Source organism: Podarcis erhardii (assembly GCF_964252035.2).
Source record: "Podarcis erhardii genome assembly, chromosome: 4".
Classification (NCBI taxonomy): domain Eukaryota; kingdom Metazoa; phylum Chordata; class Lepidosauria; order Squamata; family Lacertidae; genus Podarcis; species Podarcis erhardii.
In genome coordinates this window covers 93,631,306-93,703,394 of record NC_138508.1, presented here as the reverse complement: position 1 = coordinate 93,703,394, position 72,089 = coordinate 93,631,306, and the positions used below count along the sequence as shown (strand labels likewise).

The following is a 72,089-nucleotide window of genomic DNA, read 5'->3' as shown; positions in this document are numbered from 1 at the left end:
GCTTCAGATTTTAATTTTTTAATTTCTGCATGTCGGGTTGTTGGGAAAGGCAGGATTCTTCTCTGTGAAAATATGAGATATTGGTCCCCATTTTAAGTACTAGCCCTTTTCAGGTGTTCACTGAAGATAGTGGAAGCTTCTAGGACATAACAGATTACTTGTATCTTAAAGTTTTAAGTGCCTATACACTTATCACATTTATAAATTTTAAATTTACTGTTGTACATTGTTTCAAATGTTTGTTTTCCTTCTGGGATTGTACCCCCTAGTGTGTTTTATAAGCTGGTCTCCAACCGTAATAAATTATCTATCTATCTAGATGACTTGTAGCCTTTTTATCCTCATATAACTGTATTTAAATTTGACAATCCCCCCCCCAAAAAAAAATTTAACTTCCCAGAGAGAAATCTTGAGGATGTTTGTTCAGCTGTAAATAACATTGAATTCAATACAACTTACATGCAGGCAAGTATACATGAAATCGCAGCTTCAGTCTTCCATTGGTCCTGCACTTGAGACGGATCTTGTGATCCCATTGAAGTCAGAGTAGATAAAGAAATGATTCAAGTAAATGGGATACAAGTTATACAGATTCCAGCTGAGTGGCTCCCTGCAAGGATTAATGAGAAGTTTTTAAAAAGTACTTTATAGTATACCATCAAAAAGCTAGGAATTGTGGAGGAAAAATTGGGTAGGAAAAAAATGTATAAATTCCAGGTGGTATTCAACATACTCATCGGCATGATTTCTGTTTGTACCATGGAATTTTCCCCTCTCCTCCCCATGTGCACCCCTTAAATCAGTTCTGGGGGTTCCCCCCAACCATACAGAACAGATCTGAGGAGAGTGCAAGGTAACTGTAGTTTGTTAAAGGTCCTGAGAGTTATTGGAAAACCAGACCCTCCAAGTGCCCCTATTTTCCAGGGACAGTCCTGGATTTACAGAAACCATCCCAGTTTCTGATTTGATCCCGGAATGTCCCATGTTTTCTTAGTCCCTATTTTCATTGGAGAAATGTTGGTGGGTATAGGAGACCCTACTGTATTCCCCTCACAGAGCTTCAGTTCTCAGAGTGTTTTAACAGTCAATCTCCTCTTCCCAGTTCCCTGGATTCTTCGGAGGAAGCCAAGACTGTTTAAAGTACTATGATTCGGCTTTAAATGTATAGTACAGGCGAGAGCAAAAATGCACAGATAACATGTTTTATTATTAGCACCAGGAGATATTCTGCTTTCAGTCTTCAACCATAGGGCAATGTGCAGCGCTGTCACTTCTGTATGGCTACAGCGGCAAAGTCCCTGGCGCCCTGATGAAAGCTAATGAAAATTTCAAGCTACAAAGCTCTTCTTTAGGCCTTGTGGAAAGTGATGGGCCTGTCAGAAACAGGATCATAAACAGGTGTAGCTAAGTACACCCAGAGAGGAGAAATGAAAGATGCTCCCTCCGCAGCTGAAATAAACTAGCTTAAAAGCCAAGCTTTAGAAAATAAAAAAAAACCTCTGTTTATTTAAAATGAAGCCATCTTCTCCCGCACTCAGAACGTGTCTTCCCTGTGAAAGAAACGGCGAACGGCAGCAAAGTGAAAAACTTTCTGAAGGTCGGAAGGAAAGCCTTTCACATTAAACATTTAAAAGTCTGTCAGGCTTGAAGAGAAAACATACAAATATAGATGGCATTCTGTGTCATGCAGCATAAATGCCTCCAAACTGGAGACATTTAGTTATACCAATTGGACTCAAAAAGAAAGGGAAAAAGAAACCAGAGGAATAAGGAAGGAGAAGGGTTTAATTTTCATTCTGCTGATATGAAAGGGTTTAAATCTGAAATCCACATTAACAAGAAGAGTTAGGAATTTGAATTCCTAAGGCAGTGCTTTGAAATACTATCACACACACAAAATGTCAGGGACTCCGGTAGCTCCAGTAATTGATTTCAACTATTGGGGCTCATGTCTTTAATATATCACACTCAAAGGCCTAGCCTTGGTTTTGCTTGAGAAAAAGAAAAACAATCACTGTGTTATATAGTACAGGACAGTTGCAGTTTTCAGCAGGGAATAGCTCACAGAAGTTATACATCCTCATATTTTTAGAACTGTTACTTATGTGTCCATCAGAGAGGGAGCAACGAGTCATGCCCAGAGCAAGGAAGGTTTATCACTGCACAAATTAAATCATGGATTATTGCACTACAAAACATTAATCTGCATACTCTAGATGTACAATAAAGATATAACAGTAGTGATAATGCCAGCCAAAGGAAGCGAAGGTGTTTGTTTCTCTTGTCTCCTTAAGAGATTAAAACAGAGGGTAAGTTGTTTCCCAACTTCATGTGGCATCATATGCAATAGGTAGGTGACATTTATATATAAATGTTTATTTAAAATTGGAAATGTTCATTGAAGAAGAAAAAAATTACACAATTTAAAAGGGTCTTCCAAAATATATCTAGAATGTCCACTCAGTATCATACTTCAAATTACTTCTCACTGAAACAAAGGAATAATAAACTTGAAAAATATGTATCTATGGGTTTGATATACCATTTGCAATATGAATCAGCTCCCAACATCTTCAAATTCTAGTATCTTTACAAATATACAAGAAATTTGGAGAGCAAACAGACACATGAAGAATGTATGCTTTTGCAACGAAAGAAACAACACACCCCAGTCCCTCCTAAAGCCAAATTTCTTGCTAGCCAGCTGCAAAAATACAGTGGTACCTCGGGTTACAGATGCTTCAGGTTACAGACTCCGCTAACCCAGAAATAGTGCTTCAGGTTAATAAACTTTGCTTCAGGATGAGAACAGAAATTGTGCTCCGGCGGTGCAGCAGCAGCAGGAGGAGGAGGCCCCATTAGCTAAAGTGGTGCTTCAGGTTAAGAACAGTTTCAGGTTAAGTACGGATCTCCGGAACGAATTAAGTACTTAACACTGTAAAATGGTTTATGTTGTTGTGCAGAACAGTCACCTCCACCCTTCATTCGGATCAAGTCCAAAGCTCTTTCGGCTTCTTCCCTTCCATCCAGGCAGGCAGGTGGGTATGCCATCCCCAACAAGCCTTGATTGTAATTGATTATTGACTGTTTGTGAACATATGCAATTCAAGTGCTTCATCACTTAAATGCTGGTGCTTTCCATAAATAAGAGCCGTGTGTCACAAAATATGGATTAGCATAGCCACGCCAAATTAAGGAGAGAGGCTAAACGACAGAAATCTGGGATTAGGTGAAACTAGAAACACTGTTGTCTTTGACTGTGATTTTAAGTAAATGTTGCCCTTTGGTCATTCATCAAAGATGATTAACTTCAGAGTCACTGGCCCATGAAAATACAGGCAATTTAATAGTTTAAATTGATAGTTTAAGAACAAGATTTTTCCCCCTTCCAACCTTCTTTGTTGTTTGCTCATCAGTGGCAATCACTGGTTCCATGGTGGAAAGGGATGCTAATCTTTTCTCTATTCTGCACAGCCTTCAACAACAACAACAACAATTTATTATTTATACCCCACCTATCTGGCTGGGTTTCCCCAGTCACTCTGGGCGGCTCCCAACAGAATATTAAAAACATGATAAAACATCAAACATTTAAAACATCCCTAAACAGGGTTGCCTTCAGGTGTCTTCTAAAAGTCAGATAGTTGTTTATTTCCTTGACATTTGATGGGAGGGCATTTCACAGGGCGGGTACCACTACCGAGAAGGCCCTCTACCTGGTTAAATAAATCAGATCCCTTGTAACCAGAATGTTCTAATATACATTTTGTATCAGTCTTCATGACCTGGTAATCATTCCTAATTCTCTTTTATTGAATTCTTAATATGTACAGCCCTTCCAAAGAGCTCGATACACCATACAGATTCCCTCCACATATCGTTTTATCTTACAATGAACCCTGTGAGGTAGGTTGGGTTGACAGATGATGGTGGTCAAATCATCTTCATAAGTGTGTATGGATATTAACCTAGCCAGGCTAAAGATCATTCATGCCATGTCCTGAGAAGACTCTTAACTTGAAAATTTAAAAGGGTAAACACAAGATAGTTTAAACGTAATGCAGATATAGATAGTCCACTTTGCAGAATAGATAGATAGATAGTCCATCTATGGCTATAGATAGTCCACTTTGCAGAAATAACGCTCAAAAACCAGCTGAAAGATTGCTGAGAATGTGTGTCTCATTTAGCAACAGCCCCACTGTGTGGCTTATGTGAGGAAATGCTTCAGAAAATATAATAAATAAGGTATGATCCAACAGCCTGTAATGTTTTCAGACCCAGCTTTTAGCCTCAACCCCAATCTAAGGCCCATTTTCACTATTTTACTCTGTAAATTTTTCACTATTTCATTTTCACTATTTCACTTTCTCCAGCGCTGTCTAGAATGATCAGATGCAAAGACAAATAAGCCTCCTCCTGTATCTTTAGCAGTTGAGTGAAAAAAGGGATTTTGGCAGCTCCTTATACCTGAAATTTCTATTGAAAGTAACAGAACTTTGTCTATTGAAAGTAACAGAACTCTGTATATCATTTGCATCTATTTACCATTTCTATTTGTCTCTCTCTTTCTAAAAAGTATCTTTTGGCAGGGGCAGTTCTCCAGCATATCTATGTGTACTAAAATATATGTGCAAGGTAGAGTGTGCATTAAAATGCATATTTTTGAGAAAACAAGATACAGAATTGTATTACATTAAGGAAAATATACCGTATTTTTCACCCCATAGGACGCACTTTTTCCCCTCCAAAAATGAAGGGGAAATGTGTGTGCGTCCTATGGGGCGAATGCAGGCTTTCGCTGAAGCCTGGAGAGCGAGAGGCATCGGTGCGCACCGACCCCTCTCGCTCTCCAGGCTTCAGGAAGCTATCCACAAGCCTTGCAAGTGCGGCAGAAGGTCCCGCCAGGCGCGCGAGACTTGGGGTGGCAACCTGCAGCCCGAAGCACGCGGAGCCCTCCGGAGGGCACCCCGTGCTTCGGGCGAGTGTCTGCAAGCCTTGCGGAGGTCCCGCCGGGCATGCGAGGCTTGGGGCGGCAACCTGCAGCCCGAAGCACGCGGAGCCCTCCGGAGGGCACCCCGTGCTTCGGGCGAGTGTCTGCAAGCCTTGCGGAGGTCCCGCCGGGCATGCGAGGCTTGGGGCGGCAACCTGCAGCCCGAAGCATGCGGAGCCCTCCGGAGGGCACCCCGTGCTTCGGGAGAGTGTCTGCAAGCCTTGCGGAGGTCCCGCCGGGCATGCGAGGCTTGGGGCGGCAACCTGCAGCCCGAAGCACGCGGAGCCCTCTGGAGGGCTCCCCGTGCTTCGGGCGAGTGTCCGCAAGCCTCACTCGCCCGGCGGGAGGTCCCGCCGGGCACGCGAGACTTGGGGTGGCAACCTGCAGCCCGAAGCACGCGGAGCCCTCCGGAGGGCACCCCGTGCTTCGGGCGAGTGTCTGCAAGCCTTGCGGAGGTCCCGCCGGGCATGCGAGGCTTGGGGCGGCAGCCTGCAGCCCGAAGCACGCGGAGCCCTCCGGAGGGTGCCCCGTGCTTCGGGCAGGTGTGTGCAAGGCTTGGGGCAGCAGCTGTGGCTGGGGGGGGGGGAATAATTTTTTTTTATTCATTTCCCCCCCAAAAAACGAGGTGCGTCCTATGGGCCGGTGCGCCCTATAGGATGAAAAATACGGTAAATACTGAGGAAAATATGCTTTTAAAAATGTGTAAGGCAAAATTTCATCCACAGATACATGTCTCAGGAGAAATTCACACTAAAATTACTATGAATTTTCATGATGGTTCAGAAATGTGGAGAACAGAATTTAAGATTGGAAAACTGGGAAGCTGAAATTGACAGTCACCCATCTTCACGTCTTACACCATGTATTTTACACTGAGTTCCTGTTCTTTTCACACATCTGCAAACCTATTTATAAGCCTGTTGCTTCAAGGGAAGCAGTAGTGTTATTAGCATTAGTTTATTCATTAACATGGAGGCAGACATGTTTTTATTTGCACATCTCTCTGAAAGCAGCAGTACATCATGTCCATTTGCTCTCAGTGAACATTGCTGTGTTGTTTTTCAACATGCACCACTAGCCAGCCACTCACCTATGGTGGCTGTAATTACTTGGGGGGGGGGGCAGCCTTAGCACCACCTCGTAAATAGTTAATTAATAATAATCCATTCCACCCCATTTGTTCCTGTGTGGATTTTTCAACGACGACAAAAATCCACACAGAAAATGGAAGAGAGTAAGCTTTACTTCAGTCCCATCCAAAACAGGGAGAGAACAGATTATTATGTGCTCATCCCTAGCTGAGGGTAAGAGAAAATACTGTAGTCTGCATGTGGCCACCTAGTGAACTGATGGGGACATTAAATGAGCTCTCATTACATATGTAATGTGTAGCACAAGTGACCTCTAGCAACCTGTAGAGTTGAGAATGCAATGAACATATGAAGCAATAGTTTAAATCCAGGACAGGGAAAAAAAGGTGCCCAGGGCACATAACCCTTGAATATGTGCAAATATAATTCACCTGCTAGCATGACAATATTGGACCTAGAAGGTCAATAATAATACTTTGTGTTTTGGAATCTCACCAAGGAGCCTTTGATGCTGTTTGCTAAAAGTAACAACAAAACATAACACTAGCAATGGGGGGGGGAGGTGGCGTGCCAAGTTTAAATACAGAAATGTCCCAGCTTCAACTGTAGCAGGTCACAAAAATAAGTTGCGATGTTCCCCTGTGAAAAACAGCAGTGTCGGGAATCTAGACAGGAGCAAGCATATCAACAAGAGAGCTTGTTTCTCCTTCTCTCCTTTCTCAAGAAGCAGAAATCAACCAAGGGTTGAAACAACAAATAATCTGGAGCCACTTCACACTTATATTACAACTGACAGTGCAATTAAATCTGTGCAATTAACTGCACAATTGAAAAGCCAATTAAAGCTGATTTTCTTTATATAAAAAAAATCCAAACCACAAACATCCTGTTCTGTTAAGAGACAAATCACTTAAAATTCCTTTGTTAGTATCCTGCAAAAGAGGATCTCTTTTTACTATGCAATCAACTTGAGTGCCAGTCCAGAAATCAGAGCAATAAGGTGAAGGCTTTGTGATTTCAGCAATAGCATCCATTTCTCCACACAGTTCACTAAAATCATGTGTAGGCCCAGTATACCTGAAGGAGCATCTCCACCCCCATCACTGTACCCAGACACTGAGGTCCAGCGCCAAGGGCCTTCTGGTGGTTCCCTCACTGCGAGAACCCAAGTTACAGGGAACCAGGCACAGGGCCTTCTCAGTAGTGGCACCCACCCTGTGGGATGCTCTCCCACCAGATGTCAAAGAGAACAACAACTACCAGACTTTTAGAAGACATCTGAAGGCAGCCCTGTTTAGGGAAGCTTTTAATATTTCATGAATTAGTGTATTTTAATGTTTTGTTGGAAGCTGCCCAGAGTGGCTGGGGAAGCCCAGCCAGATGGGTGGGGTATAAATAAATTATTATTATTATTATTATTATTATTATTATTATTAGCAGCAGCAGTGGCGGCTGGTCCCCATTCTGACAGGTAGGGTAGGGGCAGGGAGTCCAAACAGTAGGTGGAATCAGGGGCAATGACAGGGAGAGCCAACTAATTCTACCCTCCTCCGTGATGAGCTCTACAAGGGCAACGCTGATACTAAAGAATAAACTGTCCCAGACTCTGCATTCATCATCTGAGATTCTTCTCCACATGCCACCTCCATGTGAGGTCTGGAGGGTGGCAACACGAGAATGTGCCTTTTCTGTAGTGGCTCCCTGTTTGTGGGATGCTCCCCCCAGGGAGGTTCACCAGGCACCTTCATTATATATTTTTAGTCGCCAGGCAAAAATGTTCCTCTTCAACCAGGCCTTGGGCTGATTAATATTCTACAGCCTTTAAATGTATCTGTGGGAAGGGGGTAATTATTGTTTCAGTGTAATTATTTGCTTGTGTTTTATCTTGTTTATTTTGTTCTGTGAAACACCCTGGGATCTCTTGATGAAGGGTGGTATATAAATTTAACAGATGAAGGAAGGAAGGAAGGAAGGAAGGAAGGAAGGAAGGAAGGAAGGAAGGAGGCAGGCAGGCAGGCAGGCAGGCAGGCAAGGTCTGTCTGAGGACCGACGGAGGCTAGGGCAACTGTGTCCCATTTCACTGAAGAACCATTCACCACTGGTAAATAACTTCCCATTGTAAACAGCGGGATTGTAGAATTGACACACTATGCATTCTGTCAAAGTGCATTCTTGAAATGTTTGTTAAGCAAGAGAGATCAAGTGTCACTACCCGCAATAATTGGATAGGATATCACTCAAGGCCTCAGGGAACTGTAGAGGGTCACCTCAACTGGAGCATCCATGGCGTAAGATAAATTCAAAAGATCCTGAACAGATTGAGTTAAAGCACTGGCGCATATCATTCAGGAAGAAGCCTTTTTATGCTGTGCTGTACACCAAAGTGTGTTGCCTAGGTTCTTTAACAACTGCCTATACCAAGTAATGAATTGTTTTGCTTTGTAGTTCCTTCCCAGGTGTTTTACAACGGGACATTTTCACAATGGTTTAGTCTAAACCAGGAATGGGGAACCTCAGGTTGGTGTGTGCGCAGGGCTGTCTTAAGAATATGCAGCGCCGGGGTGCAAAGATCTGCCCGACACCCCCCCCCCCGGTTGCCCAGTCCCAGGCGCACAGGAGGGCGGAGCCAGCCAGCTGCCTAACCTACTCACTGGTTCGGTTGTCCCTGAACTCGCGGTGCAGAGCCGCCCGCAGAAGAGCCCATTGCTGAGCTCCTACGGACAGACAGGCTCTTCCCTGGACCCAACACTTGGGCCCCGGATTCTCAGCCAAGCGCTCCTGAGAGCCCAGCGTTGGGGTGCCCCGCACCCCTAGTGCCTATGGGTAAGACGGCCGTGTGTGTGTGTGTGTGTGTGTGTGAATTTGGACCTCAAAACTCTCATGCCACACATCCTCCTGAGTCACACCCCTCACCACCAGCCCTGTTCGTCACCCTTTCTGAGGAGCTTTTGTCTGACTGGAATGTGAACTCTTTCCCTCAATGGAGGTAGAACAGGTACAAAAGTGCAAAGAAACCAGACTATTTATTGCTCTTCTCACTTTTGTCTCTAGCCTCGCCCCCACTAACCCATGGCCCTCAAAATGTTGTCCATAAAGGACTGTGACCACTGGACTGAAAACTTTTCCCCGCCCCTGGCCTAAACCTCTAATCAAGGCAGAACTAGTGGAAACTTTCCCAGAATGCCTCGCTCTGAGGAAGGACCCCCCCCCACCAATTTTAAACCAAGGAGGGCTGAGAGGATGAAGTGTGAGGACTGTGGTGGGACCTATGCAGTGTGCACTCTGGGGAGTTCTGCAGTAAGGTATGTAGATGAGTGACCAGTGAGTGCAATTGGCCCCAGGCCCTGCATTGCCATGCTAATCCCCTGCACACAGATATGCAACGTAAGTGCTCCAACTTAAATCTAAACCAATTCCTTCCACTCAAAATATATTGCATTTCACAAGATGACTGTGCTTTTCATTTTCAAGGGGCAGCATTGCAAAGCCAAAGAATTACAGTTAGCAGTGATCCTCTTTAAAACAAACCAACAAACCTATCTGGTTTCCCCACTATCACTAGCAAAAAAAAAAAAAAAAAAAAAAAAGCTTTGTTTTCAACGCACAAGTCAAAAGCACATGGGCGAGTCATTTGTGTGGGCTGGGTTCACACATTCCCCGTGTTTCAGGAACTAAACCTCTAAAGGAGAAATGCATCTTTGGGTCTTGAGCCAAGAGTCGTAAGGTCTCTGCATAAACAGCCAGACCTTGCTAGCATGGGGAATTAGCAGCAAGAGGAGGAGTAATCAAATAACTTGTTTGTGACAGAAATAGAAAAATCAATTGATTGCACAGAGTATACTCTGATTGGGCTGACAACAATTTGGTTGAATCTATAGAGGGGATCAGGACAGATAGGACAAGAAGGACTAGCATGCTGGTACTATAATGAGGATGGAGAGGTGGCGGCAGTGTTCAGAGTGAAGTGAATCACAGCAATGACAAGAAAGTGCCTACTAGGGGTGGTGAAGGTTGCAAGATCTGCTTTCCGTTCCTAACACTTAACAGACCATGCTAATTTAGTCATTAAAAATATACCTTATATATCCACATTTTATGGGGCTAAACCCAGGGCAGCTTCCAACAATTAACTCAGGGTAGACATTACCAATGCAGAACATGGTCTGCTATCTAGCCAAACCCAATAAATGCACACCTGGCTATGAGACATGACATTAACTCAGTATGTGTGAAACAAGACAAACTAATTCGAAACTAGTTTCAAAGTGTTGGTGCTGACCTTTAAAGCCCTAAACAGCCTTGGCTCAGTATACCTGAAGGAGTGTTTTCCACCCTCCATCATTCAGCCCAGACACGGAGGTCCTCCTCAGAGGGTCTTCTGCTGATTCCCTCACTGCGAGAAGCTAAGTTACAGGGCACCAGACAGAGAGCCTTCTCAGTAGTGGCCCCCTCCCTATGGATGGAACACCCTCCTTTCAGATGTCAATGATATAAAAACCTATACAACTTTTAGAAGACATCTGAAGGCAGACTGGTTTCAGGAAGTTTTTATCATTTTATGGTTTTATATACAGTCCGTATAGTAAAAGCTATGGTTTTCCCAGTAGTGATGTATGGAAGTGAAAGCTGGACCATAAAGAAGGCTGATTGCTTAAGAATTGATGCTTTTGAATTATGGTGCTGGAGGAGACTCTTGAGAGTCCCATGGACTGCAAGAAGATCAAACCTCTCCATTCTGAAGGAAATCAGCCCTGAGTGCTCACTGGAAGGACAGATCCTGAAGTTGAGGCTCCAATACTTTGGCCACCTCATGAGAAGAGAAGACTCCCTGGAAAAGACCCTGATGTTGGGAAAGATGGAGGGCACAAGGAGAAGGGGACAACAGAGGACGAGATGGTTGGATAGTGTTCGCGAAGCTACCAGCATGAGTTTGGCCAAACTGCGGGAGGCAGTGGAAGACAGAAGTGCTTGGCGTGCTCTGGTCCATGGGGTCACAAAGAGTCGGACACGACTAAACTACTAAAAAACAACAACAATACAGTATGCTGTAAGCTGCCCAGAGTAGCTGGGGAAACCCTGCCAGATGGGCAAGGTAAGGAGGAGGAGAAGGAGGAGAAGGAGAAGTCAGTCATGAGCTTGGCTTGGCAAAGTTGACAAACTGGACTGTAGAATGGATAAACATTTAAATTCCACTTAATAATCTGAAAGGATCTGAATAAACAAATGCCAATTTTGTCCATTAGGTGGCAGCCTAATTCCATTTTCAGGCACCTCTAAATCAGCCGGGTACAGTTTTAGGTTTGTTCCGATCTGCTTTTATAGCACCTGTTCCTTGGCAAATACTCAGCCGATGACGACCGCTCAGTCCAGTAAAAAAACATTGCATGAGCCTCCGGCCTTCAAGTGGTGCATCAAAGAATGAACTGTTTCAGGGGAACTGCATGTTTTCAGCTGCTTTGTTACATAAGGGAGTAATGCTTTGCTCTATCAATGGGTGGGCAGATACAAAGTAAAAAACAAAGCATAACAAAACAAAACAAAACAAAGCACCTTACAGGGCTCCTGCACATTTAACCGTTGTGTAAAAGGAGGGGACTTCAGCCTGCGTAGCCAAAATGCTGCTGCAATTTCATGGCTACATAATTATTCAAAATAATAATCATTTGTTCTATTCTTATTATTCTTGAGGCATTAATCACCATACAAGCCACAATCTCAAGGTGATTTATGAGAAAGCTGACTACAGGCAGGCTCAATTTGCTGGTCATCAGAGGTGAGTGAAAGCTTTGCAATTGGTTGATCATTCAGCAAACCAGATTTTCAACACCATCCTGGGACAGTGGCCACAGAGCTCTGGGACATCCTAAAGTGTACAGTGATACCTCTAGAAGCGAACGGGATCCGTTCCGGAGCCCCGTTTGCATCTAGAAGCAAACGTAACCCGTGTCCACGAGTCTGCACATGTGCAGGTCACATTTCAGCGCTTCTGCACATGCGCGTGATGTCATTTTGAGCATCTGCACATGCGCAAGCGGCGAAACCCGGAAGTAACGCACTCCATTACTTCCGGGCTGCCACGGAGTGCAACTCGAATGCACTCATCCCAAAGCACATTCAACCCGAGGTATGACTGTACATGAACTTGGACAAAGATACCAAAATGGGAACATGTGGCTACAGTGGACTCCAGTTTAAGCCGCAGCACTATCACTGAAAATTGGCTCTATTATACTATAATATTAAATATATACATTTTTTAAAAAACTACAGAAGACAACTGAAGGCAGTTCTGAATAGTGAAGTTTTTAATGTTTAGTGTTTTCTTATGTTTTTATGTATGCTGGAAGTTGCCCAGAGTTGCTGGTGCAACACAGTCAGCCAGGTGGGGTATTATTATTATTATATCAAATTTAATCTAATACAGTCTCCACAGTTTGTGAAATTGGTGGGAGAAATTTGCTACTTCACTTACGTAACAAAAGAACGGGACTGGATATCTCTCTTTATAACACCTTTCGATACCCTAAATAGAAGCCTTTTTCATAGAGGAAAGGGGGGGACTTTTGATATATTGGATGCAAGATTTTGGCACAGCCCTAACTACTAATTGCAACTACGGCTTGTGCTGGAACAAAGCTGTGTTAAACAGCATTACCTTGTTAGAGCATGGCTAGAACTAGAAAACTATTAGTTGTGTAATCATCTGATTACTTTGTCCAGATGAGCCTCTAATCATTGTCATAATGAGGTTTTCAGTATGCAAGTTTCTAATGGGCTGTGTGTCATATTTTATGACTCAAAGAAGGTGGAATTTGCATACCCCAAGCCAAGTTTGGAAAGAGAAAAAAGAAACTTGGAGGTAAGAGTGTTGCAGTGATTCCAATATGCCCAGCTAAGGAGAAATGTTAGTAACAACTCACATGAGATGGGCCGGTTACAACTTCTGAATTGACTGCATTTGAAAGTGTAGTTTATCTCAAGTCTAGCTATAATTGTTATCATTAGATATGAGAAAGTAAGCATTTTAAGTAGAGCTATGAAATTATACTTCCGTTCCTAACCGTGTCTAGCGAACAATTTGTATCAAAGATCCTGCATTCAATTGTGCATAATCAATATGCAATGTTTTATCGTCGAGGTTTTAACACTTCTATAACACTTTGTGAATTAAGTGTGCAATTCTAGAAAGGAAGGATCTGTCACTTCCAAACCCCTACCAGTGCAAAAGGTAAGATTGCCTCTCTCTCACACACACACACGCATACCCAACGGGGTGCCAACTTTAATAAAATATTGGCAGGCCCAAGTAAACCCCACTCTACATAATCAACCACACAATGTGTTGCACACACACCATTTCAGTGACAATGATAAGCAACTTGGGGGGGGCCTCAAATATTTTATTGGGGGAGCAAAGGGACCTAAGGAGCTGGCTCCTATGCACCCCATTTTGGTTATTTTTTGCAAAAAGGCCAAAAACCCTCAATTTGTTCCAATGGAAATTAGTTGTGCCAGCTCCAGACTGGTATGAATGACACCCCCGCCCCCCAATTCTTGGTCCACCAAGAACTGAATCTAGTGTGTATCTTTCACTTGTCATGCTGCACTACCAATTGACAGGGATAGCCTAGCTTCCATTGTTTATGCTCTGGTTGTTGGCATCAGTCCATCTGGAGAGACGATGGAGTGTGCCTCCAGGGGAGAAGTCAAACTGCGTAGTGACCTCCCCGAGACACAAGCCTGGGCAGTGTGTATGGAGGTCTGAAGCTCTCACAAAAACCAACAGGACAGGAATAGCTAGCATTTCTACCTTAGCAGTCCTGTTGCTTTTAGTATCTGTGTAGGAGATGGAAATTCACCAAGTGCAGATTGTCATGCCAGAGGTTCAGTGGTTTGAGAAACTGCACATACCAAAATTCTCACTGCTATACAATGTTAAAAGTTGAGTGCATGTTGGAAAGGTGTCAATTCTGCCAGAGAGAATACGTTTAAATCAAGACTTGCAATAGGAGAAAAATATATCAAAAGAAGCCAGCTGGCTGAAAAATGGCAGCAAAACAATGCATACATGTTTTATCTCTGCTAAAGTGACTCCAGTAATTTTCCAGTAATTCTTATTTTCATATATACAGTATCATAGCTATATAGATATGCACAGTATTCATTTTGTCCCTTATGTCATTTAGTCATTCTTTCCAACTTTATTCTGCGTAAATTCTTCAACCCAAGCACACCCAAATATAGGAAATTTTTTAAGTCCCATTAATCTCACTGGAAGGGATTTGAGTGCATGCTTGACACACCCACTAAAATCAATAGAACCCAAAAGTCCTTAACTTGGGTTGTCTCAAGGTAGCCAAAACAGTTTGCTTATATGTTCACCCTCAAGTCATCAACACTGATTAACTTCTTCAGGGCCCGAATGGCCAAGGAAAAGTGCAGGTGCCTGGAAGGTTTCTTTTAATCAAGCACAATTTGTAACAATCATCACAACTTCACAGAGCACATCTGTTAAAGCATCATCCTTCAGATTCCACTTTCCTGGGATTGAGACAGCCTCAACTTTGATCTTAAAATGACAGCATGAACTTGAAGTTTGGCCTGAAGCCTAATAATGTTCATATTAAACTATTAGCCATAGTGGCATCTCATTGCTGGCAGTAAAGAGAGAGAGGGAGAGACTTTAAATCCCATGCTTTGGTCAAGATCTGGGAGCCACCTCCAAAACCTAGGAGCTAGGACCAATAATTGACAAGAGGTATATTGCCCCCAATATAATCCATTCTCTCTCTCTGAATCGGTTAAAAAATCAAGATCTCATACCTCTATTTTACACAAACACACACCACTTTCTTTGGCACCATTACTATATTACACTTTTCACAACTTTCCCTTACCACCACCACCCCTTTTTTTTCCATCCACGCAAACAATACAGTATCAGAGAAAATGATAATCTGATCTCATCCACCATTTAAGATTGTCACCAATGTGCCCCCCACCATGGAGTTTCCTGAAGTCCTTAACAATCCCTGATGCCATCAGGACACTTACGCTCAGCAGGAGGTTCGCAGCATTGGGGGCCTCATTCAGAAGGCCCCAGAGCAGGCAGTGGAAATGTCCCTTCAGTTCATGTTAGTGACACCCATTTTAAAACCAGCATATCCACAGAGTGCAACCAAGGAAGAGATTTTGAGTCATAGGTAAAATTATTGGAAGTGTGTGAATAATAATAATAATAATAATTTATTATTTATACCCCGCCCATCTCGCTGGGTTTCCCCAGCCACTCTGGATGGCTTCCAACACAATATTAAAATGAAGTCATGCATCAAACATTAAAAGGTTACCTAAACAATAGAAGAATAAAGAAAGAGCCATGTAAAGAGAAGTGAAGGCTAACAACACATGTCCTTATCCTCATTTTCTTCCAGGACTGCCTGAAAAGTTGTATGGACGATCATGCCACAGAAGTCTGAGCCAAATTCTGGCTTAACGAAGCTGGAGAGGACAATGTTAAGACTCTGCCTCCTCTGAGTCTTCCTTGTCCCATTATCCTTCCTTGTCCCATTATCCCTCCTGCCTGCAACTCCCCACACTGAGCTTATCCCGGAGTTCTTCCCCCAACACCACAACCCCATCAGTTAAAAAGACACAATTCACCTCAACTGCAGAAGGGCTTCCAGGGCCAAGACAAGGATCATGGGGTACTCTCCAAATTGGCCCAGTTTCCCCAGGAGAATAGAGGAGAAATGTTCTCTAGGACAGAAAATTGGAATGCAGGCAGTGTGGAGAAACTGAGCTCTTCAGGAGTGAAATGACTTGCCAAGATGATTTCAAGGGAGCCAAGGCTGTGCAGGAGATCCTCACCCCAGGAGACAAAGAGAAGGGGAAGAAATCCTACTGACACTCTGAACATGCTGTCCAGAGAAGTCCCCCCTGATATCTATACTACCTAACTAGCTAAAATGCCCACCCAAGCCTAACTTCAACCCCAGCCCTAAGCCTACACCTAACCCTAACTATCCCTCTATATGTAAAATATATACAGAATGAATATATACAAAGTATATAAAATATGCACAATTATGCACAAAAATAAAAACGTAAAAATAAAAACATTAAAGAATAAAAAATTACAATATTAAAGAGCAACAGATATTAAAACAAAATAAATATTAAAAAATTAAAATTAAAAAAACAAATAAAAGTCAAAGTAATCAAAAAGCAAATAATAATCAAAAGCATCTCCTGAGCCTCCTTTCATGAACTCCAACCATCCCTCTGCTCACTAACCCACAATGGACCCCTGCACTTGGTAGCTTTTAAGAGAGAAGCAAGAGATGTCACAAAGGAGGGCAAATCATTCCTACCATGGCAACCCACCCAACTTGACCCTGGGCCTACCTTGCTCCTCCTTAGCTGTGATGGTTCTTCAGAACTTTGAGGCACCTTCTGTTCTATCTGCAGGTTTGCTGAATTTTCTCTTACCTCCATACCATGGCAACCCACCCAACTTGACCCTGGGCCTACCTTGCTCCTCCTTAGCTGTGATGGTTCTTCAGAACTTTGAGGCACCTTCTGTTCTATCTGCAGGTTTGCTGAATCTTCTCTTACCTCCATTCCCCAACTCTAACCACGCCTCTCTCCTCTGACCTCTCCCTACTAACCCACAATGGTCTCCTGCAGTTGGTGGCTTTTAAGGGGGAAGCAAAAGATGTCACAAAGGAGGGCAAATCTTTGCTACCATAGTAACCCACCCACTTTGACTTTAGGCCTACCTTGCCCCTCCTGAGCTGCGATGTTTCTTCAGAACTTGGGGGCACCTTCTGTTCCATCTGCAGGTTTGCTGAATCTTCTCAAACCTCCTTTCACCAACTCTAACCACTCCTCTCTCCTCTGACCTCTCCTCCCTAACCCACAGTGGACCCCTGCACTTGGTGGCTTTTAAGAGACAAGCAAGAGATGTCACAAGAAGGGCAAATCTTTGCTACTGTGGCAACCCACCCACTTTGACCCTGGGCCAACCTTGCCCCTCCTGAGTTGTGATGTTTCTTCAGAACTTGGAGGCACATTGCTGTTCCATCTTCAGGTTTGCTGAATCTTCTCTCTTGAGGTTCACATCTTCATTTCAGCTCATTCTTCATTTAGCCACTTTTCTAAAGGGAAACCATTCTCATGTCCTTTTAAATATAGTAGAAGACTCCCAGGTCTAGGGGTGTTCATAGCACAGGATTTGACAATCTGCTATGCATGCAGGTGTTCAACCTTGGGCAGCAACTCCAGGTGGCACTGGTGATGTCCACTCCCCCATCTGAAAATGCACAGGAAAACTGTTTATGTATGTGACTTCTTCAACGAGAGTATTATATGCCCCAATATGGTGTGAGGAGGCAGTACCCACGAAGGAGGAGTGGCAGTTGAAATTGATGGAACATGCAGAATTAGCAAGTTTAACTAGTAAAATCGGAGAATAAAATGAAACAGTTTTCAAGGAGGAATGGAAAATGTTTCTGGACTGTTTAAAAAATGATTGTAAATATGTAAGTACGCTCAGAGGTTTGGACTAAGTTCAGAAGTAAAAGTTATTGTGAGAATAAAATTGAGATAAGAAGGTATAGATTAGTTATAATATGCAGCAGTAAAAGATAATCATGAGAAAACCATGGAAGGGTGTCAAGGAAGTCAACTTTTTAAATGAATATGTACTGGGAAATGTTGGATCAATTGTATTTTATTTGTGAAAATTTATGAGTATTTTTTTTAAAAAAAGGAAAGAGAGCTACTGCCGGTCATTTTAGATAGTGCTGAGATAGATGGGTCAATGGTCTGACTCTGTCCAAGGCAGCTTCCTATGAATATTCCCATTAAGTAATTTAGCTGAAGACGAGGAAGTTAACCACAAGACTGACAGTTCCTTTTTTTAAGAGACAATATGAAAAAGTTTCTGTTCTATATACAACAATGCAAGTACAAAAATCCTGAATAGGAGGCGGCGGCAAAATTCCTACCTCTGTAATAAAGCCATATAGGCAAAGTGACCTGCCCCGATGGACTAGAGGACACTTGAGGTTCCTTCCAACTATACAGTTCTATGATGTCAACTGCAACAGATGCTCCAAAATTACAAAAGGGGAAATCTGAGCATCTGAATGCTGCTGCACCTTATTCCAAGTTCCTGCACAAGCCTCTGTAGCCCTATTCTGTTGTTACACAAACACAGCAAGGGGTATTCAGAGGTACACCCCCCACACCAAATATGGAAGCTCTCCATTTATTTTATTTTATTTATTTATTTATTTAAATTTATTTATTTATTACATGTATATATCACCTTTGTCTTTCAAAGATCTCAAGGTGGTTGACATAGTTCTCCTCCTCCCCATTTCATCATCGCAACAGCACTATGAAGGAGGTTAGGTTAAGAGATTGTGACTAGCCAGCAGCATAGCTAGGGAGGGGGGGAGGGGTGGGCCATTTCAGGTGGCACTTTTGTGTGTGTGGCATCACCTCCACAGCGGATTTGGAAGTAAGCAATTCAAAAGAAACGGGTGAGCCCTGAACATCACCACAGGAACATCACTCCGCCGCTTCCTCTTCCAACCCCCATTTCAGAGGCAAAAAAAACAGTTGGCCGGTGCAGTGGATGTGCACCTAGGGAGCGGGGAGAGAGAGAGAGAGAGAATCTGTGAGTGCATACTTGGCCACGAGGGCTTGGGGGGGAACTCGCAGAGGGGAGACTGTTCTCCTAGAAAGTGGGGTTGTGGGTGCTGTTATGGAAAGGCAGACTAGCAGGGGCGCCAACTTGGGCCCCAGACTGTAAGATATTGTATTTCCCTTTATGTTATGAATGGACAAGCATTAGCAAAAAAGTGTCTGGCTGGTTTCAGATCTTATGTCTGTCATTCACCACAGCCAAGACAGATTCTGTGTAAAAGGTGTGAAATTCAGCCTTCAGGGTTTAAAATACAGTTTATTACTTTACGGTTATTGTTGCTGAGTGGGCAAATTTAAGTTGTATGTCTTTCTAGTGCCTTACTCCATTATTGTTAAATGGGCAATCCCATAGAATACAGTAAATCACTATTGTTTCTCTTCAGCGCCATGTAGTGGTAATAAGTCAGTGACCTATAGTTGCAAGTCATAGACCTTGCCCCTTCCCAAAAACCTATTCCTGTAGACTGTCATAGTCTAGGAGAGCAACAGTGGACTTTGTTGGTGGAGCTATAGTAAAGGAGGAAATAAATCTCTTTCACAGGGACAGAGAACCTGTGACCCTTTTTATGCTTTAAGCATAAACCCTTTAAGCAACTTCCAACTGCTTTGTTCCCAATCAGTAGATAACCCACAAACTTCTGCCGGAATCCCACAACTTTTTACACCACAAATGTTCTGGTTTATGTTTGTCCCACTTCTGTTGTGCTATAATCCCTCCAGAGAGCAATATAGTGTCATAGCATTGGGGAAGCTTTGCGGAACAAACTAAAGCAATTCACCACTCACAAATGAGGATTGTGTCCGGAGCATATTGCAAAATACACCTGCAAAAAACACAGCAGTCTATAGTGCCCTTTCTATCAGTTCAGGTATGACTGCTATGTAAAGCCATCTGTCCAACTCATGCACCCTTTGCAAGAAGACTGGATTGAAAATATGGGTGAAATAATTTTTCAGAAGTTAATCCCTTTGAATTCAGTGAGGCTTGCTCCTAGATAAATGGGTCAGGATTGCTGCCTTTGCCTCTTCACTGCACTACAGCAATGTTCCTTCAAGGCATACAAACTTCTCCCACAACAACCCTGTGAGGTTGGTTAGGCTAAGTAAGAGACAGTAACTGGCCCAAGGTCACCCAGTGACCATCTTGGTGGAGATTTTAATCCTGGTCTCTCAGACCCAAGGCCAACGCTCTAACAGCTACACCACACTGGCCAGTGGCGTAGCGTGGGTTGTCAGCACCCGGGGCAAGGCAAGTAATTTGCGCCCCCTAACCCATGGATTTGCGCCCCCTAACCCGTGGATTTGCGAACCCTAACCCTAACCCCCAGATGTTGCACCCGGTGCAGCCGGGCCCCCCCTGCACCCCCCACGCTACGCCACTGACACTGGCTACTAAAACTCCATGCCCTCACCCCACCCCCAACATCCAGTTAGGAAAAGGGCAAGCAGAAGAACTTACTCAGTTTTAATGACCTGGAAAAAGACAGAGCAGATTCTTGGCCAGGATGGTTCAGTCCATGGAGGGCATCTGGCATGGGTATTTTTCTCAATGGACTGCATGACCTGCAATGCGGAGGAGAAGAGTTCAGAACAGGTCATTCCTCCAAAAAAGGGGGGGAGGGGGGAAATAGTATCCTGGTCCAACTGTATAAAGGAGGATTGGCTCCTAGAACTTCCGTGCACTTTTGCAATAGACTACTTGTTCATTTTCCATTAAATAAGCATTAAATAAGGCTGACTGAAAAATGATAATTAAAAAAGGCTGAAGCAACATCAAGAGTTTTGCTCTCCAGACTGAGCCCTGCAGAAGGGAGCTTGGCATTGCTTAGTCAGAACAAGACACAGCCTTAGGAGCGCATACCTTCTGGAAGATCTCCAGGCTGCAGTTGGGGGCATGTTTCTTGATATCTTTGATCAGCTGGTGGAGATGGAGCCATTTCAAGAGCTTCTCCAGGATACATCATCTAGCAAGGAAACATGGACAAGTGGCATTTAGGGGTAGGTGAATCTCTAAAATGTTGGTTTCTCTCGGTTCCTCATTTTTCTAAAAATTGTCAGCTGGCTACTCTGGGCGGCTAATGCTAAAGCAGCATCTGAAGCTGCCTGGGCAGCTTATCAACTGGCCAATGAACAGGGCTAGATAATAATTTGAGACTAGTTTACCTACAAAACCATCTTGCCCCGTATCTGCCCGCTCCACTGCTTTGATCGATGAAACTGGCACTGTTATAAGTGCTACATAATACTTGTTTGGCACATACACACCATGTGCATTTACGTGTGCACACACACAGGTTGGCACCCATCTGAAGACTTCACTCAGAGCAAAAAAAGTGGCTAGCCCCACACCACCTTGTAGCTATGGCTCTGCTCTAAACCTCTTGTTGACTAGCTGAACATGCATGGATCTGTGTATATTAAAATAAATCACTTCATTTAGGATGGGGGGGGGAGTTCCCCTCCTTTATCCCAGGCCTCTGTTCTGTGCCATTAATAAGTGTATAACAAGCAGAAACTCAGTAGATCAGGGGTAGCCAAAGAAGTGCTCACTCCCCATGCTTTGAACTAAAATGCTCATCTTCCCTGATTATTTACCATGCTACTTAAGGCTGATGGGAGTTGTAGTACACAACACCTGGACGGCACCACCTCTGTGGTGGAGCTCGGTTGGTATTGTTGTTGTTGTTTACTAAATTTATATACTGCCCTACATCAAAAAATCACAGGGCAGTTCACAGATTAAGAACATGAGACTCTTAATCTCAGGTAGTGGGTTCGAGCCGCAGGTTGGGCCAAAGATTCCTGCATTGCAGGCGGTTGGACTAGATGACCCTGGCCCCTTGTGAGGCTTTCAAGGCATAGGAGCTGCGGAAAGAGGGTGGTTCAGGAAGGGCTCTGCATCTCACGTTTCAACGGCAGCTTCGCAACGCCCCTTCCCTTTGCAGGGTCTCCACCAGACGGCAGCGTTTTCCCCACCAACTCCTCCTCCCTGTAAACCAGAGATCACCCGGCAGCAGCTGCAGTTGGGGAGAGAGCTGCAGTTGCCTCCGAGGATACACCTCCTTGCTGGAACTGAGCAACGCAGAGGGTGGAGAGGAAACAATGAAACAGGGCAGCAGAAGGAAGCCACAGCAAGCGCTGCCGGGGAAACAGCTGCGCCTCTGCTCGTGCAGGAGGAAAGGAAACCAAGTGCACGCAAAGCTTAAAGGAAACGAACAATGGACAGGACGTGGGGACCTACCCTTCTCCATCTCTCCAACGACAGCCAGCAGAATTCCGGGCGCTTTACGCTGCAACCCTCATAAACACCTTTCTCTGGGAGTGAATCCTGCTGAACCAGTCAGGCTTTGCTGCTAAGCAGACTTGTGGAGGATTGCGCTGCAAATACCAACAAAAAAAGTGCACGCGCCGCTGTAGGTACCTTGCAGCTCCAATGCAAAGTGAAGTTTGCTTTCCTTAAGAGTTTCTTTTGCTTTCTCCACCCCCGATTCCGATAACAGGGAAGGAGCCCAGGCAGGGCAAAGACAGATAGTGAGATGCAGATGGAGCAGAGGGATGTTTTTGCTTTTTGTCCTTAAGGAAGCTAGATCAAAGGAAGGCTGGCGCTGCACTTTTCAGTGCCTCAAGGAAGGCTTCTCTGAAAAGACTCAGAAATGACTTTGCTTTCTTGGACTGAAAGCAGTGACTCTGCAGGGGAGTTCCATAAAAAAACTTTCTCCTGTCTGCTCACCAAAGTATCCATAGCAGTCTCTCTGCACGGCTGGTGTATTGCTGTTCAAAAACTTTCTGTACTTTTTCTCAGCTTTGCAGGGCGTTTCCTGTCTTTCAGTGTTTTTATTGCTATTCCCAACAGGTGCCCGTTTTTTAAACTGCCTTGACTGCTTGTTCCAGATTTCTCTCTCTCTTCTTCTCTCTGTCTGCAAGGAGAAAGATTAGCTCACCATTTGAATTTCCGCACCTCTATGTTCGTTGCTGCCAAGGCAGAGCTGATCCTAACAAGACAAGCAGGTTAGCTGCGGCTGCTCTTGGAGTTTTGTTTTCTGCAAGCTATGCTTAATGCTCCTTATTACCTCCAGCACCCTTTCCAAAGGGATCATCAGCTGCAAGAACTGGGATAAATATTCTTACCTAAACACGACATCCAGACCTGCCTCCATAGCGTCTGAACACTTCACTTTCTAACCCCCCTCTGCTAAACTCCTCCCTCCAAACAGACTGAAAAGTAACTTTAGAGTGACTCAAACCCCATGCTTTTAGGTGGAAGTTTTACACCCATTTCCAAATAACAGTAGCCTCAAACCTTTTGAATATCTACATAGCCTCTGCCTTTTTTTCATTTATTTATCTGAAAGTTTTAAGCAGCCTTTCAAGACAAGAGCGTCCTCTTGAGACAGATGGCATAAAATGAATTATATATATTATATACATAATTTAGTGAAAGGTTTTCACAGGAGCTTGAAAAGAACTGATTATCTTTTCATGGTAAAAACTGAAGTTCTGCACAAAATATTAAATGGCCTCAACCCCACACTTAAAAAAACAACACCTTAAGATATAATTCTGGAGAAATAGCTGTTGGGTTGTCCTTGGGTATGCATCATTAACTATAATTGGATTGTAGAAATATACTTTGGTTTTCAACTAAGGCTGAACCATGGGCATAGCTAAGATTTATTTTAGGGGGCGGGCTTTAAGTTGGGGAGGGCAGAACTGAGTTATCTGCAATATAATTGGTCAGTTAGTTAAGCTCAGCAACTTTTTGCGGCAATCTCCCCTAAAAACAACTTTTTGCGCCCCACTGATAGCACTACAATGTCAAAACTGGCAAAAGAGGTTTCTTGCCATTGAGCATGTCTATATTTTTAATAAACAAATAAATAATAAAAACAAATGTTGCCAATGTGTCATAGTGAGAATAGACTCATTGAAGTCTATTTATTTCAGTGGGTCTACACCTAGTATGACTAACAATGAATATCACCCATACTGGCTATTTATGTTATCAGTGTCTCTCTACATATGCCCAGATCATGAGGCCAGCCTTTTAGGAAGGTGAAATCCCTTTAAAAAGGTTGACTATTCTAACAGTTACAGTATCAATATGTTATCATGCTTTCTCAAGATATGTTCTTCTAAATATGCCTAGTAACAATTTCTCTGTGTTCAAGAACTAAGCCGTTCTGTAACACGTTTGGGGAAATTTAACACAAATGGGATGATAGAAGAAAACTGCAACCCTGACCCTAAACCACCAGAGGACAGCCTGGTATCACTATGGTGAAGTCTTGACTTTCTAGTACTGTATATGAACCAAAACACCTAGTGTGGATAGGCATTGTTTCATATAGGTATGACCTTACTCAGGGAGCAATGGAGGTAAGTCAGGGTCTTTCTAGAATGGCACTCCCTGAAATAGGATAGCAAGTAACTGTTCAATGAGGAGGCTTTTCTAGAACAGTCACTAGCTTTTTAATTCCTAATCTGAAAAAACCTATACCTACCTTTCATCCCAATCTTTTTTTTATCCTGTGAGTCTTACACCCAAGTATGTCTTGCATCGGATTATTATGAATACACATGACCTATGCACAAGATTTATGCCAAAATATGCAGAAGTTCTCGTGTCTTAAAACAAATCTTGGGAATCTATTTCAATTTAACATTCGGATTTAAATATAGATTTTGCAAAATTGCCATGAAAATAAGTAGTTTTCACCAAGTCATATTTCACATCATAATTAATCTTTAGACCTTCAGCTTTTGCAGCCTTCAAATCAATTTAAGTAAATCTGTACTTGCAGCAAATTCATTAATTTTCAATCCTGTGCAAGTTTCATTTCCGCACTACTTAGACTGACAAATTCAGATATAATGCCAAAGTGGAAGTGTTATATTAAATCTGTATCACTGACTGAATAATAATCATGTTTAGCAAAGAAAAGCAACATCTGTGAAACTCTGGAGCCACCAACTGTTCATATTCTGCAACAGCTAGTCTGCTTTCCCACTCAATAGTAGTAGATACAGCAAACGTTTAGATGTTAAGGCTGATGCCTTAACAGAGGTGCCTTGCGATCAGCAACAATGTCACAAACTGCTTTCTTAGAACTTATCCACTACAGTGGTACCTCAGGTTAAGTACTTAATTCGTTCCGTAGATCCATACTTAACCTGAAACGGTTCTTAACCTGAAGCACCACTTTAGCTAATGGGGCCTCCTGCTGCCGCCGCGCCGCCGGAGCACAATTTCTGTTCTTATCCTGAAGCAAAGTTCTTAACCTGAAGCACTATTTCTGGGTTAGCGGAGTCTGTAACCTGAAGCATATGTAACCTGAAGCGTATGTAACCCGAGGTACCACTGTATGTGCCCACACTTTTCCTTGATCTTTCAGGTCAGGCCCAAATCCAGATGGAGAAGATTGGTATGTGGCCAGAGAGGATGTCCTATATTGCCCTGGTTCCCTGTTGCCTCTGACACATCTGGGCCTTTCCAAAGAAATCCTCTTGACCCATGCTTCTTTGTTGCTTACATCGGTAGCTGGAAGAATAGATCAAGGAGTGGAAGAGAGCCCTTTTCTATTACTCACTATCCTTATGCAGAGCCAAAGCTACCGGGGGGGGGGGGGGCTAGCCGAGCTTTTTGCCCCAAATGAAGCATCTAGAGGGGTACCATTGAGGCTCCCAGCCTGTGTGTGTATGCAAATGTGCATGGGGGGGGGGCAAACTGGGTCTTTGACGCGGGTGAAATAAAGCCTAGTTTCACCCCTGCCTTATGCTGCTTCACCACAGAGGTGGCTTCTGTGTGGGCACTATAGTAAGACTGAATCACATCATCACTTCATCTGTAAGCCGCCTTTCCATAGTTCAAATCATGGTCAAAGTGGCTTACAACACTAAAAAGATCATAAGTGATAGATAAAACACATCAAAAAGTACACAGCTATAATTGATCTATTTACACATAAATCATTATAAGATACAAAAATAAAGATACAAATATCAATAACAGCAACAAAAAAATTCCCAGCAAACCACCCTAAAAACCCCAGCCCACATGTTTTTCAGCAGTGTCAGCTTTTGAAGCCGGATTCACTTAGGGACCCACCCTTTCAGGACGGGTGGGAGAAAGTCAGCAAAGCAGGGAACAGGTATTCCAGAACTCACAGCCAAGTGGTCTCTGACTTCTTTAGCAACCTCTGCTTTTGTAGCTAGAATGAGTTCAAATGTCTTATTCTAGACTTAGAACTGCTACCTGAAAACAAGAGAAAAATAATCATTCACTACCATGTTGAATTTTCCACTGATTGGCATCTACAAAACATCTAGGGTTGTTTTGTAAACTCAGGTGACATAAGGGAATGTGCCCACTGTCACCTACTTTTTCATTTGTTTGGTGGTCTGGAGGAAGCCTTCAAGTTGATAGGCATTATACTATTATCCAGTCCTGGCATTTATATTAAGACAGCCCTAACCCTTTAAGAGCCACCACCAGATGGCCAAGGAAATGGAAATGTATTATCAATGGGGATTCAAAAGGACCCAGTCACATGTGTCACGAAGGCCTGTGTATTCACTCAGTGAGGCACAATTGTCTTGTTAGAGGCATGTGATTTTTCAGATTGCAATTTATTTGGCTGAGGCTTCCAACATAACAATTGCAGGTGACTTCTGGACCAGCACAAACAAGAGATCACACAGTATATTCTCATTTTTAGAGATAGAACTGTGGGATTGCAGCTCAGCCACTCTTCCCTTTGGATCCTGACACCTTCTCCTGCTGCAGGAGCAGAGGTAGGGGAATATTTATCAAGTAAGTAAGGCCCTAAGTATATTCACAGCTCTAACAGTCCCCCACTCCCCTGTAAGACTAAATTATCTGTAACAGTTGAAGTGGATCGTAAGAGAATACTGGGAAGACACAAATTATTCTCATTACTGTCTGTATGTTGCATTTCTACAGTGAAAATGTAGTTAGCTTGAGATTTAGACATGCCTTGATGCCAACCGTTCATGCACACATTGAATCCCAAACGAAGTATTCTTCTATGGTACCAATCACTATGGGACACACACAGAGCGAGGAAAGGAGGGGGTACAGCAAAAATTCAGCCTTCCTGTGCATCATTTACTAGAGCAGCAATTTGTAAACACTCTGTGACATCAAGGCCACTCACCCAATAGCTAGGGAGGATTCAGATTTCACCACTTTCTTCAGGTTTTGTCCTCTCCGGTTTACTGCATTTATTGGCAAAAAAAGAAAATATATGAAAAGGTGTATTTTAAATTTTGTACTTCATGCATATACCAGCTTTCTGAATCACACCAACTGAATCCAGAAATAGAGGTAATCCAATAGCATGTCTTGTACTCAGTTTTCAGTTTGCAAATAAAGTGGTACCTCAGATTAAAAACTTAATTCGTTCTGGAGGTCCGTTCTTAACCTGAAACTGTTCTTAACCTGAGGTACCACTTTAGCTAATGGGGCCTCCGGCTGCTTCCGCATCTGTTCTCATCCTGAAGCAAAGTTCTTAACCCAACATACTATGTCCAGGTTAGCCGAGTCTGTAACCTGGAGCATCTGTAACCTGAGGTACCACTGTACAGCTATTCACATAATGGTATTCCAATCTGTGGCTGTGTTCAGATTGTGATGTTACTGCCACAACCCAATTTTCTAAGATCAGTTTGCCCTTGCTGCTTTCTGTGCATGTGTGACTACAGGTAGAGATTAAAGGGCCCTAATAAAAAAATCTAGCTGCTAATGACGACTGTATTACAAGTTGTTTTGCTTATTATACAAGTGCTTAAACTCAGTTTATTCTCTGCCAGGACACAACACACCATTAGAATGAAGGAGGCTTTGCTTTCCGTGGAAGTTGGTGCGCATTGGGACTGGTAGGGCAGAAGGCAAGGAGCCCAACAGTAGGTGACACTAGAACCAATGACAGGCAGAGCCAAGTGAGGGTACTTTTTGCCCCCTCCTCCTTCCTCCTGAGTTCTAAGAAGACAAAACTGACACTGAGGAGTAGGAAACTGAATGTCAATGCCATGCCCAAACTTAAACAAGGAGGCAGTCAGGTGGGAGCTGGCCAAGGGAATCTGGCGATACTGGGGCAGCACCCCATATCCCCTCATGGACCACCTTCGTTGTTTGCTTATGTATGTTAATGAAACCAATTTCAGCATCTTTATCAAGACAATATTGCATGTCTTTTTTAAATGCAGTCTACTATTTACATATGTAAAGCCTTCAATAAAATTGCTTTAAATCACAAGCCTAAGGTTGGTGATTATTCTGCTTAGTCACTGAACTGAGGTACAGTAGAACGTACTGATTTGGCTTGCAGGGCTGGACTAGAATGCTTGCTAATGGTACTTCCCTATTCTCAGATAAATAGCTGAAGCTCTGAAAGACCTTCTGGCTTTGGAACAATTTAGCAAAACCGGGGGGGGGGGGGGCGCAATGGCAGTACTGTATCTGGTTAATTCCTTTGAGATGGGTACATTTCCCAACCAGCTTCCCTTGCGAGGAAGATAACTTAAGTGTCTTTTTTTGTTACAGCTCTTGCACGAGATAATTTTTCAGCTGCACTTTCTCTTCTCTCCACACCCCAACAAGGTAAGTTTGATTTTGTGGTTAAGAACTACAGGTTGGAATCTAAACTAAAAGCAATCTTCCTTGTTTTTATGTGTATTGTCACAAGTAGGTTTTATGTAATTAGAACATTTAGAAATGTGGCACTATCCAAAAAAGTCACTAGCTCCACACATTCAATGGGATATTGGCACAGAATTCTTACTTAAGAGGAAGAATTGAATTTGGAATGCTTTGTTGTAAACTTCTTGTATGCTTGTACAGTATAGCAAGACTTAGGAGCACAGATACCCTCTGAGAGTACTAACAGACTGGTCTGCAAAATCTATGTGCCCATTTCAGAGAATAGTATTTGCAGAATGCCCTTCAGCTCCAGGCAGTTATACTATGGAGTGTTGCAAGGCACAATTTTATCTCCATTGTTTGTTTTTTTTACATGCTGCTGCTAGCAGCATTCATTAGATTTAGGGCAGGGTGTCAACAGCATTCTCAGCTCTTTTCCCCCACATCTGAATCTGGAGAAACCCTTGAACGTAATGGCGAGATGGATGAGGGAAAATAAGATGAACTAAAGTCCTTGGAAGACAGGTGTTGTAGGTTTCCATGTCTGGCATTTTGGCACATTGCCGGCCATGGATATCAAAATTCCCCTAAAGGAGCAGGCTTATAGACTGTGTTGGGCCACTCGTGTTTCATTTTGCGACTGGAAGACTAGGTCGCCTTGCTGGTTATGAGCGCCTTTTACCAGCTTTGGCTGGTACTGCAGCTGTAGCCATTTCTGGACTGGGAGAACTTGGATCATAGTAGCCCAGGAAATAATTGCAAGAGCAGATTACTGAGGTGCACTCTACTAGTTAGTGTAGAATGCTGCAGCATGATTGCTGACAGAGTAAGACCGTCAGCATCTTAACACCCCTGCTCAGAGATGTGCACAGGCTGCCAGTTTGTCACTGGGCCAAATTCAACAGCTTGAGACCATTTACCTGGCAGGACTCTCTGGGGTTCAGTGTGGAAGATACATGATTAAAGACTGCAATTGAAATGTGATTCCACTGTTTCAGTAGGTGGTACTAAAAGGGCCTTTCCTTACCCAAATGATCTACTCAAACACTTGAATCTGCAGAACTAAGTGTTTTTCAAGTGCCACATTTCTGTATTGCTTTTGGAAGGAACTGAGCTTGACAGCACCTAGTCTGGAATTCCTTGCCTATTAACATGAAAGTTTTTGCTACCTACTTTTTAAAAAAATCTTATGCAAGCCCTACTCAATATACAAAGTGGGCATGCATTTTATTACGTAATTTTAAAATATATTTTAATTTTTTAGGCTTTTTTTCTTTTCACTTAATTGACTAGTAGTAGCACCAAACGTTTACCACACTTGACTGGCCACCAGAAAGCACCTGCCTCCTGTTAGGCCATGGCATAATTGGCTGGATTATAACCTGCTAGAAGGCGAAGTCAGTTAACTCTAAATTTCTCTAAGAGTGGTCATTTTTTGCCACTTCCTCAGTGTATCAAAATCTGCTCTGGGCAGGATCCAGCACCCTCCAGAACAAGGCAGGAATAAGGTTGGAGAGCCTAATCAGCAGCAATTGCCTTGTTTTCTCCACTGTATGCCACTAGCATTTTTGCATCGCAAAGTGTGGGTACAGCCAATTAAATATTACCTACCATTGTCGTTTTGATGAATTATGCAAGAAGTTTATTTCTAACATGTTTGATTAGTGGTACCTCGCAAGACGAATGCCTCGCAAGACGAAAAACGCGCAAGACGAAAGTTTTCTGAGTCGTTCCGCAAGACGAATTTCCCTATGGGCTTGCTTCGCAAGACGAAATGTCTTGCGAGTTTGTTTCCTTTTTCTTAAAGCCGTTAAGCCACTAATAGCCGCTAATAGCCATGCTTCGCAAGACGAAAAAACCGCAAGACGAAGAGACTCGCGGAACGGATTAATTTCGTCTTGCGAGGCACCACTGTAGTTGATTTACTTTTAACCTATAGCTTCCTTACTAAAAGATGTGTGCTTTCGGAGTCTTGCTACAATCTAAGATCGCAATGAGCCTGAGCTATTCAATGGACATTAAGCCTGAACAATATTCAGCTACACTGGCACATCTTTCTTAAATACCATATTTTTTGCTCTATAAGACTCACTTTTTCCCTCCTAAAAAGTAAGGGGAAATGTGTGTGCGTCTTATGGAGTGAATGCAGGCTGCGCAGCTATCCCAGAAGCCAGAACAGCAAGAGGGATTGCTGCTTTCACTGCGCAGCGATCCCTCTTGCTGTTCTGGCTTCTGAGATTCAGAATACTTTTTTTCTTGTTTTCCTCCTCCAAAAACTAGGTGTGTCTTGTGGTCTGGTGTGTCTTATAGAGCGAAAAATACGGTAAGTCTTTCATATTTAACATAAGATTTGCAAGCATTCAACCCAAGTTGCCACAACAGAAGCAATGCTGTAGCTTGAACAGAAGGAACCAAAGCAATTGCCGTGATTTCAAGCCAATGGTTGGAGCCCCATGTAAAGCTCACATCCCATCACAAATGGCCTCACCTAAGGGCTTGCTGAATGGGGTGGCTGTTGCAGAATTCCCTAAAATTGTGCAGAGCATTCCTGCTTTCCCCATCCAGCAGGTTCCCATTGACGATCAGAAAATGGCTTTTCCCCAACCGTATACAGTGGTGCCTCGCAAGACGAAATTAATCCGTTCCGTGATTCTCTTCGTCTAGCGGTTTTTTCCTCTTGCGAAGCAAGCCCATTGACGGCTTAGCGGATTAGCGCTATTAGCGGTCTAGCGGCTTTTAGCGATCAGCTGAGAGGCGGCTTATCAGCGGAACAGCTGATAAGCGGCTTAGCGGCTTAGGAAAGGGGGGGAAAGCGGAAAAAACCCCGCGGGAACTCGCAAGATTTTTTCGTCTTGCGAAGCAACCCCATAGAGAAATTCGTTTAGCGAAGCGCCTCCAAAACGGAAAACCCTTTCGTCTAGCGGGTTTTCCGTCTTGCGAGGCGTTCGTCTTGCGGGGCACCACTGTACCTGTATCTCTCTTAACTGGTGTACTATAAAATAATAGTGTTTGGTCTAAAGCACAGCGCACATCTTCTTAGGATGCTGGACACTGATGTGGTGTCAAAATACTTATAGCTGGGTATAAATTTAACTATTTTATTAAATGTTTTTTCTTCAGTAAAAACCTTTGACTTGATACTGCATAAATTGTAGCAATAATTTGATGGCAACAGAACCATTTGCAAATTTGTCTTTTCTTTAGTAGCATGTTTTCCAGCAGCAAAATGGCATGGCAGTGAGATTGTCAAAATACAAGTGGCATAGCAGATGCTGAATCTGAGCATAGCCTGAGAAAAAGCTTTATGTGCATGAGGTTCCAGATTTAATTCCAGTTATCTCCCGTTTAAGAAGCATCTTAAAGCTGGATAACACTTCTCTGCTTGAGACTAGAGCGCTGCTACAGTGGAGTAAAAAGTATGGTTAGGTGAACCAATTGTCTTAATGTAACACAACCGTTTACAGTGGTACCTCAGGTTAAGAACCTAATTCGTTCTGGAGGTCTTTTCTTAACCTGAAACTCTTCTTAACCTGAGGTACCACTTTAGCTAATGGGGCCTCCAGCTGCTGCCGCCGCACGATTTCTGTTCTCATTTGAAGAAAAGTTCTTAAACAGAAGTACTATTTCTGGGTTAGCAGAGTCTGTAACCTGAAGCATCTGTAACCCGAAGTACCACTGTAGTTTAAAAATACCTACCTATAAAACCCTTAAACTGTACCCATTACTATCATACATGACAGTATGCTTTAAAAAAAAAAATACTAAAAGGGATGGAGGAAATGCAACTCAAAGACATATATATTTTAAGTTTCTATTGAATAAGCATTATTTTGTTAGCAAATATAGCCCTCAACTCTTAATTTTTATTTGGACATTTAGTGTTCAATAAAGTGAAATTGCATAGTTCCTTTGCCTGACTGAAAGTAGCATGAAGGCTATTTATCTGCAACTAGTGCGCCTGGTTGGTTACTTGTAGCAACCAGTTAGAATGACCACTTGTTCAAGTTTTTTTTCTTATGATTTAGAATCAACATCTTATTAATTAACAACTTCCCTTTGACTTTTTTGAGGGGGATATGCTAGCAGTTAAAAGTACAGTGGTACCTAGGTTTAAGAACAGCTTATTTTATGAACAACTTGGATTAAGAACACTGCAAACCCGGAAGTAGGTGTTATGGTTTGCAAACTTTGCCTTGGAAGCAGAACATGTTCTGCTTCCTGTTGAGTGTGCTCCATTTGTAAACTGAGTGGCCCACTGCTATGGGAATGCATGCCTCGGTTTAAGAACGCTTTGGTTTAAGAATGGACTTCCGGAATGGATTAAGTTCATAAACCACATTTCACTGGTCATAGCATTGCCAAGATAATCTAACAGACATGCGGACAATAAGGGACAAAGCAGTGTCATACTGTTGCAATGCCACTTTCTCAACTCCTGTTTTTGCCAGAACCTTAAGTAAATACCAGAGTTACCAGAGTACAGTGCTGCCTTAAAATAGAAATCTAGGATTGCTCATACATAAACCCGTTAGGTAAAAACATAAAATGTTTACTTTTGAATCTTCTATAACTTAAGCATGCAATCACAGCAGATTTTCTATTAAAGTTTATTTCCCCTCAATTTAAATACCATATAATAACTATTAGAATGTTATAACGCTAACAAATGCAGTTGTTTCAATTAAATTCAACAAAGATACTTTGCTTAAGTATGTTACGTACAGCAAGAGGTGATAGTATTTCATATTTTCATACTGAGAAGGAATTACTTTATGTATTCTGTATTAGAGAATACCCTTAATCCAGTGTCAGGTTAACTACCACCAAGCTAGTAATACATTGCATCTGCTTCACTTGCTCCCAGATTGAACAGCAAAGAAAAGCACCTATCCAAGTACTGTAAATTTTTCGTCCTTAAGTTTACCAACTACCTTAAATAACTAGTAATCTACTTTCAAAGTATGCTGCCATTTAATTAATCCTAAACCTAGTATACTCAAAATGATTTATGGTTTATTTCATACAGAGCGATTTATTCACATCACTACTTATCCAACATCCCATTTAACACTCTTTACCTTTGCCACACACCCGGCAATTTTTCCTTGAAAAAGCAAAGCTCCGAACCACAAATGACCTTAAGTCAAGTTGCAGTTAAGGGTGCGTAATATAAATTTGAGTATTAGCAGCAAGGTCAAATTATAGTTGGGACTGTTTTAGTAATGCTTCCAAACCTATCAAAGAACTTGCAGTCAATACATGCACACACTCCACATGGCTAGAAAACTGTGAGCAGCAATCCAATCCTAAATAATTACGGAAGAATCATGTGTTGTATTACAAGATCAGGGGGATAATCCTGATTCAATATTTGGTGGGATGATTTTAGGATGAAGTGGATTTCAAGAGCTGGAATGCTTCTCGCTCAAATAGCATCAAGTCTCCAACCCTGGATTAGTGGAGGATACATGGGTGTAACTTGCTTGATCTGGCACAGCAGAGGCTAGTGTAAGCCCCTAAAAGGGGAGATTCCAGGGGAGAAAGGCTGGATCCTACGTTTGTTCAACTCTGTTAACGTGACACTGCAACTCAGCATTAAACACTATGCTAAAAGCTACTTTTCCTTCTGCAAGGTTTAGGTGGAGCTGCAGCAAGCAACCCCACTGCCAAGCAGGGTTTTGATCTGGTGCAAGTTTAAGTAGCTTTACACAAACTCGCTTTATGCCAGTTTCTTGTGCGTTAGTTTGCACTCACAGTAGCCCAATACGTATCTAAGCATACTTTATTTCAGTGTTTTTTATTGCAAAGGAAAATGTACTTTTAGTAATTAAGGAAAGTCTTAATTAACAGTAATTTAAAAATTCATTGTAGCATTTAAAACTATTTTGGACATGGCTCCATCTTTTAGTGGAGTTATAAAATTAAGCTTACATACTTGGTAAATGTTACAGATAGGTAGCCGTGTTGGTCTGCCATAGTAAAAAAAAAAATCCTTCCAGTAGCACCTTAAAGACCAACTAAGTTAGTTCTAGGTATGAGCTTTCGTGTGCATGATACTCTGCTGTGAAAATCCATGCAAAACTGCTGGATGCAAACCTGCAAAACTAACCAGAGTACAGTGTGTGTGTGTATCTGAAGAAGTGTGCATGCACTAACTAACTTAGTTGGTCTTTAAGGTGCTACTGGAAGGAATTTTTTTATACTTGGTAAATTTTATTGTTTGAGGTACTCTCCATAGTCTAATTTCTGTTCTCATCATGAAGCAAAGTTCTTAACCCGAGGTACTATTTCTGGGCTAGTGGAGTCTGTAATCTGAAGCATATGTAACCCGAGGTACCACTGTAAAGGTCTCTGACAGTTTAGGACAATACAGTATCAAATACAACAAAAGATATAAAGGATGACCAGTATTTGCAAGTCACTATTTTTTCATGAAGCTTGTAACAGCACTTTTTCTGCATATATTATGGAATTTAATTATATCCATGCAAATATCACACAGCATGTAATTATTGACTAACTCCTATGAACCCATGTGCTGAGGCAGTGGCTTCTAACAGCCATATCAAAGAACGAGAGGATATTTCATACCCCCATCCTGACATTCTCTCCTCACTCTTGACATAGGAAGGCTGCCAAGCATGTGCCACTGCTCCCATGTAATGTGTTTTGGTAGGTGCTTTGAAAAACTGGACTGGAAAACGTCCGATTGTTTCAGCTGCTGTGGCACAATATCTATGGTAGATAATACATCAATTAAATTTCAGTAACAAATAAAAAAAACACCTGTTTTGATTTTCAAGTACAAAGTTGGTGATTTATTTAACACTATCATTTACAGGTTATGCAAGTTGCTTTGTGTGGCAAAACTTTACTGATTTTACAAGGAGAATTTTGAAAACAGTAATTGGTATACCAAAAAACATGGAACAGTACAACCATGTTACTCCACTCAAACACAGCAAGCAATGGGAAACTATTCCATTGCTAACTGTTCTGTTGCTCCAGGACCATCAGCTGAGAAGGAAAGTTGTTCCAGGCTCTAGCCCCACCAACCTCAACAGGCCGGGACAAGTGCAATACCACTGACACACACAGCATTGCAACTTATCCCAACCTATGTAGAAAGGGGTACAACCTATCGCTTATTCATTGATTTTTCACTGCCACAGTCAGTTTTGCATGGATTTGCACAGCAGAGTATCATACAGCTGGATGCAAACCTGCAAAACTAACCAGAGTACAGTGTTCAACAGACACAAAGAAAAGCAGAACACAGGAAAAATCTGGGTGAAACTGAGGTTCTACAGCTAGTAGAACTTCAAGTGCTCCTAATGCAGTAGATTATGAATCACTACCTGCACTATAAGCACTTTAGCGCTACAGAAGCTGTTTTGACTCTTCTGGAGACCTATGTTAACTTAAAAGTGAAATCATTAAAATGTTGATATGTAGACAATAACAGGCCACAATCAGTTTTGCATAGATTTGCACAACTACATTCTTCTTGTAGTGCAACTATGCAAAACTAACAGAGGACTGCAAAACATTACTAGATTTTTTATTCAGTGTGAATGACTAGGTGAAAATACAACTTCTTATGCCAGAAGGAGCACTTAGGGCAGTAGATGCTAATCTACTTCACTATCTGCACTAGATGCACCTTAGAACAAAAAGCAGTCACCATGTGGCGGCCATTACAGAGTAACTTTCCAAAACCTTTGCTGCAGTTGCCAGCATAATGCTACAAGTGCCTTCACTGCAGTAGGTTCTATATATCACTACCTGCACTGTAAGCACTTTGACATTACTCTGGCATGAAGAGGATGTTCTCATTTCCAAAGCTTCACCTGGCAAAAAAAGAAAAAAAGTTCTATTAATATCCAGTATTAACAGGTTTTTCAATGGCAACAATGGTAACAAATCTGCACCAGATGAGGCCTACTTGTGTTGGTTTTTCATCTACCCCTCTCTAAACTAATCATGAAGAACAATAACAATAATTCAGTTACCAAGATTAGAACTATGTCCAGCATTATGTGTAAGTAAAGTGGAAGGCAATTTTATCATAGTGGGATGCTGTTGATCTGTTTTAGAAAACAGGAGATTAAATAACCATTCATGAGCATGTTCTTACCAATGTGTATCGAGGCATTATTAAATAGCAATTGTTGTGAAACATAGTGCTTAAAGACTTCAAAATCCCATAGCTAAAAAAGTCACTATCGACTTCCTGCTCCAATTGATATGAAATTATTTACACCTTACCATTTAAATTAAGCTGAAGCTTTTTTAAAGCAGTTGGGAGTCTGTCAGGTATAGTTTTCTCCTCTGGCCTTTTTATAAAGTGTATCTCTGAGGAGCAGCACATCTCTGTCTTTCGATAGCACAATGAAACCAATTCCCTCTTTCTTGGACATGTGCATGTTCTTTCTCTAAGTACCCAGAAAGATGCAGTGAGTCGAAAGTTACCCCTTAGACAAAGGGAAACTTTACTCTTGGGGGGTGGAAAATAAAATAAAATGAAAATCTACGCTCCAAACTCCTCCACGGGCCCGCTACCGCGGAGAGAGCGCAAACAAAGCAGCCTTGAGCACCCAAAGAAAACAAAACCAAGGCTCACTTTCCCCGTCGCGTGTTTCCCCTCCCCCGCCCTACCGAGCCACAATGCGCACACCAGAGAGCCCGGGTCCTTTCTCGGAGAACTACCTGTTGGTAAAAAGGCGCGGGAGCCGCCGAAGGAGCGCGGCGGCGGCGGCGGCGGCAGCGGCAGCAGCGCGGGGTCCGCGAGGGTAAAGGTGGCGGGAAGCAGATGGGGAGCACAATGGCGCCCCCGAGCCGGGCCCGCGGCTTCTCCGGAGCTTGCACGTGCTGAGCCCGCGAGGTGCCTGGGCCCAGCAGGGGCGCCAGGGGGCGCTGTGGCGGCGGGTCAGGGCTCGGCTACTGGAGCGGCGTATTTTCCCTTTTCTCGCGCGCCCCCTCCTCCTCCCCCCCCCCGCGAGCCGGCCAGGCCCGCCGTCCCTTTACTTCCTTTATGCCCCAGGCCTGGGCCGCCCTCGCGCTGCTCTCCTCCGCCCCCTGTTCCCCAAGGGGAAACCAGCCCGGCCCCCTTACCGCGCATCTTTCCCCCCCCACCCTCTCCCGCCTCTTGGTCTCTCCCTCTTTCCCCTCGCGGGCGGCGGCGGCGGCAACGGCGGCTCCCACATGGCCGCGGCCTAACTGGGAACAATCGTCCTCAGCACGCGCAGCCGCCGCCATGTCCCGGCCCCGCCCCCCTCGGCAACATGGCGCCGCGGCCGCCGCCGCGGCCCCGCAACAACCGCCACCACCGCAGGGCGACTTCGCGGCGGGGGAGGGAAGCCGTCCGCTCCCTACATCCCTCGCCTCAAACACGCGCTCCTTCTCTCTCCCCACCCCCCTTTTCGGCGGGAACCGAAGGGAGAAAAGAAATAGCGCGAGAGGGAAAGCGGGCGAGGAGGGGGATTAAGCCGCCTCGCACGCAGCCCCGGCCAGGGCCCCGCTGAGGCAACGGCGCCGCCCCCGCCCCTCCCACAGAACAAAAGCCCACGCGGGGAAGCGCCCCCCCCACCCCACCCCCAAACTTTTGAACCGCGCTTGAGGCGGCTAACGGCCGCGTGGTGAGCTCGGCCGCTCCCCCTCCTCTCTCTCCCCCCATGTGCCCGCTTTTGTTCCGAGGAGTTGCTCGGCCCGAGCCGGCCGGGCCGCCTCCTCCTCCTCCCCTCACCAGCCACTACCGCCATACGCACCTTCCCCGCTCGAGGTCCTTCCTCGCCCGCCGGACGCCCTGAGCGAGCGGCGAGGAAGAGAGGCGGCGGCGGCGGCAGTTGCGAGCGGCCGCCGCGCGGCCTTTTCAAATCTCCCTCATTCCGGCCCCGCCCGCCCCCGTGCGCGCGAGCGAGGAGCCGTCGCGCGGGAGGCGCCGCCGTTACGCACGCAGAGAGAGAGAGTGTGTGAGAGGGGCGCGCGCGCGCGCGCCGCCTCGCCATGCGCTGCTGCTTCTCCCATCTCCGTCGCCCCCCCCCCTCGCGTATCGTTCGTTCGTTCCCTCACGGCCGCTTCTCCGGGCCGAACCCACCTCTTTCCAGTCACGGCCAATGAGGCAGAGAGCGCGCTTTCTCTCTCTCTCTCTCTCTCTTTCCCCTCACGAAGCCGAAGAAGCGGCCGCCGCAGTAGCCGCCGCGCGGGCTGTGGCGCGTGAGGGGGCTCTCGCGTAAAAGGTGGTGGTGGGTGGAGTGGGGAGGGGAGGGGGAGGAACACCTCACGGCCAACCGACCAACCAACCGCCGCTCCCGTTTTCCCCGCCCCACCCCCCCCCCTCCCCTCACAGAAGTGGCGGGAAGGAGGAGGAGGAGGGCGGCGGCATCAGGCGAGCTGAGGGAGGGGGGAGAGAGAGAGAGAGGAGAGAACCATGTGGATAAAAGCGGAGGGGGGGTGGAGAAATGAAGGGCGGCGGCTCCCGCCTCAACGTAAATATCCACAAGCCTCCGCTCCGCCCTCATTAGCATAGAAAACAAAGTGCTTCCGAGCGCCGCGGCGGCCAATCGGGAGAGGCCGCCCCGCCCACGCCCGGCGAGGCCACGCCCCTCCCTCCCTCCTGTTACTACTTGCTACTATTATCGCCGCTGCGCCCGCCCTTCCCACGCTAAGGCGGGAGAAGGCGATTCAGTGGCAGAAGAAGGCTATTGACTGCGCTCAAATAGCAGCAGCATCTTTTTTTTTTCTTTCCTTTTTTTTTTGCTCCAGTGCAACATTCCCCAAGAAACGTGCCGGTTCCATGAATGAACGCAGATGCGAAAAAGAAATAAAAGCCTAGGCACATTCCGATCAAGAGTTGGAATCTGGAAATCGCAAACCCCTCCAGTTTTGTTTCCGCCCTAAGTTTCCAAGGTTTTATTCAATAATAAAGATGCTCGTGCTCCCAACTGCCAGCGATGCTCGAGCTTGGAAGCGTGGGAAACGCTTGCGAGGGGAAGGGCGAACTCCTGGCTTCGCTGCAGCATCTTTGCAAGAACTAAGTGCCTTGGGTTGAGCTGCTGCTGCATCCCTTGCCCCGAATCAGGCCCTCCTGGGTTAACTTCGCGATGGCTTCAGAAAGGCTTGCCGGTGATCCGCAAAACTTGCCAAGGCTGCTGTGCAGTTGCTTGAGTAAAAAGGTCCTTCGGCGCACAATGGCCTTGCAAGCACGATCCTAACTATAACGCTACCTTAACTCCCTGGAAAGTGCATGAGGTTAGACAGAGGGGTAGAGGTGGCTAAACCCATTTATCCCAATGGCGCTGGGGAATCAGCCTGCACGGCATGGCTGCCTTTTTGTGTCCCAAGTTTCTTTTAAAACACACACCCATCGAAGCCGCCTCGCTTCACCAAAGGCCCATCTTGCAAAAGCGTGGGTGGCTACAGCTCGTAACAATGCAGCGCCAGGAGGAGAAACGAGGTTACTCCGGAGTAAGCTCCCTTCTGGGGTGGGGTGGGGGGGGGAGAAGAGGCGGGTGGTGGTTCTTTATTTGGTGAATGGGGGGGGGGCGGAGGGGCTTGCTAAGCTCCTGCAAGAGGAAGGCAGGGAAGCGGGGGGAGGGGATGCTGAGCCGTGGTGGCTCTTTAGCATCGAGCTCCCCCCCCCCCTTCCTGTTGTGTTTGCTCACTCCCGTTAGTGGCTCATTCACTCTTTCACGGTTGTTTTTGTTAGATGGGCCAGGGCGAGGAGGAGCCTGGTTTGGGGAAGGGAAGGGGGGGGGGAGCTCGGCCCTCCCCCCACCTCGCTACGAACTCACACCCTCGGCTGCTTACACGCACGGTTAGCGTTTCATTGTAAGGCATTGCTTACCTCCCCTGACTGCAGCAATTCGGTTGCCTTCATTAGATCCCGCAGAAAGTGACTCTGCGCGAGCGTTACAAAGAGGAGCCGGAGCGCACAAACAGATGCGAGCGCGGGGGGCTCGCTCGCCCTCCCCCATCCCCCACCCCTCTCCCAAACAAAGTGATTGTTTTCCCGATCGCATCGGCTTCCCATTCTCACTTTAAAACACACCCACCCACGCACCCCCCCCCGAAAGGTTTCATCGTTTGCAGCTTGCAGGAAACTCGAGTCAACTGTTAACCTTACATTAAGACTTAATCCAGGGAAATCCTCCTCCTGTGGACGCGCATTTCCAACTTCCAATGTCATGCCGGAGAGCTGGAAAGAATTTCGCCAGTCTCGTGTTTTGTACCATTAAAAGAGTTTTAAAACATCCCGCTGGCTTGAAACGGTCCATTCTGATTGTTCGGGTACAAGTTTCAAAGCCCATCGAAGTTTTACCATTTAACAACAAGTCTGGTGGTGGTTGTTTTTTTTAAAAAAACCGAGCATTTACATCTCTTTTAATATTATGAACTGCTAGAAACATGTATCCAAACTAAAGCGGATTCTTAAAAGTTAACACGACGTTGTAGTTGCTTTTGACTTACCAAAATAATCACTAGCCACGCATTTTTCATTGTACTTTTAGCACTGACTCCAAAGCAGGGCGGAAGATGGCCACCAACATTATACACACTAAAGCAAACTGTTTGATCTGGGCTCAAGTGCCAGGATTACCTTTGAGTCTGTATAGAAAACGTCTAAAAAAAAAATACCGAAAGGAAATAATAGTAGCTAGCAAAAGCTGAGCATTTTTGTTGAGAAAAATGGAGAAAATGTTAGCATTCCAAACATTGCTAAAGTATTTTTGCTTAACATTCTTTTTTGTGCTGATGTCATCTCAGTCACTTAAACCCGATGAATAAATAAGATGACTTAATTAATTTTGTGCCATTTTATACATAACAAAAAGCTTATCTGCAAAGTAAGTGTAAATGTTGCCTTGTATCTTGATGAGCAGTTCTGCTTTCTATATCCTAAATATCTTAACATGACTTCATGCAGTTCAAAGAAATTCCTGAGGAATATTGTTTCTAAAAATAGTTTCCATAACTTTAAATGGTACTTTTAATTTGTCTGGTAGGAAAGATATGTAAAGCAGTGTGTGTTTAAGATGCAACCATGATAAACTTTCCTGGGAAGACACAAACTTACTTCCAAGTCATCATGCATCAAATTACACTGCACCATAATATTACTAGCCTGGAACTTTTTCTTCAAACTAAGTGGAAAAGAAAGTTGAGGAATACTTTTAAACTGCTTTCCATGGTGTCCAAGTATAACATATTTTTCTTACATGTGAGCTTTGAACCAGATTTTAGAAGAGGGCATGATGGTGTGCAGCTTTAGAATTTAATAAATAGCATCCATTAGCAAGGGAAAATCAAGTTTTATATGTGTATATATATATATATATATATATATATGTGTGTGTGTGTGTGTGTGTGTGTGTACACACACACACACATATATATATATTTAACTGATGATGAAACCAATCCAAGTGTCCACAACTCATGTCACTCTAACTTTAAAATGAAAGTAAAAAATTAGGTTGACCACCAGAATATTTGCTCACTTTCAAAATAACCATCGGTCCAAAAACACATCTACTCAAGGCTGAGATCTTCCAGGCAGTAAGTCCCATTGAAACATGAAATGATGCAGCTGTTAGTTTTTGCTCCTAAGTATATATATGGACCGAAGCTGGCCATATTTACTCATAAGTAAATCCAACTGATTTCAACAGGTCCTACTCTCAAGTAAGACTACAATTCAATACACATTTATCTGAGAAAAATTCCTTCCAGTAGCACCTTAAAGACCAACTAAGTTAGTTCTTGGTATGAGCTTTCATGTGCATGCACACTTCTTCAGATACACACTGTATCTGAAGAAGTGTGCATGCACACGAAAGCTCATACCAAGAACTAACTTAGTTGGTCTTTAAGGTGCCACTGGAAGGAATTTTTTTTTGACTATGGCAGACCAACACGGCTACCTATCTGTAACTGAATTTATCTGAGAGTTATCTCAGGATACTCTCCTATAAGTGCCACAACTTGGTGGGGCTCACCTCAGAGTAAACATAGGAATAAGTGGATTGTAAAACTTGTGGATGCAGAGTTGAGTAAGTGGTGATTGCAAACACACAGGTAGACCTGTGGTTGGCAACTAAATTTTAAGAGAGGACTTCTTTTCAATGGAACAACAAGTGACATAAGATCAGTAAAATTGGCTCTTTTCTTCCACACGTGTTTGGTCATAAAGGGCTCTTTAATACCTTCTTTTAAAAAGACTTTGGCAAACCTCTCTCTTCACTTGCTGTTCAGTATTATTTCCCCATTTCCTGGCCCAAACCAGTGTCTGAACTGTATATATCTGACTGCATGAATTCTTTTCCATTCAAAAAATACAAGTCCTGGTACATGCAGCTAGCCTAGACTAGTATGCTAGACAGCCCAATTCTCTTCAAGTGGATTTTTTTTGTAAATTAAAAGTGATATGGAGAATCCATGTGAATCGAGATCGGAACCAGTCTGAAGTAGTTCAGTAAATCCATTTTTGCCATCTCAGCTGCTGTTTGTACAAAAAGGGGTTCTTTACATGGGCTTTTCTTTGTAGAAGTCTGAGGGGTGTTCTAACTCTAGAGTAATTATGTTTACTTGTTTATTCCAAAAGAACGCTACCCAAAGTACCTGAAACACTGGAATTAAATACATTTCAGTTTGTGAATCCAAGCACACATGCTGGTAAGGTTCTTCTGATGGAACCATTATGATGTGTCATCAACATATTTAAATGCTCCTTAAATTCTTATTTCTATATTTTCCATGGGCAATGCCTTCCAAAAGAATGTTAGAATACAATAAAGACTACTATATGGGTGACAGTTATTTTGTATATGTGTCACAGTTACTTACCGTACTTTTGTACCCTGCTACCTCCAAGGAAGTCGGAGTGAGGTGTTACGGGATCGATCCTCACACATCTTAAACTGAAATAGTGACTTGCCTAGTACATCCAAGCACCTTTGCTGCTGAGTGAGTGTTTGATCCAAACATTTCTCATTTTAAATCGAACACAAGCCCACTATGCAACACATCCAGGCAAAGAGAAGAATCAATGAGAAGAGTTGTGTGGACATTGAAAGTTTATTTCTTTTTCAAGTATCCTCTGAAAAGTATGCTTTGGATATATATATATATATTTGGGGGGGCATGTCAACAATTCTTTCAGCTATAAACGTACTCTTGTGTACCTCTTGAGCTGGGCTTGGTAATCTGTGTCCCTCCAGATGTTATTCTAGAAGCTGTTTAACTACAACACCCAACATCCCTCACCACAAAGCCATGTTGGCTAGGACAATGGAAGGTGGGAGTCCAAGAACAGTGGAAGGACACATGTTGCCTCCTGCTGCAGGAAAACTCACAATTAGCCAAACTTACCACAGTGCTTCTTATTAGTAAACAAAATTAATACCATTTCAAAAATTAACGACCATGGCCAACAGTGGTACACAGGATACAAACCCTCCAACATTTCACCAATGAAAATAGGGATGTCCTATTCCATAATAATAGTAATGATTTTATTATTTATACTGCAACCGTCTGACTGGGTTTCCCAGTCACTTGGGATGGCTTTCAACATATATAAAAACATAATAAAACATTAAACATTTTTTTAAAAAAACCCCTACTCTGCCTTCACATGTCTTCTAAACGTTGTCTCTCCTTGGATCAGGGGTCACATAACTCCATACCCCTCAACATTTCTCCGATGAAAATAAGGACGTCCTAAGGAAGAGGTTCAAATTAGAAACCAGGACAAGCTTCTGCAAATCTGGGGCTGTCCCTGGAAAATTGGGACACCAAGAGGGTCTGAGGTTATCCCATATTTTACAAAGATGTGATATTCTCCATTTCCTTGGAAAAACAATCAGTCCCAAGAGTTCTCTGAGGGGCAATTTCTACCCATAATGCAGGAGGGCTGAGGCATCCTGAAAAAGGAAGCTGAGTGAAGGCTGCAAAGCCAGAGACCACCACCACCATGATGGAAATAGTCTCTCTGCTCCAATACAATCTCATGAGCTTCTATAAAGCAACTTGAAGAATGATTTGGGCAATAGGAGGAAAGTTGTAAGCTGTAGAAACCCTCTTTCCATCTCATCTTCATCCGGTCATTGAAGGGATTTCCTTCCTGCCTTCCTTCCTCGCGCTTGCCCCTTTGACCCTCTGCTAGTTCCCCTCCATTTTCTTGTTCCAACTCTACCTTCAAACGAGAGCATGATGCAGTTTAGAAATCACCGTCTTCTTCAGCTAGTTGCATGACACAGCATTCTTTATCTTTCAGCTGCAGAAGAAAATCCCACTTCTCTTATCTTCACCGCCTTTTGACAGGGCGGACAAATATGGGCAAATGAAGTCAACAGCTTCTGACAATCTAACCACCTTTTTCCTTGTCTCTTCTCACATGTTAGGAATAAGGGAGAAATGAAGGGTTGTAGCCAGATTCTTTTTCTGTTTTATTTATTTTGCTTGTTTCAGATGACCAGAAATAATAATAATAATAATAAAGATTTAAGAATCTTTAAAAAGAAGAATTGCCCCTGGAGAACAGAGTAATACCTTGAAGACCACTGCAGTTCTTCAGGGAGTCTTGTCCAGAAATGCAAGAGATAAATGAGTTCACCGTTTTGTTGCCACAGTCAAGTGTCAATATTTTTGAATGTCATTAATACATTTAACCTTGTAGATTGTTTTGCCATTTGCTGCATCAATTCAGCAAAATGCATAAAACATCAAAGGGCTTACTGTGGTCACATTTTAATCCCGGGTATCTAGTGACATAGTTGTAATGACTAAATACTGTATTGCAGAAAAGGTCAGGAATAGCACTTTCGTTTTTAGAGCGGGATGATAAAATCACACTGCGTATTGTGTTTCTGCAAAACAACCTGCCCCTTTTAGAAGGGCTTGAAATCCATGTATAAATTTATAGCCTCAATGCTGCGAATTCTACATGTATCCAGGAGTAATCCCATTGAAATGATGTAAACGGTTAGTCCGCAATCCTCGAGACCCATTGAACTATTGCTGAGTAGATATGAAGAGGAGTCTACCTTTGCGCAGTTGGATTTCTTGAATAAAAACATTTTTATTGACAAAAAAGATGCTGCTAATTGGACAGAATACTTAATTTAAATATTAAGTTTTCATACAAATACTTCGGTAGCACAATTCTCAAGAATGCCAGGGTTTTTATTTGTGTAAAGAGAATATCGATAATGAAATCCTATTTGTGTCTTCTCAGAAGTTAACTTCATTGAGTACAATAGTACTTGAACTCAATGAAAACATAAGTTTAATTAAATTGCCTCTTTTGCAACTAGCCTGCAGGAAGATATTGTGGCAAGAAATTACGAGACCTGACAGCAATTTTCTTCTGTATGATTAAAGGTTGGCAGTATAGATTTTAAATATCTAAAATGATTAGTTTAACACTATTCTTTCACATTGGAAATCAAGTCATAGTTTGCACTTATAAATACTACTTTTTTAACTCCATTACTGCAATCAGATCTAAAATTACCTGCAGCAGAGGGTCTCTTGGTGAAGTCGTACAGGAAACACCAATGTAATATTACGGTGAGAAAAAACTGTACTGTATTAATGCAATAGTCAATATGTTCCATCCTAAGCATATATTCACTGGAGAGAAAAAGCTCATAGCCAAACTACTGATCAAAGCATTCAAAAAGTTTGTTCCTTAAGTGGGCAATACAGTCACAACTACATTGGTTTAAGTTGGTGAATTGGTTAGCAGTAAAGCATGTGGTCATATGTGGTGGACTTGTAGTAAGGTTAAAGTTTACTGGGAAATGATATAGAATGAATTGAAAAGGATGTTTAAAATAAACTTTGTAAAAAACAACACCACCTAGAAGCTTTTCGTTTGGGAATTATAGGGACAGAACTGCCTAAATTGTGTAGAAATTTATTTACTGGTATGTTTGCTACTACAGCAGCAAGAAGGCTACTCGCCCCAAAATGGAAAGAAGCAGAAGTCCCAGCAAAGGAAGAATGGATACAAAAACGTATGGAATATGCAGAAATGGCGAAACTTACTGGAAGAATTAAAAATCAAGATAACAATTTTTTTTTATAAAAGAATGGAAATGGTTTATTGAATATTTACAGATAAATTGCAAACAGATAAAAACACTGGCAGGATTATTGTAGCGACCTGCAGTTTCATAAGAGTATAGATTTAAAGAAGATGCATAAATGAGTAAATTAAGTGAATTTGGATATGCAGAAGATATTAAAATAACTTTAAGGAACTGCAGAAAGAGGGGGAAGGAAGTCAAGTTTTGAAACGTTAAAATGATTGTAAAATTAATGTAACCTATAAACCTGAATAGTATAAATATATACAGGGTGAGTCCTTTAAAAGAGGCCCCGTGGATACAGAGTATCCATGTTCCATGGGGCCTTTTTCAAAAGACTCACCATGTATATATATATTATAAAAAGCATGTAATTTTTACACTGAGATATTCTACTATTTCAGAGTGAAGGATGTAACTTTTGTCATTATTCTACTTTTTTGCACTGAATCTCTCCTCTGCCACATCTGCCATGTGGAAGATTCATTCCGTTAGCGCTGAATAAAGTTGTATTATTGAAGTGGGCAAGGCCACAGATGGAACGATACAGCATTTGCTGCAAGTGTCCCTCTCCCCTATTCATACTGAATGCTCTGCTAGACTTCTGCCATGTGTGGAGGCACATCTATTTTGATTTTTTTATCGCATTCATCTCCCACCTTTTTCTCCGACGCACTCAAGGTGCCATAACAAGTTTTCTCTCTCCCCCCCCCATTTCATCCTCACAACAACCCTGTGAGGTAGGTTAGGCTGAGAGGGAGTGACTGGCCCAAGGTCACCCAGCAAGCTTCATGGCTGAGTGGGAATCCTAGTCTGACACTCTAACCATTACACCACACTGCCTCATTAAACTGCATCTGGTAGCTGGGTGTAGCTGCTGTAGCTGGGCAACAAAATCCTATGTCCCCACAAAATCCTTTATCCCAACAGCCACAAGCTGTATTTTATCCTTGGTAGAATATATTCCGTGCGTGGATAAAGCAATGGTACAGTCATGCTACTGGCTCCTAGTCAGTCAATGGGAGCCAGCTGTAGCTATTTTTGCTAGCCTAGCAGCTCATAGGATCTACATGTAACAGTGCAACTAAGGAAACCAAAACTGTCTGATGCAAAGCAATTTTGAACGCCGCTGTTTTTGCATTTCTCGCATCTGCAGTTTTAATGAAATCTATCTGCATTGCCTATAAATCAGTGGTGCTCAATTTACAAACAAACAAACAAACAAACAGCCAAACAGCTTCTTCTCCTTTCTATCCCCCATTTACAGCATTCACAAGTAAAGCGAGCTGTACTTAAAAAAACACCCACACACCCAAATCCTAGTAAATTCCTTTCAAGTGTTGAATTACGCATTTAAATCCCACGGAAACCAGGCATGGGCTAGGGATTCAGCTCTGTGAATGTTGGTTTCTCTCAGTTTCTCATTTTTCTAGTCTTCCGTTTGGTTCTCTGCTTTTCCACATCCGTTACAGCGGAACCTCGGTTGTTGGACGTCTCCGTTGACACATGTTCCAGCCTTCAAACATTGAAAACCCAGAAGTAACTGCTTCGGTTTTCAAACGATTTTCAGAAGCCGAACGTGTCATGCGGCTTCCATACTGAGTTTCCTTATTGTATTGAGGTTTCCGCTTTTAGTTTTCAAATGTTTCAAAAGTAAAACTGTCTTCTGGAAAGGATTACGTTCGAAAACCGAGGTTCCACTGTGTTTATTTTTTAAAGTCTGCATGGACTGCATTTAATGGATTGGGCTGATTAACTTTTTGCATACTGAAGGAACAAAGCAGGCGTTGATCACTGATACTCCTTTGCTCCCATTCATTATCTATAGTAAAATCAGTAATGCAAATGGAGTTATTTTAAAGTTACCTTGGTTGATTTATTCATTCAGAAATAAGCCATGCTGTTTTTGTGTTTATGTACATCACTACAGAATGAAAGACTCCCAAAAAGGACTTGGTAAAATGCACTCTGAAGTTGTTATGGATTTGTTCTGAATTTGGTGTGGGACTAGGACAAATTTAAAAAGTTAAGCTTCCATGTTGGGTTAAACGTCATTACACCTTTATGCTTAAGTATTGTGATGAGAGAGACAAGAAGGTGATGTGACCAGCAGTGTTTATCTTTCCCTCTGTTGGTTTTCTAAAAAAAACTTTTGCTGCTTTGTAATGCCTTTTTCAGTTAAAGAAAACTCCAAAAGAAATTCCAGAATATACTTATGACTTTAAACTACTGTCAGTTTTTTAAAAAAAAACTCTCAGTGAAATTGAAAGAATATATTGAATGCCCAACTATAGTCTAAGAACTTTTTTTAATGTATGAATATATATGCATATCTCTTATCTAAATTATGTTTTTATTTATTGGACATTACAATAAAGAACAAGAAATGAAAAGAAAAAAAAGTCTGCATGAAAATTCTTCAACATTTTACTATGCTAATGTACACAGTTCTGTAGACAATTTTGCTCAATCAATCAATCAATCAATCAATCAATTTATTGTATATAGCCAAAGGCCTTTACAATCCATAGCAGGGGATAAGAAAAAGGCTGAAATCACACAACACAACCAGCTTCTTAGAGGAGCAAGTGGCATTCAGCCACCCGAGATTTAGCAATAACAGGTCTGTGATGTCCTTAGATGTCTGGGGCTGCATGCATGTTACACTGACTGGCTCAGTGTGTCTATTGAACCCCATTCATGAGGGGGATCAGGGATTGCAATTTTGCTCAATATGCATATTTTAAAAGACCAATGCTCCCAAATATTAGGAATTTTTGCATATTATTTTTATGCTTATCTTCACCATGCATTTTCTTTTCTCTTTTTATTAGGCGGGACTGCTTCACAAAATTCAGAGATGCACGAACTTCAAAGGAGAGCTGTGTTTTGATTTGTGCGTTGCTTCAGAAAGCACAAATTAACGCGGTTCATTTTAAAATGCGGACTTAATAGAGAATTTCCCTCCCTTCCCTTGCCTTTCCTGAACAACTCTAGAAGTCTTCCAGTCCAATCCCGCTTCCCTGAAGATCGCTTCTTGCTGTGTACTCAAGTACAAAATACATTTGCAATGTGTCAGTTTTGACAGGTGCACGTGGGAAGAAATCTCCCACTTTCCCTTTTAAAATATAGTGATCAGGGAATCATGTTGCCACCAGCAGCTATTTCGACATGATGACACCTTTCATCTGTTGACGTGCCCAAGGTGTCTTTTGTATTTAGGTATCTGAAAGCACAAAATGTAAACGTAAGAACAGACGTTTATGGAACGGATGAAATGACTCTCTTGAAACAAAATCAGATGCTTGCCATGTATTAAACGGGAGTTAGAACAGCATATTAGTTTGACTGGGATGGGGAAAGGTTTCATGACCAACCCCAACATGGCGACTGGGACATGGAAACAAAGTCTATCAAACTAGTTTTTCCTTCAAAGTATATTTTCACAGGGTGTCAGTGTACAGAAGGGTGTTGTGGAGGGAACAAAATACACAATCTTCCTTCCTCTACAACACACCACTGTGTTTTTTTAAATCATATATTTTGATTAAAGATTTCTTGGTTTGCAAAAGTATGTGCAATGTCTCTTTTTTTCAAGTTACATTTTCTACAGATCAGTTTCATTTGTTGGGACATCAGTGTTACATTATGAAGAAAAGGGAGAAAGAGGTGATGGGTTGAAATTGATGGCTGTTAAGCATGTGTACTATGCAAAGGCTTACAGAACGGCACCCTTAAAATGCATCTTTAAAATTATATTTTGTTTGTACGCCAAGAAGAGGAGCACGAAATGAAGTTTGCGATGCGATTCGCATTCTGCCCCTCCCCACCCGTGACCCTATTTGCACAACCAAATTGTGTATAACCAGTGTCGATTATAACTGATAACACAGATTACTCAACCTTCTTAAATGGAGGCATGTGATATTCCATTTTCCCCTTTCTCCCCAAATCGATAATTTCTGTCTTCCTCACACATTTGATTCCTTTCTGGTGATGCATTGCAGGAAATGGAAGCCAGGTGCATGATGGGATGGAACCCCATATATGGGCAGGAGGACAATGCTATCATTTGTCTCCAGAAAGGTGATGGATGTTGGAGTGATTTCTGGGTGATATGGGCAACTTCAGTGTGCGCAGACAGTGACAAATGGCACACATTAGATAATAAATGCCACCTGCTTATTCTCTCAACTTGCACACTCTGAATGCCGTAATTAGAGCCGGTGGTGATATAATGAAAAGTAAATTATTATCAGTAGACTATTAAACTTAATTGCAGAACATTTTAAGGTGAGCACATTCTCAGCTTTAGTGCAAATTTAAGAGCCTGAGAACGCTTATTAGAAATGTTTTACTACATAGCACCGCTTCCTCTCCCCAAACCGTCAGTTATCCATTAGCACTACAGTACTTATAATTTTTCATCTTACTGTCATGTCAAAAAGTATGTGACGTTATAAGGAATTTAAGCATTGAAGGATAATGGTAGTTCATGAAAAGGTTGTGCTGTGTGTGGGGGGGGGGGTATTGTTTGGTTTGTTACTGTGGTATGTATTTTGGTGTTTTATATTGTAAACCGCTCTGTGATACTCAGATGAAGGGCGGTACAGAAAGTTAATAAACTAACAGGAGACTTTGCAGTTTTTAAAGTCATAACTAGGAAAAATTGTAATAATCACATATAAAAGAAACAGCATACAAGAAGTAAATAAGGAGGTCATTGACAGGATAAAGGAAGTCTTTTATTTTTGTGTTATGTTTTCTTTATGTAAGGGGATAGGAGTTTAATTCTGAAAATTAAATTGTCAGTGGTGGTGGGTTTGTATGTATGAGTTGTTGTGGACTATGTTGTAAATAAATTATTAATAATTTTTTTTAAAAAAAAATAACTTAATTAATAAATAGCAAAAGATGGTCTGGAGTCTCTTCTTTCCCAGCTGCATTAAAGTCCATTTCCAAACCCTTGTAGCGAATGTTTTCTCAGAAGTAGGTCTCAATAGTGTTCACGGGTCAGTGTTCGTAGGATCACACCTCAAAGCTCATAACTTTGATGTTACAACCGAATAATTAGTTTGGGGAGATGCCAATGAGAAGAAATGAAAAGAAATGAAAAGAGAGCTATTTTTGGTTTAATGCACTAAAGCAGGCACAAACTGAAAAGTGAGAATTTTAATATATGAAATTCCTTGATCAATATAGATTATGTAATCCTTCACTGCTAGCTCTACACAATCTCTCTCCAGCACAGATGTTGGTGGGGGAAACAGTGTTCAGTTTTGGAAAATAATATTTGAGCTAAGATGTCTTGACTATTCTTGAAGGCTTGGGTTTTTGTCTACTGTAATAGAATTCAGACTGATACTGATCAGTCTCTTTGAGCTGAGTTAATTTATGTTTGGCTGATGTGTGCTAGAAAAGTTTAAGGTTTACACAACATTTGTTTTCTGCAGTTATTACCCCATCCCACAATAATTTACTTGGACATTATGTCAGAAATTAAAACTAAAACCGATTGTGTATGGTAAGTTAGAAACAGGTTTTTTCAAAATGTAAATATCCAGATGTCTCTGTTTAGAAGCTACAACACCTGTACAACTACACACTATTTAAATCAACTAAAAAGTGCTATTTATCAATCAATCAAGTTATCTATCGAACCACTCTTAAAATCTTGGTATCGCTTTTAGTATTTAAAGTATAATAAAATATTTAATAATATAAACTATAAAGGCTTATTTTCATACTGTGCCTGAGATACTAATTTCCTTGTTATGATGTTGATCTGGTGTGTGTCAGATTGCACTCACACATGTATTCTTGAAATACATGTGTAGTCCTGGGTGCACATATAAAAAAGAATTATTTATTATTATTTATGAGATACATATTTACACTTACTTTACAATCTCTGTGAACTGATGTGTCCTATAGCAGCTGAAAGCAACTACTTTTTACATTTTATTTATTTATTTATACATTTCACAAATTTTATACACGTCACTAATTTTACATTCATTTTGACATTTCAAAACTTGACTTCCATCCCCTTCTTTCTGCCATTCCTTAAATTTGTTTTTAACATCTTCTGCATATCCGAATTAACTTAATTTATTCATTTATTCATCTTCTTTGAATCTATACTCTTCTAGAACTGCGGGTTTTTACAATAATCCTGCCAATGTTTTTATCTGTTTACAATTTATCTGTAAATATTCAATAAACCATTTCCATTCTTTTATTTTTTTAAAAATTGTTATTTTGATTTCTTATTCTTCCAGTAAGTTTCACCATTTCTGCATAATCCATAAGTTTCTGTATCCATTCTTCCTTTCCTGGAACTGTGGGAATGTTCAGGAAGGCAGGAGAGGATATACTGTTTAATTATATCCTTCCCAACTTGTGTTAACAAGTTCTATAATTTAGCAGAGTAACATTCCCCCTTTTAAACTTACACAGCGGATAACGTTTTTGCCAGGCTTGTTTAAGCCTCTAAAATAGGTTTCCTGGTAATTCCCCCTTTATTCCCTCCTAAAAAGATAGACACAACACAGTCTTGTAGAAAAGGTATAAAATAGTTTACTCACCGGATCCCTGAAGCCAGACTTGAGTTACAAAGTATACACATGTGGAATCTATCCCAGAAGGAGATAGTTCCTTTGTCCTCTCTTGGCTGGAAGCCAAGAGCACATCTCAGGCTGATGCTTCTTCTACTAAAGCATCATTGAGAGAGAGATGTGGTGGCCAGTCCTGTGCTTTTGTTACCTGCACAGGTAAAGTCACGCCCACCTCTGGTCACATGTAGAGGAAGTTTGTCCCAGCACAGGAGGAAACAGGAAGTTTATCTACTGGCTGGACAAACATCCCTCTTCATGTCTAAACATGTCCACTCTAGGAATGTTGTATTTGACTGCTCTGTGTTTCACACCCCACAGGGACTTCTGCTTATTTCCATTTTGGGTCAAGTAACATTCTTGCCGTGGCTGAAAGCAATTACTAATGTAGACGTGGCACATTCCCCCTTTCTGTAAGGCAGCCTTGAAACAGGTAGAAAAGACCTTGTGAACAAAGATTTTGGTAGAAGCCTATCTTCCACTGCTGTTAACCCAGATCTCCACTGTGCCGCTGGAACTAGGGGGAAAAAAGATCGGTGAAAAGAGTAAATGAGTGAAAGAGTGAAAAAGAGTGAAAAGAGTGAAAAGAGTAAAAGAGGAAATCATGGGTTGAATTGAAGACAATATGCAAAACGAACACAAAGAGTTCCATTTCACTGTACAGTGGTGCCCCGCAAGACGAACGCCTCGCAAGACGAAAAACCCGCTAGACAAAAGGGTTTTCCGTTTTGGAGGCGCTTCGCAAAACGAATTTCCCTATGGGCTTGCTTCGCAAGACGAAAATGTCTTGCGAGTTCCTGCGGGGTTTTTTTTCCGTTCCCCCCCCTTTTTCTAAGCCGCTAAGCCGCTTATCAGCTGATCCGCTAAGCCGCTAAGCCGCTAAAAGCCGCTAAGCCGCTAATAGCGCTAATCCACTAAGCCGTCAATGGGCTTGCTTCGCAAGACGAAAAAACCGCTAGACGAAGAGAATCGCGGAACAGATTCTTTTCGTCTTGCGAGGCACCATTGTATGTTCTTATTGCCAAATTATTCTGTAGTACTCTGTATATTAGTTGATCTTTTTAAAAGCATATTGGCTCTCCTTACTTGGAGGTTTTTAAGCAGAGGTTAGTTGGCCATATGTCAGGGATGCTTTAGTTGAGATTCCTGCATTGCAGGGGGTTGGACTAGATGATTCTCAGGGTCCCTTCCAACTCTAAATAGTCACTGAATATTCTTTGTATTATTACTGCAGATTGTTGCTAAAGTTCAAATGCCAATAAGTGCCTACCATTCGTGGGGATGCCTTTAAACCTAATCCACTATAAAATTCAAACGAATTTCAAGGAAAACTATTATTTATTTTTAAAAATACGTTATGTCTTTTATCACAGTACATTCCATCTTGAGGCTGTTTGGGAAGCTGTAGGATATCTGATGTTATTTTCTGTGATAAAATGTAAAGTGGAAAGGCAGATTCCCCAAATATGCAGCCAGTTACATATTTGTCATCTTGTTTTAGAACCTGAAATTACTCAGTTTTGTTTTAGGATACAAAAAGATGAGAGTTGCAAAAGATGTCTTTTTAAAAAAAAAAAAAAAAAAAAGCTGGGAATCCACTCTGACTAACAAGACTTCATGAATGCTGTTAAACATTAGGCAAGATGTTAAATTGTTTTTATAAGCAACAACTGCGGCAAGAGTATTGTTAGCCCAGAAATGGAAACAAGAAGAAATTCCAACGAAAGAAGAATGGCAGACGAAATTAATGGACTATGCAGAATTGGACAAAATGACAGGAAGGATTCGAAACCTGCAGGACCAGAGATTTACAGAAGATTGGAAGAAGTATATGAATTACTAGAAGAGCAACTGTAATCAACAAATTATGCTAGTAGGATTACAAGAAGTTTTGTAAGGAGAAATATACGAAGTGTTACAAAGTATAAAAAGATATTGGTTATGAGTTTGAAATGTAATAGGGAGGATAAGAAATGCATACTGAGAGATTAGATTGGAAAATTTTCAGACAGGATTGATGGAAGTCAAAAATTTGAATAACATGTAAAAGTATGTTTAATTATTGTTAAAAATGATATGTTAAAAAAACTAATAAAAATTATATATATATTTTAAAAAAGACTTATTGAATGCTACAAAAAATGTTTCTGTAGCCATTCCATCAGGTTGCAGTACAGACGGAGAAAAGTATTGGATCTGCTGGGAAACTAGGTCCATTTGGCACTTCCTCTCTCTTAACTGCTTCAGTTTATGGTGGTGGTGATAAAATCACAAAAATGTAGAGTTCGAAGGGACCCTAAGGATTATCTAGTCCAGGGGTCAGCAACCTTTTTCAGCCATGGGCTGGTCCACTGTCCCTCAGACCATGGGGGGGGGACTATATTCTTTGGGGAAAATGTACAAATTCCTATGCCCCACAAATAACCCAGAGATGCATTTTAAATAAAAGAACACATTCTACTCATGTAAAAATATCAGGCAGGCCCCACAAATAACTCAGAGATGCATTTAAAATACAAGGACACATTCTACTCATATAAAGACACACTGATTCCCGGACCATCCGCGGGCCGGATTAAGAAGGCGATTGGGCCGGATCTGGCCCCCGGGCCTTAGGTTGCTACTCCTGATCTAGTCCAACCCCCTGTAGTTCCCTCAGCATGATCCCATGGCCCAAGATCTACCCACAATTATGATTATTATGACAGAAACCAGGTTTGCTTCCCAATGACCTGTTTACTGGACATTCACCTTGATTTGCAGGGAAATTTGATGGTATTATTTATTGAGTATTCTTTCCAATCTGTTTGCGAGGAGTTTAGACAATGCTGTGCTGTGTTATCCTGCCCCATTCTGGTGCATTCTTCTGTCATTTTCCTGATCACAAAAGACTGATGGGGTTGGACAAGTTTGTTGTGCAAGAGTTCCAAATTAATTCTGCAGTCTGAATTTTCCAATATGTGACTGAGTCCCCTCCCCCATCTCCCACCCACAAAAATCAAAAGTTTAAAAGCACCAGTTTCTCTCTTCCACAAATAAATGTTCCACATACACCTTAAGTGCAATCACCACAATCATTCAATAATAGCAATAGTCAAAATTCGGATTCACAAAAGTACACTTTTTGTTGAGAATCTGTGTCCTCTGATTTGGACATAATTTGAGCATGTGAAGTGGAAGACAGGCTTTTTGTGGATTTAGAAGAGAGGCAAGTGTTTGATATCTTTCAAAATCAAGATGAAAAATATTACAACTTGAAAGCCAAATTCCAGCTTTAGAGGGTACCGTATTTTTTGCACCATAACACTCACTTTTTTCCTCCTAGAAAGTAAGGGGAAAGGTCTGTGCGTGTTATGGAGGGAATGCCTACGGGTGGCATGCCTACGGATTTTCCTCCTCTAAAAACTTTGTGCGTGTTATGGTCGGGTGCGTGTTATAGAGCGAGAAATACGGTATTTTGTATGCATCATATATTTCAATTTCTCTTTCTCTAAAATGAACACTTTTTTGTTGGAACTTGGTGTTTTAGTCTGATATCCGGGACGAAAATTTAAAATCCATTGACACTAAACTAAGATCATCAGTCAGTGCAAGAACAGGACTTGCATTGACTGCTGTTCTTTGTGTTTATTCAGAAGCAAGTCCTGTTGAGTCAAATAAGGATTATTCCCCTAGCTAGCCTAAATGTATTTTATACACACACACACACACACACACACACACCCTGCCTTTTTCTTCCAGCATGAAAGTTGCATGTGGATGTGGTTCCTAGGTGTAACCAGGAAATACTATGTTCTGCTAATTTTAAATATCAGTAGCAAATTGTACTATACAAACCTCAGCCCTATAATGGAAGCATTGGAGGGAAAGCAATATTCACACTTTGTGACTCAAACATATACCCTTGGGATAACATTGATACATTTCTGGAGTTGCCCACTTTAAAATAATTTCTAACAACAACAGCAATACACACCTTCTAACACTGCACAGATGAAAACAGGGAGACAATTGTGTGTACTTGTGTAACACACCCCAGGCAAATCTAAAAAAATGTAGTATAAACACTGACACATGGGAAACACTGGCCTGCGAGTGCTCCAATTGGAGAACAGCCTTTACCAAAGGAATCATGGACTTTGAAGACGCTTGAACTCAGGACAAAAGGGAGAAACGTGCTAAGAGGAAGGCATGCTTGGCAAACCCTCACTGTCATCAACTCCCACCTGGAAACCTATATCCCCACAGTGGAAGGACGTGTGGATCCAGAATTGGCCTCACAGTCACTTACGGACTCACTGTTAAAACTGTGTTCATGGAAGACAATCTTGGCTACGAGTGATCACCAAAGAAGAAAAAGATGCTCATACCATGGATTATTGCTCAGATCTTCTACTATGGATCTCCTTGAACCACACATTTCTCATCTACTGCATGTTGTATTCATGTTTATGGAAGACAATCTTACTCGGCTACGAGGTATCGCCAAAGAAAGAAGAAAGGTGAATCTCTACACAAAGGTTGAGATCTAAAGTTTCTTGTGTGGCAGCAATTTTTCACATGCTCCTCTCCTGCTCCTCCCTGCCCACTGCCAGCATCAGGAAAAACTCAAAGCAGGAATAACAAAATCTAACGCATACCCTAATTCGCTTACAACTCTGTCAATGTCCAGAAGGAAAACTTTAATGTGGGCAGGAGTAGACTTAACCTACAAAGGAGGAACAGCAGATGAAATTAATGGAATATGCAGAATTAGCAGGTCTAACAAGTAAAATGAGAAAACAGGAAGAGACATTTTAAAAAGGATTGGAAACTATTTGTAGATTATTTAAAAAGTCATTGTAAATATGTTAAGACGCTAAAACGGTTTGGAGTAAGCCCAGCAGTTAAAAATGTTACGAGAAAGATTTGGATGGAAGAATGATTAGAAAAATTAGAATATGCATCAGTAGTAGATAATTTGAGGAAACCATGGAAGGATGGAAGGGAAGGTGACTAAAATTGGTTGATTAAATGTACTGTATTTTTTTTTCTTTTCTTTCTTTCTGTTTGGGTGTATTTGAAAATCTACAAATTAAGCTATAAAAAGTAGACTTAACAGAGCTTCCCATCATAGGATAGCACAGTTTTTGTGCACTATAAAGTTTCCTGCTTTTATATATATATATTTTTACGACAGCTATTCTCCAGAGCCAGCCGGTGCCTTGTTCCTGTTTGTGGAAGAGGATTGTGGTTTTCCTGTTTCTGGAAGAGGAGACACAATCTTGCACAAATTCCTTCCTTCTGCATTTATTTATTACATTTGTATCCCATACCCCCTCCAAGGAGCAATGCACTTTGGGCTCCATGCAATAATCCTATGAGTTGGATTAGACTGGGGCGAGGTGCAGGATGCAAGGGATTCGTAACTAGTAAGAGCAGCTCTCAGAACGGAAGTGCAATTGTCACTAAGGAACTGAAATGGGGGAAATTCTTTCCCTCCTCCCTTCACAGCTGCAATCCAAATCGCTCACTGCACACTGCCATTGCAGAGGTTTCAGGAAAAGCAAAATGTCAGAAGCTTTCTCAAACAAATTAAAAAATAAATTGGCACAGGACATACTGATGCAATAGTTAATTCCAGCTATCACAGTGCACCATATCTCATGAATGTCTTCATAGAATCATAGAATTGCAAAGTTGGAAGGGACCCCAAGAGTCATCTAGTCTAACCCCTTGCAATTCAGGAATCCTGCCAGCAGCTGTCCCTGGGTGGGCTTCTTTCTTCTGGTTAACAGCCAGACCCACTGATACATATAATTTTATTATTTCAAAAAGAGTTCTTCATAAAAAATACCATGCATGTAAATATAAACACCTACTGTATGACTACACAGAAGCATTTAATCTGATTTATTAATTATGTGAGATCATCAGTCCCAAAGAAATCAGTTTGCAAAGGTCAATTTGTAACTAACCAGAAACATAGTATTTGCTTCGCTAAATAGTTAAGATCCCAGAAAATCATACTCTAAAAATCTTACTACGAGAAATAGTTATAAAGAGGTTTTCTTTGATAAAAAAATAATGTCAGAAGATAGACCCACAGTTTCTCTCAATTCACTTGTATCTGGGGGGGGGGGGAGAGAGAGAGAGAGAGAGAGAGAGAGAGAGAGAGAGAGAGAGACAGAGAGACATCACTTTGTGGCCAAGCAGTGATTTAAAACTCAAGTCTTCCTGACCCAAACTTGCCGCTCTCTTGACTTTTCCATTGTGGCTCTTAGCTCATGTTACACAGATCACATGAGGAGATGGCTTCGGGCTCTGATAAAATACCCTTTCTCACCCAGCTTCTAGGCCTTTTTCTCTTGAGTCTTCAAGTTGCTTTGGGGCTTCTGCTGTGACTTCAGCTGTGACAAACATGATACTCAGTCAGGATTTTGTTTCACAACTCCACCACTTGTGAGGATGGCGTCTGCCCTTGATACTTCATGACTTTATTCAGAGATCGTGGCACATTTTTCCTTTTTCCTCTCTAGCCTTCTGTTTCCTTTAACAATTGCTCCCCTTTCCATCTTTCTTCAATCCCAAGAAATCTTCATTCTCACTGCATGTAGCTCACTTGCAACCACACATCCCTGTAGGACTTCAAATGAATGGATTCTGGGTCCCTGTGCTGTCTTATCATTTCTTTGAGGTCTGCAGAGATGGGCTTTTACCCCAGTTCCAGTCCTGCACTAACATTTCCATCAAATTTTGGCCAAAATAATAATTAAAAAATCAAGAATGAGGAAACCCCGACAAAAGAACAGTGGCAAGAGAAACTGATGGACTATGCAGAACTGGCCAAATTGACTTACAAATTGAGAGACAAGGACTTCAAGGAGGAATGGGAACTTTACACAAATTATTTAAAAACACAACAAAATGAACTGGACTCCTTGGCAGGCTTTGAATAAACATACACAAATTTATTGTTGATAACATGATGGACAGATATGCAAGGATATACACAATTTTATCAGGGAGAGGAGCTTAGGGATGTCTTTGGTGGGGGGGAAGGGGGGAAAATTATGTAGGTGATTATATGGTTTGATAATTTGTTATGTGGAAATTGAGCAATAAAAAATATTTTAAAAAACAAAACAAAATAATAATTAAAAAAACATTCACAATAACGGAGAATTGACGACGTAGCAATGTTTGCCAGGCTGCATGGAGAGGAATTTTTGATACACAGAAGACCCCAGTTCAGGAAAATTCAGTCCAAAATTGCACATTTGCAACCAGAACTTTACAGAGTTGAGCTAAAACTACCTGTGAGGCTCCTGGAAAACAGCAGGATTAAACAGTCTGCAGTTGATAAAAGCAGAGCGTGTAACATCATGAGTGCTTCCAAGAAACTGCAGTTCTGTTAACTTATACTCCTCATGCAATGCTGTTATATTGATGCTGCCCTCTAGTGACTATTTGACGCTGTTAGTCAAACAGAATGGCATTTATATGCTGGAGTTAGCCACATGAAGTCCTTAATGCCGCTCTTCCCAATATTTCACAGAAGAAAATACAGGCGTTCTTGAAATACCAGCACAGCCAATCACTGCTTGAGCATCACCGACTGTTACACATTGCTAAAGTCACTTCTGTGTCTACTGTATTCATTAATGCGGCAATAATCTATTTTGCAATGATTTAGAAGCACAGATGGGAGTTAAACATACATGCATGTGCAATGGCGTTTGGCAGTTGGTAACATTTTGGTTTGGTTAGGGCTGCAATTTGCTGTTTTAATCACAATAGGACTTGTACGGCACTTATTTAATAAAGCGTTTCGTTGCCCATGTGCAGAGTGCCATTGCCTCTGAAACAAAACAAAACAACCCTCCATCAATGATCCTTTGCACATTTATGCACAGGGAAAGAGCTTCCACAAAAGAGGCTCCAATTATGGTTTTCAGACAAGATTGACTCCACACCTCTTATTTAGAAATGAAGCCATATCAATAATATATAATAATAATATTAATAGTAGTTTTATTATTTATACCCTGCCCATCTGGCTGAGTTTCCCCAGCCACTCTGGGTGGCTTACAGCATATGTAAAAACATAGTAAAACATGTTAGATTTTGGCCACACCTATTGTTAAAACCTACACATTTGTTGCCAGAAAACTAAACACACACAAACTTTTAAAATGTGAGGAAAACGTGTGTCTATTTGCATGCAGTTTTCCTCCCCACCAAAAAAAAAGCAAGCTTAACTCTTCAGTATCTGAAAAAACCACCACATTTTCCTCTACATTAAAAGAATAAAGTATTCCAATCAGTAGACACACAAAGAAAAGTTTCGTTTGAGCCAGGGCACATCAGAACATATTTGCAATAGATGGTTGAGTCCTGAAAATGTGAAGTAATAATCTCTGCTGATGCATAGAGTTCATAATACAGTGGTATCCTGGGTTACAAACACTTCGGGATACAAACGCTTCAGGTTACAGATGCCGCTAACCCGGAAGTAGTACCTTGGGTTAAGAACTTTGCTTCAGGATGAGAACAGAAATCACATGGCGGCGCTGCAGCGGCAGCAGGAGGCCCCATTAGCTAAAGTGGTTCCTGAAATTAAGAACATTTCAGGTTAAGAACGGACCTCCGGAACAAATTAAGTTCTTAACCAGTGGTACCACTGTACCAGGCAAATCACAATCAACCTCTCTTATGTCTAGGATCTAGAATAATGTCTTCCAGGCTTGTTGAAGGCATGGAGTCATATCCAGAGAGACATAGAACCCAAACTCTTATTTTTAGAAATTATCTAACAAACCAACAATGAGCAATGTAGAAATTACAGTGACAACTTTTCCTCCAATGTTGCGCATTCTTGTGCTAACAGAGGGGCTTGCTGGAAGCAGATCCACACACCTTTTCCTGGAAAATATGCTCTGGAAATGTCCATGATCCCAGATCTGCTTGATCTGCCCTTTCCCGTCCAGCTGCTGCTGCAGTTTTAATGACCAGTTGGAGGGAAATATCCTCATTCAGAAATTAAATGCAAAAGAAGAATTTATATTTATTGTAGAAAGCGACTTCTGTTGTTGCTTGCTAGCTCTCTCCATAGCAAAGTCACAAAACAAATACTAAACGAAACAAGCAAGCAGGCAAACAAACAAACAAACAAACAAAGCTCCTCAAAATAAGAATCATTTCCTGCTGCTTCTCTGGCCTTCAGGGAAACAACTCAGGTGGTCCTCCATACCCAGGTCAATGGGGCTTACTCCCAGGTAAGTATGTACAGGATAAGAACACAGTCTTTTTCACAACTTTTGTGACACTTCACAGATTAACAAATGGTTTTGAAATGGTATTGTATATGTTTATTCAGCTACTCAGGGCTCACACTGGGACAATCTGTTGAGGGTAGGAGGCACCTAACTGATACAACAACAACAACAACAACAACAACAATAACAACAACAACAACAACATTTTAAACTATTTAAAAACTCACTTAATATTTGTCTGCATTATTTACATTGTTTATGCATTGAATTTTCTTGGGGGAGTATATGGGGATTATTTGTTATATGTATTTTTAGAAACTGAAAAATAAAGTGAAGGGGGAAAATGAATTTTTGCAAATGCATGTATATACGCAGGAAATCCCTACGACATGAATCCCTTGCTGAACATCGTTAGCCCCCTGAATTCATTCCATTTTTACATGCATATGTACATCATGTGATATAAAAAGCAGTCCCAAGAGGGAGATTAAATGTGTGAACAAACCATGCTTGTTAATTGTAGCATATAGTTAATATGCATATATTAATAATGCCATAACTTTGAATGTATTTATTGTTGTACATAAAGCCTTTTTTTGGGGGGGGGAATCTTGTATTCAAAGAAGTCTTGGAAAGGTCTTGTCTGGAATCCCTCTGCAGAAAATTCCCATGAAATCATAAAAAAATGACACTGGAATCCAAAATCTATAAGGGATTTTTAAAGGAACAGGAGCAGTCAAGAATCTGTGTCACATATCTTTTCTGCGAATGCAACCATATGGCTCAGTTGAATAAAACACAGGCTCATAGCGCTCAGTTGAATAGATCCATGAAATAAGAATATCAGCAAATCCTAATGGCTTTCTAACAGCTTGCTGTTAGATACCACCGATATACCATTTTCATATCATTTCTCTTAAACCATAACATGCTGTAAATTTTATATCCATATTCCACAATCGTTCCCAGGCTTCCATGTCTATATTATGACCAATATCTATTGCCCAATGTATCATTGAGGATTTTACTTGCTCATCCTTTGTCTCCCATTCCAATAATAGTTTATACATTTTAGCAGCACTTTTACATTACATTCCAACAGGTCTCTCTCCAGTTGTGATATTTGTTCCCCAAACCCTCATATCCTATCTATCTATCTTTCTTACATACTTCATTCAAATGATGATATTGTATGCATGTTTTGCTGCTGGCACTCCTTGGCAGGCTTGGTAGCATCCTAGCAGCGAATCCGAAGCCGGTTGAAGGTTTATCAACCACCATCCATTCTTCCTTCATCTCAGGCGGGCATCCCTGTACTGGCTGCAAGGAGGAGGAGCCACAGCCACAGCCCCTAAAGCCCAGACCAGCTGCGGCTCACCTCCCCATGGGTCTAACAGGCAGCCATGCGGCCTTGGTGAGGGAGCCTATTGTTGGGGCGCCGGGGTGCACCCCCTCAGAATTCTGTGCCCCGGGCCATGACCCTCCACGCTATGCCACTGGGGATGGGATGAAGAGGGCCAAGGAGGCATCACTTTTGCAGCAGGAAAGGGATTCTTTTTCTACCCGTGTGACTGATTTTCCTCCTAGCAACCTGAAATATACTCGGAGTTGCATAGTGATTTCATGCTCTTTATTGCAGCTTGTAAAACAGTGAATGAATTTCCCCCCAAACTTCAGACTTTATATAAATTATTTACACAATGGGTCCCGTCTGATTGGCTGATTCTGCTTTCCTCCTGGAGCCTGATTGGGCTGCTCCTGCAGGCCAATCAGGTTGTTGCATTCTAGGATCCTATCTGCCTATTGTTCTAGGATCCAAGCTTAGTACATAACAGAACCAAAGAGCAAGTTTGGCTGCCTAAATTGCATCTTGTCCTCCCTAAATCCTGCTCTGAGATGAAGGAATAATGGATGGTGGTTGATAAACCTTCAACCGGCTCTGGATTCAAAAGGATTCTATTTATTTCTCTTAGTTTATGTACCACTTAGCATAAGCAATCTCAAAGCAATGTATAGAGGAAACAACCCCCCCATCCACAAACATTCTCATAAAAGTACCACGTTATTTTTTTCTAAGGAATGAAAATTTCAAAGTAAAATGCTAATATTGTATAATATGAAGCAAAAACTGAGCAGTGATGTGAACTAAGTAAGCCATTAAGTTTCCCAATTTCATACTTGAAAAGCAACATAGATGGCTACCTCTAGATGGCATTGTATTACAAGAAAAAATGCTAATATTTTGGGATAGTCTTAAAAATCTGGATTGTGATGGCTTGTGAAATAGTTTTTACCCCTCCATTTGTGCACAATAAATGTAGAGAAATTAACTGGCCCTCAGAACGTTCTGTCAAAAATGTTTGATCAAGGCTAGATATCAGAAGTGTAGTTATATGAACACATCAGGACATTCGCAGGGAAACCAAAATGCTTGTTTACAAAGCTTACTGTATGCTTGTGAAACATGGACCACTTATAAATGCCATCTCCAACTCCTCGAAAGATTCCATCAATGGTGACTTCCAAAAAATGTTACACGTCACTTGGGAAGACAGGTGAACTAATGCCAGTGTACTGGAAGAAGCAAAGATCACCAGTGTCAAAGCAATGATTCTTCAACATTCACTTTGTTGGACTGGTCATGTTTTTCGGATGCCTGATTATCGTCTTCCACAGCAACTATTCTATTCCCAACATAAGAATGGTAAGCATCATGCTGGTGGTCAACAAAAGAAGGTTAAAGGCAAATCTTAAAAAATGTAATATAAACACCAACAACTGGGAAACATTGGCCTGTGAGGGCTCCAACTGGAGAACAGCATTTACCAAAGGTGTCATGGGCTTTGAAGACACTTGAACTCAGGACGAAAGGGAGAAATGTGCTAAGAGGAAGGCACACTTGGCAAACCCTCTCTGTGATCAACTCCTACCTGGAAACCTATGTCCCCACTTGTGGAAGGACATGTAGATCCAGAATTGGCCTCCACAGTCCCTTACCGACTCACATAATGCGTAGTTTGGTCGTTAATGTGGAGGCTCCCATTAAGTCAAGGCATGTAGCGAGTCTGGTTTTTATGCTGTACAAGTTAAAGATAGCAGACAGAGGATCGGGAACAGGCAGGAGGTCACAAAACACAGAAGACCAACAGAATCTGCAAATGTTACTCAGCAAGACGTACCATGGCTCTCACAATGGATCTACAGAACATGGTAACAGCAAGGGAATGGCATTCCATATGACAGGGACTTTGAAACAAACAGTTTCTTAATGCTTTGATGCTAAAATGCTCAAAATCCTTTTAATTACCGGTATTCTCTGCCTTTGATAATTGGCATAAACTAATTCTCTCGCAGCAATTCAAAAAACACTTCACCTTAAAAGATACGACAGAATTAATTGGGCTTGTAATGAGGGGTCCCATAAATACACTTGTTCACATCTCTTTTGTTTTTTTTTACATATAGTTCTTTAATTAAATTTTCTGTTTTACAATTTAGAATATTCATTTAAACAACCTTAAAATATCAAAAACTTCCCTTTTTCTCTTTCCATGGTTCATTTTGCACAACATAAATCCCTGCATGTTTTATATAAACTAAACCACTCAGTATTCCATTATTACATCCATCAAAACATTTACACTGTTGAATTTATCTTAACGCTGCCAACATTTTCAAGTGTACACAATCTTCTAAAACGTATGTTCTTGTTCTCTTATTCTCTGTGCTAGGTCCGCAAGCTGCGCATATTCTATCAGCTTAAATTGCCATTCTTCTTTAGTTACAACCTCACTCATTTGCCATTTTTCAGCTAACAAAACACAGGTCGCAGTAGTGGCATACATAAATAACCTTTTTTGACACCTGGGAATTTCAGTCTGAATTATCCCCAACAAAAAGGACTCTGAGTTTTTTGGAAAAGTACTTTTAAACATTTTTTTCAGTTCATTATTAATTCATCTCTTTTGTGCTAACAATTGCCAGGATAAGTGGTGACAGACTTTGGGGCTACCACCACATACCTTGAGTTGGGTTTCTTGAGAATGCAGGTCACTGGAGACCGTTGTGTCTTTGTGATACAGATGTTTTTGCTTTACACATATATACAAGCTCAGCATAAGATGGAAGGGCTCACAACATCAACGCTTGGGCAGAGCTTGGTCCCTGCTTTGTGCTCAGCACCATGAGCAAGTCAAGTCTCTGTCATTTTCCAGACCAGTTCACGACATATTGTCCTATATTGTTCTCCTATGCTCACCACTGATGTCGCCTGCATCCAGGGGAGGGAGAAAGTCCGGCTGCCTTAAGAAGACCCTTTATCTAGTAACTTCTGTGGCAGCCAGTCACCTGTGCACTTTAGTAATGCAAAGTAATATTTAACAGAGCGAGCCAGAGCCATTAACAAAGGGACTGATCTGATAGCCCCCTTTTCTACAAAATCCCATTTTACAGATATAAAACCACAGCTTTGGAGGGGATCACAAAGACAACATCCAGACTAATCCTAGCAATAGAGTGGTACCTCTCGTTATGTACTTAATTCATTCCAGAGGTCCGTTCTTAACCTGAAACTGTTCTTAACCTGAGGTACCACTTTAGCTAATGGGGCCTCCTGCTGCCGCCATCACACGATTTCTGTTCTCATCCTGAAGCAAAGTTCTTAACCTGAGGTACTATTTCTGGTTTAGTGGAGTCTGTAACCTTAAGCTTCTGTAACCTGATGCGTCTGTAACCCGAGGTACCACTGTATCTAAAAAGTCCAGCTTCTGACTTTTTTTTTGCAGAGAACTCAGAGATGAGAGGGGCCTCTTACTTCCTGCTGGCAGAGCTTGCTTCCTTTCACAAGGTGTCCGTCATAAAGGGGTGAGTCACGTCATGCCAGGCATCTTAGCATTAAGAAAGGCAGGAAGAGGTATTTCCACTGCATTAGAGTGTCTCCAGTGCCCTGAATAAAGTTGCACACATACAAACACATACTCTCTGACATTCCTCCGATGAAAATAGGGACATCCTATTCAACAACAACAACAATGTTTATACCCCACCCATCTGACTGGGTTGCCCCACCCACTCTGGGCCACTTCCAACATATATAAAAACATAATAAAACATTAAACATTAAAAAACTTCCTTACACAGGGCTGCCATCAGATGGGTCAGGAGTTGGGTAGCTCCATACCCTCCAACATTTCTCCAATGAAAATAGGGACATCCTAAGGAAAAGCGGGACATTCTGGGATCAAATCAGAAATGGGGATGGCTTCTGTAAATCTGGGGCTGTCCCTGGAAAATAGGGTCTGTGCACACCTCTCCTGAGTTGTCTCCCCACGCCTAAAGTCTCAGGGGAGCTGAGGCGGCAGATAATGGCTGGTCACCAAGGTCAAACGAGATTTATGGCGTCTTGCTTCAAATGACAAGGTGTACCAATTTGGTGACCAGGCTGGTCTGTGCCTCAGATTTCTGTGCCAGAGACAGTACCCAAATCTCCATTTACTCAAGCACACATAAAGGAACAATGCATCTTCTGTGTCCTTCTCAGCATGTCTTCACATTTTCTACAGCAATCGTGGCTTTTCTTCTTCTTCCGAGCACCTGCTTCAGTATTTCCAGTGGCCTTTCTTCACCCCAAGTATCCCAAAGTCCTTTTGAGTGAAATTATATTGCCAGTGCCCCATCCCAATGTTCTTCTCAGCGGACTCCTGAGGAGAGCCCCCCCTGCTTTTTTGAATTCTCAAGTATTTAATGGTCCTCTTAACTAACTGAAAGTGTGAGGCTGATGAAAGCAAAGTCTTAACTGTACTCAGCAGTGTTTGGCTAATTGACTGGGTTTCATGCGGCTTCCACAGTGGTAAAAACTGAGCTTTTCTTTGACTCCGGGCAGCTCCCAAAGTTGCATTTCACCAACTGCACTTTTAAAATGTCAAAGGGTACTCAGAAGGGCCATTTTTTGACCTCTGTATAGCCATTTCCTTACAAAGGAGTAGAAAGTTGTTTTATTTTCACAAAATTATTAAATTATTACAAGCAGGGCTTTCCCCCCCAGCCGGAACTCAGTTCCAGCACCTCTCAGGACGGCACCATTGCCATTCTAAGAGAATGAGGGTGGTGTTCTTGGTGAATTCTGGCACCTCTTTTTCTAGGAAAATAGCCCTGGTTATAAGTCATATTATCATCACATTTTTATTTACATATAATCTAGGAACATGTGAGGGTTGGCATTTGGATAAGCTAAAAAGGCTAATGAAAATCTAACCCAAGGAATATAGTGTCACAAGAAGTAATGATCCCATTCTATTCTACTTTTGTCAGATCTGGGGTAGTAAACACACCAATTTAAGGCTGTTGTGTACAGGAGAGTAACATAAATTGTGAGGGCCTCGAAACCAAGACTGCACACAAACATTATACATTTAAAGCACATCACTACTTCCTGGAAGAGTTGTGGGAACTATAATGTGCTGGGAATTGTAGCTCTGTGAGGAATAAACTAAAATTCCTTGGATTCTTTGGAGGCAATAGAGGCTATTCTACTAGGACTCTGTTGAATCACAAACACCCCAATGAGAATGTCAAGCAATTTTTAACAGAAATTTTCATTGGTGAAACAGGGGCACTGTGCATGCTTGTGTCGTTTATTGGTAAAGCTCGTAATTCCTAATCAGGACTGCACATTTTCCTTCTCAGTGAGGCAATTGGCAAGAGTCTTGCCTTCACACTTTCCCCATTCCTTTTAAAAAGCCAACACACCAGAACATCTAGAGACCTAGTGTAAAATTCCTTCACTCTGCCACAGCCTCCTTGGATGATATTGAGTACAGTCAAACCTCTTCTTACATCCACCTCCACTCGCATCCATTTTGTCCAATGTCCGCGGCAAACCCGGAAGTAACCAGCAGGTTTGCCGCCGTTCGTGCATGCGCTGGAGCGACGATCGCTGTTCGTGTATGCACAGAAGTGGGCAATTGCGCCTGCGCACAACAGAGCCTCTCCCAGCTTCTCATTTCGACTTCTGGACAGGCCTCCAGAATGGATTGTGGTCGTAAGTAAAGGTTCCACCGTATATTAGCCTGCTACAACAACAACAACAACAACAACAACAACAACAATAATAATAATAATTTATTTATACCCCGCCCATCTGGCTGGGCTTTCCCAGCCACTCTGAGTGGCTTCCAACAAAATATTAAAATAGAGTAATGCATCAAACATTGAAAGCTTCCCTAAACAGGGCTGCCTTCAGATGTCTTCTAACAGTCTGGTAGTTGATGTTCTCTTTGACATCTGGTGGGAGGGTGTTCCACAGGGCGGGTGCCACTACCGAGAAGGCCCTCTGCTTGGTTCCCTGTAACTTGGCTTCTCACAGTGAGGGAACCGCCAGAAGGCCCTCGGCGCTGGACCTCAGTGTCCGGGCAGAACGATGGAGGTGGAGACTCTCTTTCAGATATACTGGACTGAGGCAGTTTAGGGCTTTAAAGGTCAGCACCAACATTTTGAATTGTGCTCGGAAACGTACTGGGAGCTAACGTGCTGCATTCAATCAAATGCAGAGCAGAAACCAAACAATAGTCTAGTAGTACTTTGAAGGCTAGCACATGTATTATTACATGAAATTTAATAGAACAAATGGGAAAGGGATGGCTCTTATTTTTACACGAGACCAGCCCATTTACAATAAGTATAAGTAGTTCCTCTTAATATATTTTACTATGACTACTGGAAAAGAGAACACCACACTGACATCAGGTTCACATAGGACAAACACAAACTGGCAACATATGCTAGGAGCAGCAGTTCAGTTTTGTTCCAGTTTATCGTTAGCTAGAATTGCTCCTTTGGAGCAATAAAAGGATCTCTGGTTCTGGTGCGTGTCCTGTTCTCATGCATAATATCCATATTCTGAGCCTCTCCGATACAGTAGATCTTTTCTTACACTCTTGTTCTTTAGAAATCAGCAGGTGAAATATTTCACTTGTACAGTGCTAAACATAGTCACCTCCTGATCCCCACAGAGTAAGCTGCTCTTTAAGCACAGCTGCAGAAGCCAGACTGAAAAGATGACAGCCCTCACCGAAAGGAAAATGGGAAAATTGGGAAGGGATGTGGGGAGGGAGAGATGAGGTGCAAAGTCTCAACTCTAGCATGACAGTACATTTAACAAATTGCGATTAATGTATACATTCTTAAACCCAGATCTCTTTGTATTGCTTGATACACTGGGGCCTGGAAGGAAACATTGTAGAAGGCTTGTTAAAATCCAATTTCAGGATCAGCTCCACAAACTGCAGTCCTGCCCAAAGACGGGTGAAAGGCGGAACTCTCAAACCCAACAAGTTTTATAACCTGAAAGCATGAAGAGGATGTGGTAACTGGATGCATGCCAAGCAGAGCCATAGCAAGACGCCAGGACCACTACATCTGAATACTAGCAGCCGTTATCATAAGTGAGACAGATGGTCACAGACCGGTGAGATAGCACATCAGTGGCATATAGTCAGGGGGAAATGCGAAGCATTCCTGGATTTAAAAAATAATAAGAAAACTGCAACGTTTTCTGGTCTCTTGAAGTATTAGCAATACCACCAACGCTGCAGACAATCTTTAAAATGATTTTTGTGTGCAACAGTATTTGGTGCAATGAAAAACACTGTATTTTGTTAAGCCACAGGGAACCTGTGTCCCTCCAGATGTTGCTGGACATTGGACATGGGTGGTGCTGTGGTCTAAACCACCAAGCATCTTGGGCTTGCCGATCAGAAGGTCGGCGGTTTGAATCCCCATGATGGGGGGGAAGGACCCCCACAACCCATTGCTCTGTCCCAGCTCCTGCCAACCTAGCAGTTTGAAAGCACACCAGTGCAAGTAGATAGATAGGTACCACTGCAGCAGGAAGGTAAATGGTGTTTCCATGCACTCTGGCATTCGTCACAGTGTCCTGTTGCACCAGAAGCAGTTTGGTCATGCTGGCCACACGACCCGGAAAGCTGTATGCTGACAAACACCAGCTCCCTCGGCCTGAAAGCAAGATGAGCGCTGCAACCCCATAGTTGCCTTTGACTGGACTTAACCATCCAGGGGTCCTTTACCTTTTTACCTCTTACCAAGTCTAGCCATGTACTTAGAAGCAAGTCCTATTTTCCACCCAATTTACCCCGGAGCCTGTAGGGAGAAGAGGAAGGAGAAGTTCATTTGCATGAACTGCACATGTGCAACTCATGGTCTTCCAAGTTTCACCATGACCTGCAGGAGCGCTGTCACAGGTAGGGCCAGGGCATGTGCAAAGTTCCAGGTTGGTATCAGCTTGGCCACCTCTGTTCTTATAACAAGTAGTTTTGATGGCACCATGGAAAGAAGGAACCAAGAGAAAAGGAGCAGAGGCAAGTGTATTTCCAACAAGAACAGGCCCAATATACTTTGGCAGCTATTTTTATCGGTGGAATCTAATTATATCAAGCCCACACATCTTCTGAGCCATCAAGATGAACACAGTACAACAGCCTTGTCTGGTGACGCACGAGGGAGCCATTTTAAATTTCAATAGTGTGGCACTGTGAGATTCACAACAAGACTCAGAGGCCCACTGCTGGATATAGTGGAGATTAAATTACAAAACAGCAGTGCTCTTTAAAAACATTTGTTGTATGCATGCTGTTTTTAATAACTCAAAATA

General features: G+C 42.2%; 2 long non-coding RNA genes across 3 annotated transcripts in view; both read right to left on the bottom strand.

Moving 5' to 3' along the window:
• The window catches only part of LOC309339901, a 13,863-nt gene extending 9,876 nt beyond the window's left edge, over positions 1-3,987 (bottom strand). The window contains exons 1-2 of one of the 2 annotated variants that reach the window (XR_014155634.1): positions 2,930-3,987; positions 460-2,704 (exon numbers count right to left, since the gene is read on the bottom strand). This is a non-coding gene — a long non-coding RNA (uncharacterized lncRNA). Of the gene's footprint in view, positions 2,705-2,929 lie in introns of both variants that reach the window. The other variant, XR_014155635.1, reaches the window with a different exon arrangement.
• Positions 3,988-16,574: 12,587 nt separating this feature from the next.
• On the bottom strand, positions 16,575-38,338 carry LOC309339862. The gene is made up of 9 exons (XR_014155582.1): positions 38,227-38,338; positions 36,271-36,309; positions 35,051-35,194; positions 26,976-27,036; positions 25,966-26,053; positions 25,161-25,339; positions 22,043-22,714; positions 20,261-20,364; positions 16,575-17,398 (listed from the first exon to the last, which is right to left on the bottom strand). It is a non-coding gene; the product is annotated as an uncharacterized lncRNA (long non-coding RNA).
• Positions 38,339-72,089: the final 33,751 nt, after the last annotated feature.